Below are 72,089 nucleotides of genomic sequence, written 5' to 3'. Positions count from 1 at the left end.
TATATTATATTATATTGTATTGTATTGTATTGTATTATATTATATTGTATTGTATCGTATCGTATCGTATCGTATCGTATCGTATCATATCACATTACATTACATTACATTATATTATATATTATATTGTATTGTATTGCATTATATTATATTATATTGTATTATATTGTATTACATTGTATTAGATTGTATTTTGTAGTGTCTTGTCATGTCATCATATCATCATGTCATATTGTGTCATATTATATCATATTATATCCTATTATGTTATGTTATATTTATTATATCACATATCATTATATCATATCATATATTATATCATGATATCATATATCATAATGTATTATAATTACCTCATTTTATATATTACATATATAATATATTGTTGTATCATATCATATCATGCCATATCATATCAATTGTAATAGGGACAGGAATAGCTACAAACTCGCCACCACCACCACCACCATTACCATCACACACACACACAGAGCCCTGGGGCTAACCGTCACCCCAATATACACCAAGTTCATGGGGGCCGAATGGGCACCATCTTCAAGAATAAAGGAAAAGAGGCATAAAGGGCGCACACATTATCTGGGCACCTCATGACTCTTAAACTGCAGGGCCTTCACATCCTTTCTTTTTCCAGAGAGCCCTCATGAAGCTTGATGTACGATGGCACGTTTGTGTCAGTACGGATGAACCTTCCACTTCTTAGTTGAGCTCATTCTTCACGGTGCGGGAAGTCTCCGCACCCCGGACTCAGCAGCTAATTCAACCTTTGGGCTAGCTCCTCCCAGGGTGCAGCATCGTAAGGTAATAAGCTGGACTCCCGGGGCTCTTCAATGAGAATCTTCAGTGTCCATCACCTCTTGCCGCGGGCTCTGACTGGTCTCTTTCCAAAGGAGTATTAACTGTGCTTTTTTTTTTTGTTTGTTTTTTCCAGGTGGCTTGCTCTTGCAGAAAGAGCGGAGATTCTCAGCCCAAGATCAAGCGCAGCCTGTCTACTTCAGCTCCCTCAGTGTCTCGATTTGGAGAAGTAGAGCCCCTCCAGGTCAGCAGTTCTCCCTGGTTAAGAGCTGGGTACCCTCAATGAGGGTTACTATCCTAATTTATGCATCCAGACACATTTTCCAGATTCTTGCTGAGGCTTATGCAAAACGGATGGTTGGAGCCGAAAGTCTTGAAGCCATATGTACCTTGGGCAAGTTTATACGGAACTTTCATGTAGAATTGAGTTATTTAAAGCCTCAGAATCCTTTCCAAATGTGGAATGTTTATTTGAAGGGCCCCGCACTCACGTGCGTACTACTACCTCATTCACCAAGTCTAGCCTTAAATATAGAAGACATTTTCTTCTAAACTCCATCTTTTTGTTAAATTCACATTCCTTCTAGGTTCAGCCACCACCTCCTTGGTAAATCCTTCCCTCAGCCTCCCTGACTTCAGATATTCAAGTTTTTTCCTCCAACCTGCCTGGAGCATGTTTTTCCGATCTATGTCTGGTCTGCTAGACCTTGCTACCTTATTTAATACATTTATGTCTATTTGTACCCCATTAGTAGACCATAAACTCCCTGAGGGCAGGGACTGTATCCTTATTACTTTGTAGTCACAACATAGAAGATTAAATACAGATGAGCTGAATCTGAATCAAATGCTTGTCTTGTATATGTCAGGGGAGCAGCTTTTATTCAGTCATTTCAGTCACGTCTTACTCTTCTTGACCCTATTTGGGGTTTTCTCGGCAAATATACTGGAGCAGTTTGTCATTTCCTTCTCCAGCTCATCTTACAGATGAGGAAACTGTGGCATGCAGAGTTAAGTGTCTTGCCCAGGGTCACACAGCTACTAAGTGTCTGAGGATAGATTTGAACTCAGAGAGCTGAGTCTTCCAGACTTCAGGCCCAGCACCTGATTTATGGTGCCATCTAGCTGCCCTCAGGTGTCTTATAAAAGCAGCCTATAATTAAATGGTGGCAATCCTATCATTGGGCAGGGGGCATGAGTAGGGTTCTCTAGGGCTTCTGACAGGCTGATCTTCCCCACATAGGGAGAGAGATTGAAACAATTGCTTATAACAGAGAGTAATAAAGGGTGAAATTAACATCACCTTACCAAGCCCTAACTCAAAACGCCTTCAAATTGGGACCATTCCATATTCTTGTTCCAGTCCCCAGGCTCTCCTAAGCACCATCAAAAGAAGCTAATAACATGATGAGGCAGCTCTGATTACATAGTGGCCATGTTCTTCGGAGAGTCAATTTCCAAGCTTATATGTAGTGAAAGGTTGTATTGACTGCATTTGTGAACAGAATATAATTGTGGATTGGAGAATTAACTGTACTTGTGGGCAGCTGGGTGGGTGGAACATTTCATTCCTGCCTCATCTCTAATAACTAGCATGCTGCTATATTTTTTCTTTCCTGTTTGCGTGACTAAGATGCCCTGAATCCTGTTAAGGATAATTGAGTTAAACTAGTTTCCTTTCCAAATAGTATTAAAGGAACGATGTATGGGACTCACAAAATGAAACTACTTTGCAACCCTGTAGTTTAACCCTGGAAAATATCACTTTGCAATTGATTTCTCCCTGTTCTCACTGTGTGCCTGACAAATGAAGCTATGTTTTTTGCAAAGAAGTGCATTTTTTTTCCCCTTCAGCTTATATCTATCATTTTCTCGTTGGCACAGGGGCCATGGACGCTACTTGTTCCAAAATGTCTGAACTCATACTCTGGCTGGTGTAGCTGCCAGGAGTTGCCACAAAGTCAAGCAGCCACTCTGACAACGGTCCTAGCTAGCAAATGGTTAAGTGGTGTGATGCACATTAAAAGCATTTATGAATAAAATCTTTGTCATAGAGAAAAATTAAATTGGTTGCAGAACTTTGACTTCCAGTTCCCTCAGTAGGGATGGCTACTTATAATCATGTTGTTAGCTTGAACTTCAATGGCCTGTAATATCAATGTTGATTTCCTAATGAGATGCTTTCTTTCCCTCATCTTTAAAATTAGTTGTTTTTGAAGCCGGGTAGCTTTTTCATTTGAATTCTTTTTCCTCTGTTACTTGTCTGAACTTATTTCCAACAGAGGCACAGTGCTAAATGTCAGGCCATAACATTGATTTTTAAATGAAACATATGAACCAATTTTATTTATCTGTCTTTTTTTTTTGCCTCCAACCTGGCCAGCATTATTCTGTTATACTGCCCAACATGAACTCTCTGGTCCAGTCAAGTAAATCTGCCTGCCATTTCTCATACCTAACTTTATTCACTTTTCCACATAACAAATGTTTATTGAGTATCTACTGTGTACAAAGCAAGGCATTGCAGACAGCATGTCTGAGAGATCCCAATAATCTGAGCACAGGAAGTGATAGAGATGACCTTGATCCTCCTTGATATTCTGTGCTTCTGCAAGAGAAGGAAGAGGGCATATGGAGTATATGTAGCAGACACTGGAAGGGTAAGAAAAATTCCATTTCTTAGAATGCTGTGGCTCAAAGATACACAGAAATAAGTACCAAACAAAGGAAGCAAGAGAATCCATAGAAAGAACAAATAAAGAGGTAGGAATATGGATACAAGGAAGAAAACTCCATGATCAAATATAAAATCCTGTTTAGATTTCAAAGCCTTTCACAACCCGATCCCATCTTACTTTTCTAGTCTTTTCATGCAGGATTCCCTTCTACATATTCTGTGATCTAGTGCCAATGGCTTCCTTGCTCTTCCTTGCACAAAACACTCACCTCCTGTTAGCATGTATTTTCACTGTCTCCCACAACTGGAACCCTGTCTCTCCTCTTCTCTGCTTCTTGTATCCTGCTTTCACCAGCTAGAGTCCCACTTTTTACAAGGAAGGAAGCTTTCCCTATCCTTTTTATTGCAAGTGACTTCCCCCTGTTGCTTAACTCCAATTTATTCTGCATTTATTTTGTTTATACGTAGTTGCTTATATGCAATTTCCCCCCATTAGGCTGTTTGAGATGGGAGATCCTTAAGACTAGGGACTCTTTTTGTTTTGCTTTGCCCTTTTTTAATATCCTTGGTACTTTGCATAGTGCCTGGCATGTAGTAGGCACTTAATAAATGCTTATTGATGAACTGACCTACTGAGACCCACCGATAGTGGCAAAGAGGTAGCTGCTGTGAGTAGAGGTCAAGGCTGAGAAAGGAATAGCCAGAAGTTTCTGCAGTAAAAAGGGAAGAACTGAAAATGTGGAGGAATTGATGAATGATGAATGAAAATGTGGAAGGTTCCTGGTTTTCAGAGCAGTAAGCTGCTGGTGTGAAGAGGGGAGCAATGTTCCCTCCTAGCAGGGAAGCAGGCAAGCTGCAGATGGGCAGACAGAGGTTCATAGGTCATATAGCAAACTACAATGTGCTTTGACTATTTCAAGGATTATTACCCTTTTTGTGTCATGTATTTATCTCTTTGGCATTCCAGGAAAGCTTATGGACCCTTTCTCAATGCATAAAATAAATAAAATTATAAAGAAAACTAATTATATTGAAGTTATCTATCTATCCATGTATCTATCTATCTACAAGTTCACAGATCTCAGTTTAAAATACTATAGACTGGGCCCTCCCCTAGCCTTCTATTGTTGATATATGTTTACCGGGAACTGAGACTGAATAACACTATAAAGAACTGAATAATAAATACTGTGGGGATTAAAGATGTCCAACCTACAATAAAAGAGACTGAGACAGAGCTGTGAGTCAATAGCATTTTATTAAAGGGTCCATGGTCTCCTCTAATGAAGTGGACCTCAGATCTTCCTCACAATCTGAGGTGCCCCCTTCTTCCAGGGCCTTATTTCTATAAGGCTTGATACCAGTTCTGATACCTGAACACTCTAAAGTGAATATGCAAAATACAGAATAACATTGGTTGATAGACCTTGTTTTGAGGGCCAAAAATGACATATCAGCAGCAGAGATTGCAGGTTGGGTGAAGCATGGGGTATCTCCACTAAGAGGTCATAAGTTGGTCGCCTGCTCATGTGGGACAAAAGAGAGTGGTCCAGAGGCCCAAAAATAAGTTGGGGGACTTTCCAAAACATCAAGGCATTCCCACCCATGTTGGGTTTGGGCATCGAATTTGAGCAAAACAGGACGGAGATATCTTTGTCAGCATTCTTGTAGTTGCACAAGTGAACTTCATAACTTGGTAAAGAAGTAGCAAACATTACATTAAAGTTTGAGGCCCACTATAAGGACCTATTTATCCCTATATGATTTACATAAAATATGAAACTGACTAATACTGATTGGAATAGAGTAGGGGTGCAAATAAGTTATTTCTCACAATGGCACTCAATTCACTGGTAGGGCAATGATATTTCTTGTTGCACTCATCAATTATATTTGTAGAACTGGAATTCTGTCCCCATTCTCTATTCTTTATTGTCCTGAATAAATATTCTACATTTAGACAGTAATTTTTATCTTATTGCTTATAGGTGTGTTATTAAACTGACCTTTAGGGGGGAACCAAAAGGAATTAGCTTTTGATATTTCCCAGAGACCCCTTGGGTGGTGGCAGAAGCCATAGAAATCGTAGATAATCTTCATAGAATTTAAGAGTTCTTAGGCACCACAGTGACCATCTTGTCCAACCACTGTAATATACCAGACAAATGATCCTCCAGTCTCTTCTTGCAGAGCTTTTCATTAGGGAAACTTACTACTCCTTGGAGTCTACTTACGGGTAACAAGATTTGTTGGGATAGTGGATTTTTTTCCCATGATGTCAAGCCTACATTTGTCTATTTGCAATTTTCACCCACTGTTCCTGGTTCTTCCTTCCAGGGCCAAACAAATTCCACATGAAAGCTCTTCAAATATGTCTTTGTTATTTTTCAGTCATTTTAGTCATGTCTGACTCTTCGTGACCCTAACACGGGTTTTCTTGGCAAAAATAACGGAGTGGTTTGCCATGTCTTTCTCCAGCTCATTTTATGGATGAGGAAACTGAGGCAAATAGGGTTAAATGACTTGCCCAAGGTCACACTATTAATAAACATCAGAGGCTAGGTGTGAACTCAGGAGGATGAGTCTTCCTGACTCCAGGCCTGGAGCTTATCCACTGTACCACCTACCAGCCCAGTCAAATATGTAAAGACAGCTATCTTATCTCCCCAGCACCTTCTCTAATCCTACTAAACATCTCCAATTCCTTCCAATGATCATCATATGATCTGGTGCCAATACTCTAGATATGCTTGGACCAGGGCAACATGCAAGAGGAACTATCTTCTCCTTCTTTCTAGAAGTCAGGTATTGTAATTCAGTGCAAGACCACATTAACTTCTGGCCAGCCCCATCCTACTCCTGGTTCATATTGAACTTATAATCCTCTAAAACCCCCAGATCTTTTTCAGACAACTTCTGCCTAACTACGCTCATAGCCTCTATCTTGCCCTTATTTTGTTGAATTTTTATGAATAAGTGATTCAGTGTAGTACTCTAACTTCAGGGATTTTAGCTTTCTGTGTGTCATGTTCCTATCTGGCAGTTTGGAGAAACATATGGATCCTTTCTCAGAATAATGTTTTTAAATGCATGAAATAAAATATGTAAAATTACAAAAGAAAACATGTTGAAAGTTATTGATTTTTTCCTTTAAAGTTCATGGATCCCAGGTTAAAAAACTCTGCTCTGCCCTGTCTAATTCTTAATATTTAAATTAAAATATGATTCAACATGATTAAAAACAAGGACTGGTAGGGGCAGTGGGAATTTACCTCATATATCAGTGAGGACTGAATTGACTGGGGAAGCTTTTATGGATGGTGTGGGACTGATATTGATTTAAGAACAGATAGAATATGAACAAAGGTACAGAAAGAATGGAGGAAATTCTTTCTGGAAGGGTGTTCAGCGTAACAAAGTGTGGGGGGAAGTGTAAATAGGGTTTTTTAGAGAAAAGAGAAGAATGCATGCAACCAATTTAGTTCATATGCTCTGTATTGCCCACCTAATATCATATGGAGAAATGCTTCAACTCTCTACTTAATTAAAAAAAAATCCTTTATTTTTGTGGGAAATATTTCTAGAGGGTAACTGAGGGAAGAAAGACTTTAATGAGAGGAAAAAAAGGGGTTACATTTCCACCAAGAACTATTTTTCCCTTTTCCTTTTATTTCACTTCTGTTAGACCAATAGCTCACTGACAAACTCTCTCCTTTAACTGTGACACATGGTAACCTATCGGCAAAGTCAGTTATGGCTTCAGTCGTTACTCTGTGGGCTGTCACTTTTAATGCTGGGCCAGAAGCCATAGTGGTGGGCACTAATGCCCTTTTGTCTATTATAGCCATGAAGTTAACTATCCTGAACCTCAAATCTGTTCCTTTCGTGATTCTGTTGCTGGCAGTAACTCTCTGCTCACTTATCAAAGGAGCAGTTGAAAGAAAGGACTCTGCACTTGGGAGAGGCCTACCTTATAGTTGACAAGACACCTTCCCTTGAGATATCTGTTCCTGTAAATAGATAATGATCAATCAATCAGGATTTTTTACAGCATCTACCAAGGGGAAGCAAAGGTAAAAATGAATTCATTTTCACCCTTTACAAGCTTTCATTCTATTGGAAGAGACAACACATGTTGTAAAAAATGTTGCACAAAACACTTTTTGAAAAGGGACAGGGTCAAAGGGGAAAATTGGATAAAAGGGGACAGGATAGGATGGAGGGAAATATAGTTAGTCTTTCCCAACATGATTTTTATGGAAGTGTTTTGCATAATGATACATGTATAACCTATATTGAATTGCTTACCTTCTCAAGGAGGGTGGGTGGGGAGGGAAGGAAGAAGGGAGAGAATTTGGAATCCAAAGTTCTAAAAACAAATGTTAAAAAAATTGCTTTTTACGTGCAACTGGGAAATAAGATATACAGGTAATGGGGTAGAGAAACGTATCTTGCCCTACAAAAGAGTAAAGGGGAGGGAGATAATGGTGGGGAGTGGGGTGATAGAAGAGAAGGCAAACTGGGGAAAGGGGCAATGAGAATACGTGCCATCTTGGAGTGGGGCGGGGGGAGAGTAGAGATGAGGAGAAAATTTGTAACTCAAAATCTTGCGGAAATGAAAGTTGAAAATTAAAAAAAATAAAACAATTTTTAAAATGTTGCACAAATATTAAGTACAGATGTAGAATGTAAAAGTATATGTACAGGGAGTATAGCACTGGTCCTGGAGTCAGGAGGACCTGAGTTCAAATGCGGCCTCAGACACTTCACACGCTTACTAGCTATGTGACCTTGGGGAAGTCGCTTAACCCCAATCGCCCTGCTTTCCCCCTCAAAAAAAAGTATATGTAAAACAAATGTGAGGCAACTTTTCAAAGGAAAATGTACTCACAGTGCAGGGAGGGAGGAGGAGGAGTTCAGAGAAGGCTTCATTTGGAATGTGAAGCTTGAACTGAGTTTTGAAGGAAATTAGGCATTCTAAGAGGTAGACATGGGGAAGAAACGCATCCCAGCCATACAGTAGGGATTTGGGGGCTAGATATTTTTTTAATTTCCTGTTTATTTCATCATTTTTTAAAAAGTCGGGGCAATCAATGCTTGTGCAGTTTTCATTTATTATTTCTTGAAATACAGCTCTGAAAAAAGGGGCTTTGAAAAGCCCATTGTGATTCAAATGGACCTCTATGTGGACTAGACTATACCTTTAAACCCAAATCACTCTGGCTTTCATCCAATGGCCAGTAATAGGTCCCTGTCCAACCCTCTCTTTTCTAATTGCATGGGTTTTGACGTATCAGAGTGAGAGTAAATGGCAATTTTTTTTTCTGTTCTGGCCAGAAACTCGGAGGGTCTTCCTCTCCCACATTGATTCTTTTGTGATGGCAAACTAGGCCATCTTTTATCTCAATTCTTACCTAGCCCTTAATCACTGAATGGGTGTTGCCTTAGACAAACTGAAACCTGAGAAAGACCTTAGCTTAAAAAAGGCCAAGGTCAACCACTGCATCCTGGGCCATCAGCAGTCATCTTGACTTTTGTCTTGCCGCTGGACTCTGCCAATGACTCGGGAGGAGAGAAGTTGATGATTCTGCTCAGCACCGCCTCACTTAAATCTAATTCACTCACAAGTCAAGACATCACTCTCCTGATATCATTGATCCTTGTCAAGAATGAAGGACGAACAACAATAATAGGGACAATGATGAAGCAATAATAGTAGTAGTAGCAATAATAAAATATGGTAGATGGTAGTTTAAGGTTTACAAAGCCTTCTTCTTATATTATCTCATTTGACCCTCACATCAAATCTGTAAGTTAGGAATCATTATTATCATTGCCATAATATATCCTCATCTCTAAAATGTGGATAATAATAGTGCCCACCTCCCAGGTGTGCTGTGAGAATAAAATGAGATAATATTTGTAAAGTGCTGTATACATTCTAGGAAAATAAATATAGTGAAGACAGCGAAATTCAGAGAGGTTGTGACTTTACCAAGGGCGCACAACTAGTAAACAACTGAAGCAAGAATTTAACTCTTTTCCTCCTGACCTCCTCCAGGGCTGGGTCACTGTGTCACCTAGCTGTTTCAGAAGGATTCATAACGATTAGCTCATCAGACTCAAAATATGAAGATGGCCAGTTTGACTGGACTGTACAGTGTGCACTGAAAATAATATTTATTAAGGCTGGGAAAATAGATGGGATTAGGTTGTAAAAATGGTAAACAGGATTTTATATTTGATCCCAGAAGATCAAATTAGAATTTATAACTTAGGGACATAATATGGTTAGATTATATGGTTAATATGGCCCAATTCTGGGCCCCATGGTTTAGGAAGGGCTTTGATAAGGGGGAAATTGTCCAAGAGAGGAAAAAACCAGAATAGTGAAGGGCCTTCGGATCCTGTCAAATGGTGGCCTTGGCATGAAATTGGGCAGGATTAGACTGGAGAAGAAAAGTCCTAAGTGTGACATGGTAGCTGTGTTCCAATATTTGGGGGGCTATCATTTGGAGAAAGGAAGTACCCTGGTATAATGGATTCAAGACCTGGTCTCAAAACTAGGAAGACATGTTCAAATCCCACTTCTGACTTATACTGGCCTCTGAGCAAGAGTCACCTCTCAGAGCTCCAGGTAACTCAGATTATAAATTGCAGAGTAGATGCAGACTAGCTTTGTTAAAGAATTTCTTCACCACAAGGTCTCAATGGTATCATTTCACTCCTAGTCTCTATCTCTATTAATATGGAGAAGAAATTAGACTTGTTCTCTTTGGCCCCAGAGGCAGAAATGGTAGAAGTTGTTAAGAGGCAAATTTAGACTTGATGGCAGGAGAATAATTTTCTGATAATCTTAATAATTCAAACTGTCCATAAGTTGAACAGAAGTCCTCAAGGACTAAAGAGATCCCCCTCACAGGAGCTTTTTAGTTGGAGGCTGGTTAGGTTCTTTAAAGTAGAGATTCCTTTGTGTATGGATTGGCTGAGGTCCCTTCCAACCCTCAAATTCTATGATTCTGCAGAGGTTGAAAGAGCCTTTTGTATATCTATAGGAGCAAAGAAAAACTAAATAGTTATGGAAATACTAAACATGGTGTGGAGGGGTGATAATGGGGAAAATCTACTGGAGATATACATGTTTTGCTTTTGAGAAGGTGAATAATATAGAGGATACGTCCCAAATCTGGAAGACCTAAATTTAAATGAGGAGACAGAGAACCTGCCTAAGCATCAGGAAGACCAGGAAGGATCTAGCCCTGCCTTTGACACTTATTTAGCCTATGTGGCCCTAGGATTATCACTTAATCTCATCTACTTTGGTAGGAGTGGTTTCCTTAAGGAAGTTCCCTATATCTATGGAAACACAACTCTGATTTCTTTTTAAAGGCAGTTACTTTTAAAAGCAATTCCCCCCTCCCCAATAGAATATAAGCTCTTTGAAGCAGAAGGACTCCTTCATTCCTGTCTCTCCATCCCTAACTCCAAGGCCAATTCTTGATACAGAGCAGGCATTCTAAAATACTTGTTGATTGGTTGACTGGTTATCCCTACTTATGATGACCTTTTCAAATATAAGACCAAGTATACAAGACTAATGCAAAATATGACCACTGAGTACAATGGCAGGATATTATTAAGGGATGACCAAGGAACCAGAAAAAATAAAAATAACCTGCCCCCCCCCAAAATTGATAATTCAACTTCTATCATGCTTAAAATATTTTGTTCACTATTATGATATTGTCCTTAAAAAGGGGGGGAGCATAACTAAAACTCCTTTTTATTATCCCCATCTTCTCTATTTCTTGCCGCACATTTAGGATTTTATAAGTATGGCTCTACTTTCAATGTCATTTGTACTGGATGTATAAATAATCTAATTTGTTGATCTAATGACTCTATAAAAGATGAATAAAAATGGTCATGCTGTAATGGTTATGTATAATGTGGAGCCAAAGCTTGCCTTTAATCACGAAAGTGACATCCTACCATCTTCTCTCAATAAAACAATACATACCATGTACCCTGCCAATATCCTACATACACCAACAATTTTCAGCTATAATAGGATTACTACTCAGTATATAGAATGAACAGGTGTCTTGGAAATTTATTCCTGCCCAGCATCTTTTCAAGCTGTTGCTACTTTTTAAGGATGGATTATTCACACCTATTTGAATCTCTCTGGCTTGAATGGGTGTACAGGATTTGTTAATCACTATAGAGAGAGATACTAAAGACTTGATGTCCTTTCTCGTTTGCTTGTTTTTCAGAGATGTGTGGGATTGCTCTAGATTGTGTGAAATAAAGCCCTGGAGAATCAGGGAAGTGCCTAATTCTGATCTTTTGCACAGCAGAGCTCCATTGGTATCAGCATGGGACTGAACAATCTATTATTTAGTAATTGTTGAAGTCAACTTGACTCAAGCTGAAATGTTCAACTTTACACTAAAGGATTTTGGTGATTATCAGCTAAATAGATCTCTTTTTTTTTTAAAAGAAATCTCTCTAGCTCTCTTTTGTTCTAAAATCTTGAACCTTTTCACTTCCATGTCCGTATTGCTTCAAAAAATGTACAAATCTTTCCCATTCTTTAAAAATTAACCTAGATCACTTTTGCTCCCTTTTTTTTCCCTTCTTTTTTGGTTTTGTTTCTCCTTTCTCATGATTCATTCCATTGGTTATAATTCTTCTTTACAATTGGGCTACTATATGAATAAGTTCAATGTGAAAGTATATGTAGAACCTACATTGGATTACATGCTGTCTTGGAGGTGAGGGGGAAGGAGAGGGAGGGAGAGAAAATTTAGAACCCAAAAACTTGTGGAACTGAGTGTTGTAAACTAAAAATAAAAGTAAATTTATTAATAAAGAGAAGAAAAGAAAAAAAATTACCCTCGATCTTACAGTCTTATCAATCTATTATCCTGTATCTTGCCTCCCTTTCTCAGCCAGACATCTCTGTATTATCTATACTTACTTTCTGGCTTCTGATATTATTTCTCTACTGAAAGCATTCTCTCCAAAGTAGTTCCTTATCTCTTAATTGTCGTATCTGATTGTCTTTTCTCAGTGATAATCATTCTCAGCCTGTCTGTTACATTTAATACTTTTGACCACCCACCCCTTCTGAATGAAATCTTCTTCCTGGGTTTTTAGAAAACTACTCCTTTCTATCCTTCCTGTAGGACTAGGATATTTTTGCTGACTCAGTATCCATATCATTTCCCTAAACTATAGATATTCCCCAGCATTTCATCCTCAGGGCTTTTCTCCAACATATTTTCTCTCAATGACTTCATTAGTCCCCATGGTTTTATCTATTGTCTCTTTGAATACACAGTCACACATCTAACCCAAGATTTTATCTCTCTTTTACTATTTTGCACATACACTGTTGCACACATGTCTTTCTAAATCTCTCTGTCTCTCCATCTGTTTATCTGTCTGTCCATCCGTTCATCCACCCACCTGTTTCACCTCAAAACCATGTTGACTGAGCACATTACAAATACATGTTATCCAACCTCAATAAAGTACTCTTTTTATCTTTCCCTGACCCCTTATCCCCCACAAATGCTATTTTAAACATCATATGTATCTATCTATCTATCTATCTATCTATCTATCTATCTATCTATCTATCTATGTAACTATCCATCTGTCTGTGTCTGTCTATCTATCTGTCTACCTATGTGTCTATCTATCTGTCTGTGTGTCTGTCTATCTGTGTGTCTGTCTATCCATCTATCTATCTATCCATCTATCTATCTCCATCTCCAGACTCTCCCTAGATCTTCAGCACTTCATCAATAATCAATTCTTGAACATTTTAAACTGGCTACCCCAGAAACATCTTGAACTTTTTATATAGATACATACACATGCATATACATATACATATACATGTACACACACACACACACACACACATATACATATATAAAATTGAACTCATTTCCTTTTCCCAAAAACTCTACTCTCTTCCCAACTTCCCTATTACTTTTGAGGGTATTAATATCGTCCTACTTTCCAGGCTTCATAACTTCCTTGATGCCTCACTTTCCTTCATCCCACACATCCAAACAGTTGCCAAATCTTCACATAACTCCCTGTACAGTACTTCTCAATCTGACCTCTCCACTAACAGAGTTACCACCATAGTTTAGGCCTTCATTATTTCTCATCTGGATCATTGCAATATCCTCCTAATTGTTTTCCCCATCTCAAGTATCTCACCCCTTTAGGCCATCCAGCACATTGCTTCCCAAGTCATCTTCCTTAAGTGTGGATCTGATCATGCATCTCCTCTACTCAATCAATTACAGTGGCTTCCTATTGCCTTTAAAGTAAAATATAAATTCCTCATTATGTATCATTTTCCTTCTTCTCCTCTGTGATTCAGCCAAACTGACCTTTTCTCTATTCTTCATACATGACCTGCCATCTCCCATTTCTATGACAGTGGCTGTACCCCATGGCTGGAATATATTTTATCTCTACCTCCATCTCCCAGGATGCCTTCCTATCTACCTTTGCTTAACCACTTTACATTTTTTTTGTATATAGTCTCATTATACTTATCCTGTATATGTGTTTTCATATACACATTGTTTTGTCAACTGAAATGTAAGCTCCTTGAGGACAAAGACTGTTTAATTTTTTTTTCTTTGTGGCATATGGTAAGTGCTGAGTAAGTTCTTGTTGAATGATTGATTGAGAAGGAAGAGCTATGCAACTAATAAAGTATCTAGGCTTGCAAAGTGCTTTACAAATATTATCTCATTTTACCTTCACAACATCCCTAGGAGGTGGGTGCTATAGGTATATCCATTTTTTAATTATAAATTTATTTTTTTATTTTTAATTTACAACCCTCAGTTCCACAAGTTTTTGGGTTCCAAATTTTCTCTCCCTCCCTCTCTTCTCCCCTTCAGCCCAAGATGACATGTAATCCAATGTAGGTTCTACATATACCTTCACATTGAACTTATTCACATAATAGTCCAGTGGTAAAGAAGAATTGTAACCAATGGAATGAATCATGAGAAAGAAGAAATGAAATCAAAAAAAGAAGGAAAAAAAACAGAGCAAATGGTTTGCTTCAATCTGAATTCAGACTCCGTAATTCTTTCTCTGAATGTGCACAGCTTTTTCCATCATGAGTCATTTGGAGCTGTCTTTGAACCTTGCATGGAGGAGAGGAGCCAAGTCTATCAAAATTAGTCCTTACAGATACCGTGTGTCTGTAATCATGTATAATGATCTCCTGGTTCTGCTCCCTTTACTTAGCATCAATTCATATAAGTCTTGCCAGGTTATAATGAAGTCTATTAGGTGTATCTATTTTACAGATGAGGAAATTGAGGCTGAGAATAACTTGGTCAAGAATACAGAAGTGGGAAGTGAGAATTTGAACTCATGAGTCTTCCTGATTTCAGATCCAGCACTCTTTCAACTGTACCATCTATTGCCTTGTTGTTTATATGTCTTGCATTTACAAAAAATGAATTGGTAAAAAAAATAGGATGATTTAGATGAAATTAGGAATAATAGAGCCTTGTGTGTTTCACTCCTGTTGAAATTTAACTAAATTGATAGTGACTGGAAGTCAATACCATAGGATAATTGTACATAATCACAGACAGTTAGTTAATGAAGATTGTTTTTAACAAACTTACATGAGCCCTATGGGATCAGGATTTTTGCTATACTTAACCTCATCTGATTTGCAATTATTCACGGTCTGTTGAGATTTCCTGAAGTCCCATCCCTTTGCTGAAACTCAAAGTGAACCCAGTGCTAACCTAATGATTTTATAGTGTTTAACTATATGTCATCCATTAAACAATGATGGAAAGGCAGTATGGAAAAAGAATTAGAAAAAAGCTTCTTTTGATAAATCCATCCACCACCCAACTCTGAGACTCAATTTCCTCAACTAAAAGTGACAATGACAATAATTACTTACATACTTCACAGAGTTGTACAAATATCACTTTTTCAACCTCAAAGAATTGTAGAAATATGAACTGTTCTTATCAACATTGAATACAAAGTTGTCACTTTATTCTTCTTTTATCGCTATTATTTGTAAAATGGAACCAGTTAGACTTATTTCCTTCCTATTTTCCTGAGGTTGTTATAATTAATTTTAAGTAATTACTCTTAAATATTGGAAAACCATTAATCATATGGTCATGTTATCAAGACTAATGCTAAATTCTGGTCCCACTTTTCCTAATATATTTTCTTAGCTACCATTTTTTAACTGAATAATATTTTCTGTCTTTGTTCAAGGAACACTTTACTATTCCTTTTTAAGGATTAGAACCAATTTTCAAAAGCTGTTACACTGTTTGTTCAACTTTTGTATCAGGTAGTAGAGAGCAGCTGCCCTGCTGTGCATATATTGAGAATAGTTGTACTCCATAAGATTTATAGCATTTAACTAATGGATGAGCTGCTTTATCAAATAAGAATAATGGGGATGTCATGCTTGAACAAGTGACACAACTACTTATTATGCAAAGGTATTTATATATAAAAGAATCCATTAACAAACATACATTAAGCACCTACTCTATACCAAGTGCTATGCTAGTCCCTGAGTATACTTAGATTGATTCATTAATTAGTATGACATTGTGTTTCCTACAGACTTATAGAAAATATGATATAGACCTAAAGTAGGCCTATTCGGCTTCTGAAGCATCTCAAGTATTACCTGTGACACCCACCAAGTGTATAGCTTGCTTGCAATCACCACCAAATAACCAAGAAATCTAAAGAAATCTTAGGTTGCATTGCATGGCATAATAACCACTAGTAACCATAGTAACCAGGAAAAAGTAGAGGATATTTTTGTTGTACCTTCACCTGGTCCAACATCTTTGGGTATATTGTATTCAGTTCAAGGTGCCACAGTTTAGGAACAACATTGATGGGTTCCAGAGAACCCTGAGGAGGGCAGCCTACCTGGTGAAGGGCTCCAAGTTTGTGCCACATGAAGATCAAAGATAGGAACCAGGAATACTTATTTTGGAGAAGAAAAGATTCAGAGAGAATATGAGAGCCATCTTCAAATATTTGAAGGGCAATCATACACCAGAGGGGATAGACTTATTTGACTCGTTCCCAGGGGATGTCAGTAGAAGAAATGGATTGTAACTTGGAAGTTGCAAAAATGCAAATTTAAGCTCTGTGTCCAAAAGAGAAGGAAAACAAACAAAACTTCCTAACAATTAGAGCTAGCCCAAGGTAGAACTGGCTGTTGTAGGAAGCAATAGGTTCCTCTTTTCAAGAGGGATCTTCATGGAATGGCCAGGTAACTATTTGAATATGTGGGACAAGGAATTACTTTTTAGGTATGGATGGAACTAAATGTCCCCTGAGGCCTTTTCTAAATGAAATTACCTTTTTTTTCGAGTTCGGCAAAAATAGGGGATGAATCAAGCAAGTACTATGTATTGAAAGCCGATGCCAGAAGTCATTCTGGAACAGGTGATGATTCACTGTGTCGGCAAATAAAGAGAATTTAATGAGGGAGGAAATGAAGCAACATTATTATTATTGCTAATTATTATATCTGATAATTTTGAGTTAGCTGAAGAGCTTAGTCAGACAAGTTTCAGTGGAAGCCATAGTGGAGAAAATCCAAGACAAAGTAGACAGTGGAATATATATCATGAGAGTAGCTGGTGCTGTTGCTTATAGAATAGAATGGAATGACCATGATGCATCACAATAGGACCATTAAAGAATTATGGTTGAACATGTGTAATGTGGACATCATAAAATCTGGCTACATATGCTAGTTTCTAATCAATAAGCCTTGTGTTTAGGAGCCATTTGGGTAATTATTCTGTTTGCTGGTCAGAAAGGAGTCCTTTAACCATCTGTATTTTTAGCACAGGAAAAAGCTAATGAGGAAAAGGTACCTTTAAAAGCTCATGATCATTTTAAAGTAGGTAAAAATATCATGGAAGCCAAAATAAATTAGATGAAAAGAAGCCAGACAATTTTTAGTGCATTTTTCTTCAAGGGAGTAATAAGATACATCAAATTTGGTACATTTCTTTTAGTATCAATTAGTATAATCTTCAGAACAGAGTACCCTGGAGTCTAATGTTCTTGACTGTTTATTTTTTTTTCTATTTTATAGTACAATGCAGTATTCATCCAGGCAGACATCCAAACTATTCTACTTATCGTATGGAAACTGTACATGCTAATTAGGTCTATAATCAAATTTATATGGTTTATATATTTATATCTATCTACACACACACACACACACACACACACAAGAGATTCACAGTCACAGAAAGAGTACTGCCTTTCCCTTGTTCTTTATAAAGACAAAATCTTGCTAGAGGTAGTTTTATTTGAGAAAGAATCATGGAATTTATGTCCAGGATATGAAAATTATATTGAATCACAGATCACTAAATTTAAGGTTTTAGCTCTTGATGAAGACGGTGTTTGTCCTGATAAAAAGTGTTAAGTAATACATTATAGAATTTGCTTACAAAAAACAAAGAGCTAGCTTGGTAAGTGGATCGAGTGCTGGGCCTGGAGTCAATAAGACCTGAGCTCAAATTTAGCCTCAGACACTTACTGGCTGTGTGATCCTGGGCAAGTCACTTAACCCTGTTTGCCTCAGTTTCCTCATCTGTAAAATGAGATGTGGCAGGAAATGGCAAACCACTCCAGTGTCTTTGCCAAGAAAACACCGAATGGAGTCAAAGAGTCAGACATGACTGAAAACAACTGAACAACATTAAGTAAATAGGGTAACATTTACTTAATCATTTCTACATTGTTGCTTATATTTTTGCCACATGTGATTTGTCAAAACTATCCTTTTTTAAATGACAAAATCACAGGAGTTTAGGGTCGGAAGAAGCCTCACAAGCCAGTTCATCCAAAACATGACTGGGAAAAAAAAATTCCTTCTATGCTATGTATGATAAGTATTCAGCCTTTGCTGAAAGATCTAAACTGAAGGGACATCCATTGCTTCCTGATGCAACCCAGTCAACCTCTGAAGAGCTCAAATGTTTAGGAAGGATTTCCTTTTTTTTTTCTGTAATGCCCTACTAAAATTATTAGTTAGTTTTAAGCCTAGAGGTCAATGTAATGTTCCCCTAAGGTGAAAATTAATTCCCCTTCCTTCAGTTTGAAGAGCTCTGAGCAGTCACAATCCCACAGAATTGTGGGCCAAAGCACTCCTGAGCAGCTGAACCAGATTAAAATATAATTGCGAAATATTTAACAAAATAAAAAAAATGCAACAAAACATAGATAAGGTTAATATGCAGTTTTCTAAGTCAATATATGGTGGACAGGGATCCTTATGTATGTTTAAGTGGCCTTCTTTTCGAGCTTTTCAGTATGTGGTATAAGGAATTATTTTGTAGTTATGGATTGAGCGAAAGGTACCCTGAGGCCAAAAACAGGGTGAGTCTTCTTTAAGAAGAACCCACTGCTTCCTACAGCAGCCAGTTCTACATTGGAGTAGTTCCAATTGTTAGGAGGTTTTGTTTGCTTGCTTTTCTTCTCTTTTTGACTCAGAGCTTAGATTTGCATTTTTGCAGTTTCCAAATTACAATCCATTTCTCCTGGTTACATCCCCAACGGAGCAAGCCGAATAAGTCCCCTCTTCCGTATGATCTCACTTCAAATATTTGAAGATGGCTATCATGTTCTTTCTGAATCTTTTCTTCTCTAGGATAAGTACTCCCAGTTCCTATCTTTAATCCTCATGTGGGACAAACTCAAAGCCATTCACTATCCTCGTTGCCTTCCTTAGGGTGTTCTGGAACTTATCAATGTGGTTCCTAGACTGTGGTACCTTGAAATGCTCTATATATAGGCAAAGTTGGGGTGAGGAAGAAAAGGCTGGCATATAGTGGTCGCCGGGTTCTGAATTGGGTGGAAGTTTTTGGTACTGTGAACTTTAAAGGAGGAGAGGTCATAGAGTGACTACAGTAAAGGGATGGTCTAGACATAGTGGTGGGAAGCAGGGGAGTGAGGACAACTGGTCACCTGTTCTTTAATAGTGTAATGGTAATCAGGGTGCGACTTTTTTACTGTTTTCTCTTTTGGAATGCTGAGGTAATCAAGTGTCCTTGATGAGTCTTGCCTTTCAAATGTAATGGCAAGCAAAGTGGACTTTTTGTTGTCTTTTGTTTGAGTGCTTCTCAGCACTAAGGCAATCAATTTGTTTCAGTCAGGAAACTTTGATTGAATCAAGAATCTTTGATGACCTGCTTAAGAAACAAGAAAGCCTAGTTCACGTGGTTTGAATCACATGGTTGTGATGCCCTCAGGGCCCTGAACAGGGTATATAGCTCTGAGGTTGGTGGTTTGTTTTGGGGCTCTCACTCACTAGAAGAGTGTTGTGTGATTTGACCAGATGAGATGCTGGGTAGCCATCATGGAGCTCTCCAGATTTGAAAACCCAGATGTTGGTGCTTCCCTCTCTGGTAACTGTATGTATTGCTATGGATAGATAGAAGCCTGTCTACCAATTTGTGTTTGTTCTGTTTATATAATGTACGCTTGTAATTTCTGTTTGTATTCTCTCTGAAATTCAGGGTGCTAACTTTTTTCCCCTGAACTAAGTGAATGATATAGGTATGTTTAATTAAAGTAAGATTGTTAACCCCTTAAAGTTGCTTTCCTTAGGAAAGCAGATCAAAGAACCTATGCTAGCAGCTCTCCTGTGTGCTGGTGTTATTGGCCTTATACAGCCACAGTAGCACAAGAATCATTGTTGTTACAAATAGTTCTTGCTGTACATAATCAAAAGGACCTTGAATAGACCTGCACTTTAGATGCCAATCTGTATTGTAGAGGAGGAAGAGGGAGAAGAATTCTGTGAAGAATGTGACAAGATGTTCTTAAAAAGTTCACAAATCCTTTGACACCCAGTGACTACAATGAAGAGGAAGAAGTGCAGCAAAAAGTAGATTGTGAAATATCACGGGTTTGAGAAATAGGCCAAAGACCTGTGGAGTACTTGGAAACCTCAGACTTTAATGTCATGCATACTTTCCCCCTGATTTTTTTTTAAATTTTATTTTTAATTTCTGGAAACAAAACAAGTATTTCCATAACAAAGTATAATAAAAAAGATGATAGCCCATGAAACTACAAATCTATTATGTACTATTGCTATTCCTTTTAAATCTATAATAAAGTTATCATGTAAATAATTTATTTTTTTTCCTTTTTTTCTTCCTTCCCCCCATCCTAGATATGGCTACCATTAGACATAAATCTCTCTGTCTCTGTCTCTCTCTCTCTCTCTCTCTGTATCTATCTATATGTATATATATATATATATATATATATATATATATATACACATGTATGTTTATATACACGTATACATAAATGCATGCAAAATCATTCTATACATACTTCTATTTATCAGTTTTTTCCCTATAGATGCAGATAGTGTCTTCATATGTCCTTTGTAGTTGATTTGGGCATTTATAATAGTCAAAATGATTTATTCACTCAAATTCTACATTAAAATGATGCCCTTTAATTGTTGGATTGCCTGTTTGTGTGGCATTCATTTTCCACTATACTTTATCTACAGCAAAATCTCTCTTGGAACAAAGAGAAACAGTTATGCAAAACTGACTAATATGAACCATATCTGATAATATATGCGATGTTCTGGAACTGTATACCCTCCATCTTTGTACTGAGAATATGAATGGGTATTTCATCACTTAAGCGATAGGGTCGTCACCGACACCATTCCTTGCATGAGATGCAAGACCACCAAGCTTTACCAGCTTTCCAGCCTCTAGATGCCCATCCTTTCCCATCCCTCTCCCACTGCCATCTTATCATGTATGCAACATAACAACCCTTGAATTTTGCCATCTATCCTACAGCTGAATCCACAGGCCATCTAGACCCCTCTCTGCTTCCTTCCTTCCTTCTTTCCTTCCTCCTTCCCTCCTTTCCTTCTTCCATTCCTCCTTCCCTTCCTCCCTCCCCCTTCCCTTGCTTCCTTCCATCCATCCTTCCTTCCATCATTCCATCTTTCCTTCCTTCCTTCCATCCTTCCATCCTTACTTCTTTTCTTCCTCCTTTTTCTTCCTTCCTTCCATTGTTCCATCCTTCTTTTCTTCCTCCTTTTTTATTCCTTCCTTCCTTCCTTCCTTCCTTCCTTCCTTCCATCTTTTCATCCTTTCTCCCTCCCTCCCTCCTTCCTTCCCTCCTTCTCTTCCTTCCTTCCTTCCTTCCTGAGTTCTGTTACTGAGATTGATCATGTGCAATTAATCTGAATTCAGCTAGCTGCCTTTTACTCTTTATTTTTTAATTGACATTATAATAGCAATGTATATTTTGTCTTTTGACTTAGTTGGTTGGTATCACTTTGTACATGTTTTCCTATGTTTCTCTGAATTCCTAATACTTGTCCTTTTTTGTTTTCTGTCCAGTCCCGTCATTTCAGTGGAGCAGGTAACTCCTAGTGATGAGACTTTCTATACCAATGAGCTACGCAGTTCTGCAAATCATAGTCTTACAGAGCTGCTTGGGAATACTGAGAGGATAAATAATTTGCCCTGGGTCATACAACCAAGTGTGGATGACAAGTAATACTTGAACCCAAGACTCTGTGACTGAAGCATTTCTTCTCCTTCTCCAATCCTTTGAAAAGGCTATTCCCATTCACCAGGAACACACATTTGCCAAGCAAATGCCTCTGCCTCATAGCTGTGGTCCTGGCTTCCTTTAGTGCTCATTTAAATTGCTACCTCCTCTGGGAAGCTTTTTTTTTAAATCCCCCAATGTATTAATAATGCTCATTCCCTCTTTAAATCACATTATATTTCATTTACTTCTCTTTTTATGTATCCAGTAGATTGTAAGCTTCATGAAAGCAGGATCTATTAGCACAGTGCCTAGTACACAATAGGCACTTCATAAATGCTGGTTCACCTCCTGACTGACCCTAATAGAATGTAAGCTCTTTGGATTTTATATAAGGACTATTTCTGTTTGTTTGTTTGCTTTTTTTGTCATTGCATACTGCCTTGCATGTTGTTGGCACTAAAAACATGTTTACTGAACTGAATCAAATCCAGAATCCATAGTCCTGTGATCTCAACTTCGATTCCTGGAAAGATTATAGAATATATTATTAAAGGGATAGTTTGTAAAAAGAAGTGATGATCATCAAAAGACAGCATGGTTGTATCAAAAGCAGATCATTCCAGACTAACCATATTTTGTTTTATTTGCTTTTGATAAGGCAAGTAGAGTGGCAGATCTGAGGAATGTTGTAGATATACTTGCATTTTAGCTAAGCAGGGGAAAAAATTCCTCAAGTTTTGCCTGTGAGTACAATGGAAAAATATAGGCTAAATGACAATATAATTAAGTGAATTTGGAACTGGTGAAATCACTGGTCTAAATAATAATAACAGGGGTCATTGGTAGCTTGGAAGGATGTTTAATACAGAGAGAGATAAATATAAAGATGTAGATTTAATAATTACTAGCTTTTGTATAGTGTTTCAAGGTTTGTGAAGGGCTATATATATATGTTATAGTCATATAAAAGTAAAGCTATATCTAAATAAAAGTGATTACATATATTTATATGCATGTACATATATGTGCATATGATGATTTCATATAGATATAGCTTTAATTTTATATGTGTATAACTTTTATATATGTATGCATGTGTATATAATACGTATATACCATATATAACTTGGAAAATCTTAAATCACTATATAAATGCTATTTACTACTTACAACCACTACTACCACTACTACTACTACTACTACTACTACTACTACTACTACTACTACTACTACTATTACTTTTTTCTTGTTTAGCCCTTATACTAATGTCTATCATTTTTTCTTGGACAAATAGAAAAGAAGAACAGGCATTTCTAAAAGCCAAACACCCATTACAAAATAATTACCTCAGTACACAAATGTAAATAGATCTGTGATCTAACCAATGTGGACATTCTCTATCAGAGCCACTTATAGTTCATCCATGTCTTCTTATCCCTTTTCAGTCTTGCCCATGTTCTCCCATTAGTCTCCACAGAAAATCTACCCACCAGGCCTTCCACTTGGAATCTTTTAATATTCATTGGGTATCAGTGGAGCACTCAGATTGTTCAGCTACTAATAAGTCCTTGCTCTGGCTACATGATCAGCTCACATTTTCTTATTATACATTTTCTCCAAAGTACTTTATACTTGGGTCCAAATTAAACAGGAGAAAGGGAGTAGGCTCCCTATCTCTCTAGCCTTTGGGATAGCATGCAGTCTTTTTAGTGACTCAGCATTTCTGTGGGGAGGGGTGGGAAAAAGCCCCATCTTTTTAACATCACTTTTCATTTGGTGATGCTATTGGTGGTATGGAATTATTAAATTTATGGTTTTCTCAAAGGGAAATAGAGAAGTGTGTGTACACTGCAGCACATGCCAGTGAATTATTGCAACTGATGTGGTAAAAAGGATGCCACCAAAGAGATGTATGACTAGAGGCAGAAGTAGTAATATGGAAAGATAGATAGATAGATAGATAGATAGACAGATAGATAGATGGATGGATAGGTAGATGGATAGAGAGATAGATAGATGGATAGGTAGATGGAGGGAGAGAGAGAGAGAGAGAGACAGAGAGAGAGAGAGAGAGATGATAGTTGATGGATGGATAGATGGATGGATGGAAAAATGGATGGATAGAAAGATAAATAGATAATAGATCTAAACTTATGTAGATAGCACGCGCTCTCTCTCTCTCTATGTATATATATATATATATATATATATATATATATATATATATATATATATATATTTTGTCTCTGTCTCTTATCTCATCCAATCTGAAGTAGGCTGCTTATCCCCTAATAGAGAGGTAATACACATAGGGTACAAATTGAGACATTGAGATTGAGGTGATTTTTGCACATGGCCAGTATGGGAATTTGTTTTGTTTGACTATATATGTTTGTCACAATGGTTTTGTTTTTCTTTTATTTTCCTAGTGAAATAAATTACTATTGAAATAAATTAAGTTAAAATATATCAATATATATAAACTGGTTATTGTTGAAGGGAAAGTCGTTTCTGATCTTTGGTTAGAACAGAGATTAATATATTTCATAAATAACTTTTTTAAAATGGCAAGAGTAACATTTTCTCCATCTTTTAGACATCTCTTTAGGAAGTAATGTTCATTCTAAGACTATTAGGCTTACACATTTTTTTCTTTACTCCTGGTTCACAATGACTGCTGATTAACTATTATATCAGCATGTAGGCCAGGCTGCAGGGAGTTATAAGCTTCTGTTCCGTAGAGTCTCTCTTACAAATGCGTCTTTTGAATTTAAGTTATACAGTGACACAAGGCTTGTTTCTCCAGACAATGCATTACCCACCACTTCAATACATGAGTGAATCTTAATACAGAAAAATCACAGATGACCTCTCTTTGTTACATGCTAACAAGTCTCCTTTGTGTTCAGCATTTTCTGTTGTTTTGCTTTCTTTAGAGAATATCAGGAGGAGAAAGTGTTGTAGATTGTTGGTTTTTTTTTATTCTTCCCCTTTCATCTTTTGTTTGTGTCTCAATGAATCAAACAGTTCAGGAGAAAGCACCATGCATGCACTCGATTTTATAATTCTTCAGCTGAAGTATGGCCTTGTCATTCAAGAGTACATCTCTTCTCACCAGTTGTTTTGTATGGATTGAAAAGATGAGTAAGTTACGTCAGTTAAAGAAGACTTCAAAGGAATATGTATTATTTATCACTTATAAAAGAACTCAAAAGCACACAAACTTTCTTTATAAAACACAAATCTTCCTATTAATAATAAAGAAATGTAAAAATAAAGGGCATTTATGGAATGATATAAGACATTAAACTTCATGTCCTTAAGTTGAATTAAGATAAGATCTCTTTGAAGGCCCTGGATCCCAAAGCCCCTAAGAAAGAAGAACCACATGCAGCATGGTTCTAAGTGTTTTGTTAGAGAGGTGGACTATTTAGGGCTAACAGACTGTTGAATTTCTATAACAGCATCAAGAAAAAATAGGACAACAACAAATTGTTAGGATATGTAAATCGTAAACTCTTTAACAGCCCTTTGTAACAGCTGTCATCCGGCTACATCACATCTTCCCCCACCCCCTCCATATCCTACATGAATATCCAAAAAGAAGGGTTTAGCAGGATTATAGAGAACAGCTCTTGATGATCCTGACTCCTGACTCCCAGCTCTGGGCCCCACTCATTTATAATTGGCAGGAAGGCTGCCCTCTAGGTCGCCGAACACGTAGTTGGCTCATGCTCTATTGGTTCAGAGCTAACAATTTTGTCTCCTGTAGCAATGTATCAGGTGGCAGAAAAGGAAAGACTCTGGGAAACCACAAGTCTAGCATTAGGCAGGGTGCAGCCAGTGAGGAAAAGGGAGAAAGTAGAATGAGGCAGGCCTTCGAGGAAGATGAAACAGGGGAAGAAGTGGCCATTTGGAAGGTTCCTTTTTAATGAATTGTCTTGTCAATTAGGTGTTAAGCTCAGGGCAAGTTCTATGGGTGACTTCTAAATTTTGGTCCCCTAGAGAAAAGCCCCAATTACCCCACCCTAGTTATTGCTTAAAATCTAGAATTCCTCTTGCTAAATATTCAGCTCACGTTTTATTATATATTTGCTCCAAAGTTCTTTATACTTAGATCCAAATTAAACAGGAGAAAGTGAATAGGCTCCCTATCTCTCTATTCTTTGGGATAGCATGCAGTCTTTTTGTGACTTAGCATTTCTATGGGGGGAAAACAGCCCCATCTTTTTAATATTGTTTTTTCATCTGGTGATGCTGTTGGTGGTATGGAGTAATTAAATTTATGGTTTATCCATAAGGGAAATAGAGAAGTGTGACTACACTGCAGCACATACCAATGAATTATTATGAGTGACATGGTAAAAAGGATGCCACCAAAGAGACGTATGACTAGAAAATGCAGTAGTAACATAGAAAGATAGATAGGATAGGTGGATAGATAGATAGACCTAAACTTATATAGAAAGCTCTCTGTGTGTGTGTGTGTGTGTGTGTGTGTGTGTGTGTGTGTGTGTAATATCTTTATCTCTATCTTTTATGTCATCCAACCTCTGAAGTATTTTCCGTATCTCCTAATAGAGAGGTGAAAAATTTAGGGTACAGATTGAGGTATTGAGATCGAGGGCATTTTTGTACGTGGCCAATGTGGGAATTTGTTTTGTTTGACCATGTATGTTTTTCCTTTTATTAAGAGGATTTGTTCTATGAAGTTTGGATTCAGTCAAAGGGCTACACTTGAGGACCTAGAGGGCCACATGTGACCTAGAGGCCACAGGTTCCCCACCCCCGAAAGAGTACAGGTACTTTGTTTTCTCATTCCAATAGACAAGTTGGATCAGGCCTTTTTAACCTGTCTGTCCATGGATAGTTTTTGGAGATTCCATAAATTTGGATGGGGAAAAAAGATTGTTTTTACTAACCTCAAATCAAAATCTAGCTATTCCTTCAATTATTTATTGAGGGAATAGAATATTCCATGAGGGGGTCCACAGATTTTACTGCATAGCCAAAAGAGTACATAACACTAAAAAAAAAATTAGTAATCCATCCCGTAGCCGAATGTTTTCTGTGCCCTACATTGTTGGGTATGATACGATAAATATGATGGGTTAATTTGCTATATTTTGTTAAGCTTTGTAAATGGAACAGAAAAAATACGTATATGGCAAGTTATCGAGATGCAAATACAAAAACAAAGATAGTCCCTGCCTTGGAGGACCTTATAAGAACTGAGAGAACAATACATATAGTCTCTATATGTTTCCCCAGGTCGTGTGATTTTTATTCTACATAAAAATGTGTACATACATACACTATATACGTGTCTGTGTTATACACACATACATGTATATGTACGGACATTTTTGTGTGTATATACATATATGTGCACACATACATACCTGTATATATGTATACACATGTATGTGAACATGTGTATGTATATATGCATGTGGATGTACACATGCGTGCACTTACATGTATATGTATGTATGCATGCATGTGTGTATATGTATGTGCATGTGTGTATGCATATTCTAGAATGGAACAAATAACCAATACATTTAATATACTTCTTAGAATCAAGATACACAGCACTCCAAATAAGTGAAGAAAACCACCATAAATGCTGTTGCACAGATGGACTATCCTGTAAGTGGTATTTAAAATCAAATCAGGTAGTGTGAAATCAGGATTGGTGAAACTCTTGAATTCCAATCCAGTGTTGCATTACTAGGATATCACATCCCAAGCAAGAAACAAGAGATCTGGGAAGCTATTTAATACTCAGCAGTGTTATCACAGTGCATCACCACAAAGGAACGGTCCAGGTGTTTCAATAATGGTGATACATTGGTTAAATTCACAGCTCAGTGGCCCTCCAAGTCCTATTTCCATATGTGAGGTGATTTAGGATTATTAGGGTGTGCAGTAAAATAATAGATGAACTTTGGCTACATCAAGCAAAGAGAGTTAAGCCTATAGGCTTTGAATGGCTTTTAGGTAGCTTTTAATTTAACACTGGAAACATTTTTGAAAATAAGAAAATGTTGTTGTTTAAGCTTTGAGTCATTGCTTTCTGCAATATAGTCAAATGAAATGAAGCATGCAGGCAAGGGAGGAATACCAAAGAGGTTGGAGAAATGCTTGAACTGTTGTCCAAAAAAGATTAATGAGTGTGCGATTGTGTGTGCAAGGGCAAGTGAGATGGGGGCAGGGGAGGGAACATCTTTGCTGAACAACATAGCACAGTTTTCAAGTAATTTTTGTTGTTTTTTTTTCTATTTTTTTTCTTCCTTAGATTCTTAGAACCCATTGAAAATTTGGAAAAGAAAAAAAAAAGCCCAAATAACAGAAAGTTATGCAAATAATCTTTTTTGGGGGGGAGGGGCAGGGAGCAAAACTGATACTGAATATTTGGGGAGTTATTTTCTGAATAGGAAATAAAACATTGATTTCAGGTAAAATTAATAAAAATAAAATAAATGTAAATATAAATAAAAATAAAATTTTAAAAAATTTCATTGATTTTAAAGACTTGAACATAAATGTAGGCAAAGGTTGGGAGGTAAAGGGGAAAAGAGGTTTCTGACTTATTACATGCAATCCCAGGCCCTCTTTCATCATCGATATGTGAAACACCTCTTTTTTCATTAGGATCTTGGACTTAGTTTTTAAAGTGACTTTAACTAAAGATTATCTAGTCTACCCTCTCTTTTAGGGGCAGGCCTGATACCATCATCCTGCTAGGTTAGGGTCCACATTGCCCCAAAATGAGTCATTTGCAAGAGATTGAACACTAAGCAGAATTAGACTTACTTTGCATTGCACAGAAACAAAATATAGTGGTACTCAGCTTCTACAGACCACTCCCCTCATATCCATATGGAAATGTGAGTGGTTTGCAGGGGAAGTTAGAGTGACTTTTCATGTCTTCAGACATATACCAAGTTGAAGTGTCTTTGACCCCATGTAGGTAGGACTTTTTATGCCCTTATGCAAACCAGGAAACTGAGTCAAGGGAAGTGGGGTGACCAATAAGGCCTGGGGAAAACTTTGTAGCTTTTTGTGAAAAAAAAAAAGTCCCTGTTGTAGGGAGATAGCTCTGGTCTTGGCATGCTTTTCATTTCTACAGATTGGAAAACTGAAGTCTAAGTACTTATATTTTAGCAGTGTTGGATGAATTATCGTATACTACTTTTGTGGAAAAGATGAATTAATGTCCCCTAGAGCATAGTACAATTAGATGGATTTGGAACAGAATGGCAGGATTTAAAGACTCACAGTCACTAATGGCCCAGTACCAAGTCAAAAGGAGATTTTCAGTGGAGCTTCCCAAGGACTTGTATTGTTAACATTTTAAACAATAATTTGGGTAAGGACAGAGATTCATACTTGTGAAATTATCACTGGTCAAATTCACAGATAATTCTATGTTGAAATGATAGCCAATACATAGAATTATGAGATGCAAAAATATCTTAATATGTCATAGGGTGAGGAATCTGCAGTCTCAAGGCCACATGTGGCCTTCTAGGTCCTTGGGTGAGGCCTTTTGACTGAGCCCAAGTTTTACAGAAAAAAAATCTTTTATTAAAGGAATTTGTTCTGTGAAGTTTGGATTCAGTTCAAGGGCCACACTGGAAGACCTCGAGGGCCATATGTGGCCTTCAGACCACAGGTTCCCCATTCCTAGAGAACACTGATCTGAATCTATTAAAATGAAATGGATTCTTTTTTTCCCCCAGACTCAGTCTTTAATGTAGGGAGGAGGAAACTCTTTTTGTCAAGGTAGACCAGTTATTCAATTATTCTTCACAAAGTGTTTAGCAATAGTAGGAATGGCCATGGCCTTGGCATGGCCATGGTGGTGGTGGTAGTAATAGTAGTATTAATGATAATGATAGCAGCTAGCATTTGCATAGCATTTTAAGGTTTGCAAGGCAATTTGCATATGTTATCTCATTTCAGCTTCACAACACTGTGAGATTTGCTTAGGCAGTTAGAGGTTGAATTATTTACCCAGGATCACAAAGACTGCTAAGTGTCATAGGTGGAACTTGAAACTTGAACCTTGAAAACACTAACCTGTAGGGCCTCTAATAGATAAAAGTTAATAGAAGTAAATGTAAGTGTGTTCAAAAAATCTGATTTAACAAACAACAAATGGAAAGGGAATGATATTGGGGTTTTAATGCACTGCAATTCAATATTAGTTATAAGTTTTGTATGGCTACCAAAAAAAGGCTAATGAAATCTTTGGTTGTGTTGACAGGAAGAGTTTCTAGGAATAGCGTGACTTGATCACCTTATGTTCTGCCATATTCAGATTGCCTTTTGACTATTACACTTCTAGGTATCACAGTATAGAAAAGACATTGGTAAGCTGGGAACCATTCACAGGTGGTCATCTAAGATGGTGAAGTGCCTTGAAGTCCATGCCATATGAAAACTCGTTGAAACAACACAGGTTAGCCTGGAGAAGACTCAGGGGGAAGAAGATAGTTCTTGCGATGTTTGAAGAGAGGTTATATGATTAGATTTCTTTTGTTTGCCCCCCCCCCCCCCGCCCACCGAAGAAAGAACTAGAAGCAATGGTTGGAAGCTGCAAAGGGATAGATTTAGGCTTGACGTCAGAAAAAAAAATTCATTTCAATTTTTGCTGGCCAGAAATGGAATGGACTGACTCAAGAAATGATGAATTCCTTCTGATTGGAAAATTTCAAGCAGAGGCTATTTATCATAGAAAGAATTCTTTTTTTTATAGGTTAGAATTAGATGGCAACTGAAGTCCCTTTTTTCTCTGAGTTCTGTGATTCTTTGACTCTGAGATTCTCACAGTCCTTTTTATTATTTTTAAAAGTATTTGTTACATATTTGCAATTCTTCCACAGCCAACCACCAAACAGAAAAACACAAAAATTCCAGTACAAATATATTTCCACTCACTCTAATATAATTAACTCAAATATGGGCACTTTCCCTTCTTCCTCTCTTTTGTTCTTCCCCAATGGCTTGTTAAGGCAGTGCCTCTACTTTCCCCACCCTTTGTCCTCCAGAACCACACCATAGGAATTAAGATTCTGTGAGAAACCCTAAATCCTAATGGTATGACATTTAAAATATGAAGTTATATTCCTGAGCTGGCTCCACCAGATAGAAGTGATTGGCAGATGCGTCCTTCGAACTCATTGCCACTCCTGGCTGCCACTAGCATCAGTTACTGATTGAGGCCCAGAATAAGAACCCTGAGGGCAGGGACTATCTTTCTTTTTGCTTATGTTTGTTTTCTTAGGGTTTTGCTTAGCATTTTCTTTATTGAGATTAAAACAAGCATTTATTTATTTATTAAGAACCTACTGTGTGTCAGGCACTGTGATAAATGCTGGGGATGCAAAGAAAGACCAAAACCCCCTCCAAAAAAAACCCAGTGCCTGTTCTCAAGTACCTCACAGTCAAGTCTTTCCCTTAGCCAAGTTTAGTTAAGGCTGTTTTGCAAAGAGTGTTTTTGGAAAATTTTGTGTGGGTGTTTTGTTTTGAAAAAGGTTGAGTCATTAATCTAAAAAACAGAATTATTGAGCCGAACGCTAAGGACAATGCCTGGGCAATAGGAAGTACTTAATAACTGCTTTATCTATCTACGTATGGTCAGCAAGTTCTCACTTCCTTTTTTTTCCCCTAATCCTGTGATTCAAAAAAGTTTTCTAAGTAGGTAAAATACTTTTTTTTCTTCCCTACTCTCTTCCCAAACATTCCAGTCTTGCCTCTCCAAGGTACTTAATGCCCATTCACAGACTGGGCCCTCTAGAACTTCTGCTATATTATTCACAAACTTCTTTGCATCCTACCCTCCTATTTCACTAACAATTCCTTCCATCTTCTGCCATTATATGGAACCCACCTTTTCTCTGAAAGAGAACCCCCTGCTCGGTATGAACTCTATTCCATGCTGGACAGTCCTTCTTTATGCCACTGCCTCACATTGCTCATCCTTGTCTCTTCCAGATGATCCTGCTCATCCCACTACTCAATAAGTAGTTTCTTCTTTAGACTTCTTACTGTCAGACTATTTACTTCAATTATGGTCTTTTTTGCTCTTACCTGTCAACCTCCAGTTTGCTACCACCCCATGACTTCTCAATTGGTACTTGGATTACAGCCTCCCTCTCTACCCTCATCCTTTTTTTGGTTTCGTTTTTTTTTGGGGGGGGCAGGGCAATTGGGGTTAAGTGACTTGCCCAAGGTCACACAGCTAGTACATGTGTCAAGTGTCTGAGGCCGGATTTGAACTCAGGTCCTCCTGATTCCATGGCCGGTGCTCTACTCACTGCACCATCTAGCTGCCTCTACTGCTGTCATCCTTGATGAATTATCCACATTGACATTCCTCTAAACTCCTTGACCTTTTCAACTCTGGGTCCATTCTACCTGGGCCACAAAGAGTAGTGATCATATCATCATTCAAAACTTTTCCATACCAAAATTGCGAGAGTTGAAAAACTCCCTCTCATATTATCATGCCCTGAATTTTTTTTCTTCCACACCCTCACCCCTGAATCACCAATTTTTCCTTGCCTTGCCTTCTTGCTATTTTTTTCTTACTGTGCCTGATCCCATCATGATTCTTTATACAGTCTACTGGAATGTAATAGAATGGAAAACCATTAATTAAGTAGGTTTGATTTTCCCATCCCTCACCTTTGTTCTGTGTCTTGAAGAAAGTGAAGGGTAATCTGTGAAACAAAGATGAGGAGAAAGTGCATTCTAGCCTTGTAGGATGTCAGTGAAAAGATATAGAGACAGAAGATGGAGCACAATACATAAGAAACAGAGAGGAGGTGGTTTGGTTGGGCAGCGGAATACAGGGAAAAGAATAATGTATGAGACTAGAAATATAAGTTGAATCCAAGTTGAGAAGCCAAACATAGGAGTTCCTATTTAATCTTAAGGGCAAGTTATTGAGAATGTGAATGGCATGGTCAGATCTTCACTAAAGAAAAACCACATTAGCATCTCAGGATACATGGAAATACGGAGAGACTTAAGGGAGGGAGACCAATTATGAACTATTGCAATAGCCAAGGCCAGAGGTAATCAGGTCCCTGAACTAAAGTGATGGCTATATAAAAGAAAAGGAAAAGGATCATATGTGAATATTGAAGGAAAAGATGTAGCAAATGATTGTATTTAGAGGGAAGAGACAATGAAGAAGCAGGGATGATATTTAGATTTTCAAAATGGAAGGCAGTAGTAATGATAGCTCCAATTATGGAAACAGGAGATTTTTGAGAGAAAGTCTGGAAAGGAAAAGAAAAGAAGTTATTTTTTGGACATGTTGAATTTGCAATGTTACCATGTAGTGGGCTAGGCCTGATTCAGGCTGGTGTGGCACATCAAGTTTGAAATCAGAATGAAATTAAACACTTGTAGACCATTTTACAGTTAGCAAAACATCATTTCACTTAATCTGTAACATTGAAAAGATAGGCAGCAATATTTAAAAAGTTATCTCACCCTCTCATCTCTCTACAGAACTGGATGAGATCAGCATGGCAAAGTGGATCAGAAATGGATCATCCACAGGACACTTTTCAAATCTGAAGAGCCCTGACCAGGATAGGACTCTTTTATCCCCTAAGGAGACAAGCAGCCGCATCTGTGGGCCTTTGTCCTATGAGCCAGCTAAGTGTAATATACATTTTTTTCTTTGTTTTTCAAGACTAAGTTTCTCTAACTTGCCCAGACTAGAAGAACAGCAGCCATTCATAGGTCCAATCTCAATCCTGATGAGCAACTCTATTTTTTTCCAACTTGGAAAGTTAACTGCTCCTCAGGCCTTGTGTTGGGCCTCCACCCCGAGGACTCACCACATTGGTGCCAGACTTTAACCCACTTGTAGCTCAAAACTCCTGAAGTAAATGATGTGCCAGCCTTAGCCTTCTCCAGTAGCAGGGATAACAGATATGCACCACCATGCCTGGCTATTATAAAGAGTTGATACCTCTAAAGGAAAAGATCTAGCCCAGCCCACATGTCAGGAGATGCTTAAAGATGTTTTTCCTACCACATTTTGGACCATCTAGTTTGAAACATCATTTGGAGATGGGGAAGTAGAATTCAAGAAAGAGACTAAGGCTGGATTTTAGGTCTGAGAATAATCTCACAGTGATGAATGAACACATGGTATATGACGAAGTCACCCAGCAAGAATACATAGAGAGAAAAAAATGTGGGCCTAGGAAAAAACCTCGAAGAAAAATTATGGTTAAGGGATATAAAAGATGAGCCAGCAAAAAAGATTAAGGAATAGTTTTATAAGGAGGAGAGAGAGAGAACGAGAGAGAGAGAACGAGAGAGAAAGAGAGAGAGAGAGAGAGAGAGAGAGAGAGAGAGAGAGAAGTATTATGAAAACTCAGAAAGGAAAGAGTATCTAGGAAAAGAGAATGGTCAAGTATTGATGCAGCAGCAGAGAGGGCAAGGAGAATGAGAAATGAAAAAAAAATCATCCCACTCTTCAGATTAGCTGTTCTGAAGTGCTTTCTTTTCCAGTCACCAACTACATTCCTGCCCATCTTTCTCAGTACATTACCTTGTTTCTTATTTCACCAAGATTGAGGCTACCATCATGAGCTCCATCAATAGGCATCTAGTCCAAGGTATCTCCATTATAACATTTATGGAAGTTTAATTATCCAACTTCTGACTGAGATGTTTAACGAGCAGGATCACATCACAGCTTATGACTGTTCATTCCACTTTTGGATATATGGAGTAGCCACTCATCCTGCCTCTGTCCTACTGAGAACATGTCTAATCCCTTTTTATATAAAGAGGCTTTCATATATTCATGAACACAGTCCCCTTCCCCTCCCCCAACAAAGAAAAACCTGGGAGTTTTGCTTCTGCAGTTCAAGATTACATACACCATGTTATTTGTTTTCTGTGGGTTTTTTCTGTTAACAGTAATATCATGTAATTGACAAATATTGAGGTTTTGGTGGATTAAAACCCCCAGATCTTTTTCAGACAAACTATAGTCAAATGGTGCCTTACTACCCTTGTACTTCTATATTCATTTTTTTCTTAAGCTGACATATAAAACTTTATAATTAATCTATTGAATTTTATCTTTCTAAATTCAGGCCAGTATTCTAGTCTATACAGATCTGTTTGGATATTGACTGTGTTATTCAGTGTATTTTTTATCCCTTTTAGCTTTCTGTTACCTGAAAATTTTCACTGTGAAAATGTTAAACACCACAAGGCCAAGCAAATATCTCTAGGATGTTCTAGAAGTCTCCTGCCATGTTGACATTGAACAATTAGTGACTGCCCTTTGACTCCTAATCTAATGAAATTTACGATCATTCTTCCACATTCATACATCTTTTCTAAAGGATTGGTGACAAACTTTTGCAAAATGCCTCGCTCAAATCTAGGTAAAATTTATCTGTGACATCTTCCTGTATATACTGGTTTGGTAAGCCTTTCAAAAAAGGAAACGAGGTTATTCTGTTATGATGTTTTCTTAATGAAACCATATTGACTTTTCCTAATGATTGCTTCCTTTTTTACATGTTCACTACTCATCTCTTTAACAATTAACTCTAGAATTTTCCTAGGCATGGAAATTCAGGTCACTGGCTTACAGTCTACAGACTGTTCTCTCTTTTGAAACTCAAAACAGTTGAACCTTTCCAGATTTCAGTACCTCTCCTGTTTTCCTCAATCTTTCAAATATCCCAGTGTTTTTCCATACTTTGTCTCTGAACTTAGTTCAGAATTCAGCTGACCTATAATGGGTTAATTTTATAAATCCACCTCTCTGATCTATTCTTGTCTTGAGGAATTTAACTGACCTTGACAAATGTGTGGGAAAACAAAGGGAGTTAGGCCTAATATCTTTGTGCCACCAAGCTGTCCTTTGAGGATTTCTTCTCTTCTCTCTAAAAGTCTAGGCTGCTGTTCAGCACCAGGACTCAAACAATCAGCACTTTTTAGTCTCATTAGAGAAGAAAGTGGGGGAGGGGAGTGTTAGCCCCTATTACCTAACTTCCAACCAATCATGCATCTATTCTTACCTGTCCTTTGTTCTGTATTCCCCAAAACTTATAAAAGGGAACTGTCCTTTTCCTCTGGGTCTTTGGCATAAATGGAAGCAGGCCACTGACCCATTTATTGACAGGCAGCATGTACCAGCTAATAAATGTTATCTTGCTCAAAGATGTGCCTCAGCTTACCTTTTTGTTAAATTTAAATCACCACAAAGGTATTAGAAAGGACATATCCAAATATATTAATGTACCTTAGATTGTAAGAATCAGAGAAACTTGACCAAGGATAAGTTTTTTTTTCCTTTTTTCGATTGGAGGGGAAGAGTTAGGAGACAGGGGTGCCAATTAGAAAAAAAGACATAACATAATCCTACAGATATTTAAGAACAATGTTTTCTTTTGTTTTAATCAATAACTTACTGAATGCTGACACTGCCCAAACTAGTACACAGATTAAAAGAATATAGTACCAGAGGGTTCATTTGGTGTACTTATTCATCATAAAACATTGCGTGCTCTAATCTTTTTTTTTATTATTTATCTTTGGAAACAGTCTCTCGTAAGCATTTTTGTTATACCCTTGTCAGGGCAGAAGTCACTGTCCTTGGTAGAGAAAATAATAAGTAAATAATGTTCGAACCACTCTGCCTTCTTGATCATAATTTCTTCTCCCTCATGTCCAAGAAACAGGACCCTGTCTTCTTTTATACTGCTCATCTCTCAAGCAAAAAAAACAAAAACAAAAACAAACAAAAAAAAGGAAAAGCATTTTGTTGTCTTTAGCTTCCTTCACCAGTCTCAGCTCAGTACTTAGGACACTGGGATAGCGTCATGTCTTATCCTTATTACATCTAGCCTCTGTTACCTTTCCCCAGGCTTCCATCTTCCAAACAAACATCCATATGTACTTTTTCAGGATCTAAGTTGGATGAGAATTTCAATACTGTCTCTTATGATCTGGGACTGTCACCCTTAACCTTTCTGGAGTTTAGTTTGCTCATTTTTAAAAACGATGGATCTAGATTATACAATGCCTAAGATCTCCTCTAGCCCAAGATCCTATGATCCTAGGATCCTATGCCTCATAGTTCCCTGGGGCATCGACTTATCTCTTTTCAAACAAATCCATATTTTTTCTTCTTCACTGAAATTCTTTCCCTTTATTTCTTCATAATTTCATTCTTCGGAGGTCTCTGGCCTTCTTTGGGTGATTTCCATTGAAGAATTTTAACCCATGGGATCCTATCTATCTTTCCAGTGAGTCCTTTGAAATCTGCTCTCTCAAAATCTAGGGTGCATTGTCTAGACTATACCCAGTTTTTCCTTTCTTTTCTATGACAAACTCCAAAAGGGGATGGTCACTTCCCCACAATGTCCCTATCACTTCTACACCCAGCAGACAGTATCTTCCCTGTTACTGAGAATCAGGTGCAGCAAAGAACTGTCCCTTGTACATTTCTCAATTTTTTGAAAGATACAATTGTCATTAAGGGAAGCCAAGATGCCATTATTCCTGCTTCTGGAGAGAACACCAACCCATGCTTGGATAATTGAAGATTCCCACCCATACTATATCATGTCTCTGTTTCAGGCTTGATCTTTTTCCTCAATCCCACACCTACCTTGTCCTTCTAACTGGTCTGTAAAATATGATGATGAAAAAAAGCTTCTATTTTTTTCTATTCCATTGGTCTTCATCCAAATGCTTGCTACTATACTTCTATCATATGGTATCCAGAGAACATATAAGAAAATGACAGATTCATTTTTTTAACCTCTGTGGACTTCAGGCCACTTGTTTTGAAGTAGGTCTACTGTGTTTTATTGTCAGAGCAGTCAATATTTTCCCTTAGCTGTTTTTTTTTCCTCATTCATCTTTGGTCATCAATGATCCCCATCCTTACCTCATTTCCACCCATGATCACAAATTCAAATTGTCTTTATCCCCTCTCCCTTTCTGTCCAGATGTAACCAATTACTTCTCCTTCTAAAGTCTGGGATCTAGCCAAACTGACTTTCTTCCTGTTTTTCACATATAATACCCTATTCTCTCTCTGCCCCTTTGCACTCAGATCCGATGCCTTGGAATACATGCCTACCTCAGCTCTCATTCCTTTAAGACATGTCAAGTGTCACCTTCTGCCTGTAGCCCCCAAATTATAGCACTTTCCCCTTGAAACCACCATGCATTTAGTTTCATGTATATTTGTACTTATTCCTTTTATATTTATTCTATATATATATATATATATATATATATATATATTTGTGATGAATTTGCTGTCTTTCCTATTAGAATGTAAGCACCTTGTGATTATAGATTGTTTCATTCTTTGTCTTTATATTTCCAGGGCCTAGCAGAAAGCACCTGGCACAAAGTTAAGTGCTTAATAAATGCTGATTGGTTGATTTATTGATTATCCTCATTTTACATATGAGACACACTAAGGCTTCAAGTGGAAAAAAGAATTTGCTGGTAACCACATAGCTAGATGTTTGAGGCAAAACTTAGAGATCCCATTTGTTCTTAAGCTTAGCTCATTTTCTACTTTGCCTCTCTGTTTTATTAAATGTGCTGGGTGCCATGTAGTTATAAAGACAAGAAATCATGACCATGTCCCTGATCTCAAGGAGTTAAGATTGAAGTTAGGGAAAGTTAGGAACAAGAATTACATTCTATAGGACAACGTCTAAGAAATAATATTCTTTTCAGATGTATCTTTCGCCCATATCTATAGCATATTTTGATTGACCCCTGTGACAACAGCACTCTATCATCCCCTTGCTAGTTGTTTATTTATTCTTCTGTAGTGATTACATTTATCTCAGCAATTTACACACATAACTTTCTCATTTTTGTCCCCAGTGCCTAGCAGAGTGCCTGGCAAGAGATAGGTATTTAATACATTTGTATTTGTAGATAAATAACACATTTATATAAATATAAATATGATAATAAATAGAAACTACATTATAATTATTACATATATAATCTATACTATAAAATGTGAACAAAATAGTGTATAAAATGTTACAAATATAAAATATAAATAACACAATCATAAATCTACTGTATTTGTATTGTATATGAGTTTATTAGTAAGATCCTAGCTACAATTTCTAAACAAATATGCTCTTGTTTTTAATACCAAGAACTTTAGTTAATGCAGAATCCTAAGGAAACCCAGTTTTTCTTAAATCTTCCCTTTAGTTGCTGTTATTTCTATAATAATAAGCAGACAGAGTCTTTTTCATACTTAAAAAGTGGAATCTGGGATTACACATAAAAGCCTCCAAAAGGTTAAGAATATTTATGTTTATAGCTTGCAGACCCCAAGAAGGAATAAGCCAAGAATGCCCCATTTTGAGCATTGACAGTTTTCACAACTGTGGCTAAAGATGTTCATGTCTCTCTTCTGAAGTAAAATCTCAAAGCAGCTGAGTTCAAAAAGAAAGGAAACAAAAATCAGCATATGCGCATTTTCTTCAGAGCTAGCACTTGTATGACAACCATTTAGTTACCTTTTCCATCTTGAAAAAAAATCAATCAAAAAGCTGAACACTGTTTTACTATTGCCATTAATATTCCCAGTCACAATAGAGACAACTCAGGATGCAGCATTACTATTGCCACCAAGAGCCAGCTTATACTAAAAATAAGTTCTTTACACCCAGCAAATGGTTGCCCACAACCAATGGCAAGTGTATGCATAGGAACTAAAATGTCTATGTTTGGTATGTAATAAGGCCTGCTCTCATCTCTTCTTCTTAATCTGCTCCTCTTGCTGCTTGGCAAACTGTGGAACTCTGTGGCTGAGGATTTTGAAGACTGGAAGAGGCTGTTTCCGGAGTCTCTTTCTGCTTCAGTAATATCCAGTCATATATGTAGTCATATTGGTAGTTCAGAGACTTGAAAAGAGTCCGAAATAGCTGTCTTAGATAAAAATAATCTGGGGCTTCCTCAAAGTGAAGTCCCCTACAATAGGTTAGATATGTTGCAAATTCAGGAGGAAATCCGCTACATAAAGTATCCACAGGAGTGGACATCTTTTTTTCTATGATCTTTTCATACTTCTGCTTCCTTGTTGCAGCTTTTAGTCCTTGCCAGGGCAGGCTGGTCCTGTTAAAGTACATTAATACATAGCCTAGAGATTCCATATCATCCCCTCGACTCTGCTCAATGCCAAGGTGGGCATTGATGCTGGCATAACGGGCAGTGCCAGTGAGATTTTTGTCTTTTCGGTATGGTATATGTTCCTTTGTTTTACTGTCCCGGTACTTTTTGGCTAAACCAAAGTCAATAATGAATAACTTGTTACAGTGACGACCAGTGCCAATAAGGAAGTTATCTGGTTTAATATCTCTATGTATAAAATTCTTTGTATGCACGTATTGGATTCTAGTGATCATCTGGTCAGCTAACATAAGTACTGTTTTCATTGTGAACTTTCTGGAGCATATATTAAACAATTCTTCAAGACTGGGTCCCAGTAGGTCCATGACTAGTACATTGTGACCCTTTTCCCTACCATACCATCTTATGTGGGCAATGCCCGACCCCCCTTGAAGAATCTTATAAAGTTTGGCTTCGAAGAACAGTTGAGGATGCTTGGATGTCTGTGATTCAAGCTTCACAGCCACTTCCTCGCCATTGTTGATGTTGACGGCCAGGAAGATGTCTCCGAAGGAGCCATTCCCGATCTTCCGCACCAGTTTATATTTTCCTCCAAAAATTAATGGAGACTCGGTGTTTTTGTTGACATTCATCCTGAAAATGGGAGAAGAGACAGGTTTCTCGGGGCTGTGGGGAGATGGGGACTGGTGTGCACCAGGGCTCACTCACAAGGCATGTGGGGTATTGGGAAGGGATTCTTGGGGCGGAGAAATTGATTTTTTTTTAAATGGAACTCTTCCACTGAGTTACTGGGAGAAAGAGTCCCCAGAGGTTCTACTTTTTAAGTCCACACGACAGGAAGGGTTTTCCCAGTGCCCCAGCTAGGAGCCACAGCTGCCCCTGCGGCTTCCAAGGGTGACATCCTGGGTTAAAAAAGAACCCGGTGATGGAAAAGGGGGGCGGGGGAGGGGGAATGTGGCGCTCCTCTGCCACTGCTGAAGCCCACCATCTGCCCACCTGTCAACACCAAGGTCAGTGTGTCAGTATCTCACCACCCCCTTACCAGGTTTACTCACGCCTTCTTTCCGCGGTCCAGACCCCAGTGGGGTCTTCCACTTTAACTGGAATGATTGGTGCATCACAATAAAACTCAAACCAAATCACAATGATGACCTGCGGTTCTGAACAGTCTGGTCCTGGGGAATCCTTACCACTGAGTTTCTCTAGCAGAGTTACTCCTGACACTTTTCTAAGGTATAAATCCAAGCTCCTTTCTCCCAGGGAACTGAATTATTGCTTTGGAGCCCGAGGAGAACTAATGAGGAGGGAGAAAGTGACCTAATCGCTGAAGGAGGGCGACAAGGTACAGTGAAAAGCTCATTGGATTTGGAATTGATTTCTGAGGTTCAAACCCGACTTCGGGAAAAATGGCAGATTTTGGTGCTAGTCACTTAACCTTAGGAGGCTTCCGTTTCTTCATCTGTAAAATGAAGGAGTCGGAGTAGATCACCCTCAATGGCCTTTTCAGTTCTAATTCTATGAGCTATTCCCACCCTTATGAAACTGACCTTCACAAAGATTTTACCTTTGTTGGAATCCTACTACTAAACTCTCCCCCGGTATTAGAGGACAGATACATTTTCATCTTTCTTCTTTCAGTTGTTCTTTCTTCTTGGAGCTATAGAGAAGGCAAAACAGATCAATGAACCAGTATTGTCACTTATTTCCTTTGTCTTCTTCATAGCTTCAGCTCCATCCTAGTTCTTGAACTTCTCCCCGCCCTCTACCTTCAAACTCCCTTTTACAGTTTGCCCTCACAATGGGGTGGGGGAGGACTTAGCATATTTCCTGGGCAGTTCTCCTGCAGCTCTTGCCACACAGAATAATTCAGTGAAAGAAGGGCTGTTTTTGGAGCAGGAGCACCTGTGGATGATTACTGCCTCTGACCCTTCCTAGCTGTATGACCACAGATGAGTCACTTAAGCACTCTTGATCTCATTTTCCTCATAATTACAAATGAGGAAGCTGGGCTCAGTCACCCATAAGGTCAATTTTAGCTCTAAATCTGGGATCCTTTCTTTATATGGTTCTCAATAGCTTGTGCCTATATGATGTTCTCATGTCTGCCACCTCTTATACAATCTTTCCTTTCTCAACTGTTTAGTTTCTCAGTATCATTTGCAGCTGCTCTTCAACCTCTTAAGTCTTGAAGCATTCTTTCTCATCATGTATTACACATATGGGTTGGGCTCATTTCACTTTCACATTTGTAGAAATTGAGATTAGCGTTAAAAGTAATTGGGAAAAATGAAATATTATTCTAAGAAAAAAATTTAAGAAAAAATAAATTGAGATTAGATCAGGCAGTGTGGCACAGAAAGATAGCTCACCTCTAAGTCAGAAAGACCCAGACTCAAATTCTACCTCTAGCAGGCAGGCTATGTGACATGAGGGCTATGTGATCTTGGAAAGTGCCTTTGATATCTCATTCGATGAGAGCATTCTTTAAAACTATAAATTACACATCTGTGAGGTACTACCTCACACCATCAGATTGGCTAAAATGACAAGAAAAATGACATGCTGGAGGGAAAACACGTACACTAACGGATTGTTGGTGGAGTAGTGAACTAGTACAACCATTCTGAAAAGCAATTTGGAACTATGCCTAGAAGACTTTTAAATGGTGAGTACCTTTTGACCTGCTACCAGGTCTATACACCAAAAAGATCAAAGGAAGAAGAAAAGAACCCATATGAACAAGTATACACATACATATGCAATATACACCCATACACATTCTATGTATTTATATATACATATGCTTGCATGTGTGTTTGTATACTTATACATATTCATGCAGTGGCAAATAATTGAAAACTTAGGAGAAATTTATCAACTGGGAAATAGTTGACCAAGTTGTGGACTATGACTGTGATGAATTACTATTGTGCTATAAGAAACAAGGAGCATTGTTTCATAAAATCCTGGGAAGACCTTTATGAACTGATGCAAAGGGAAGTGAGCAAATCCAGCAAAACAATCTACATAGTAACAGCAATACTGTAAACTAATCAATTTAAAAAGGCTTAGTAATTGATCAACCCAGTGATCTACCACAATCCCAAAGGATGCATGAAAAAACATGCTATCTACTTCCAGAGATGAACTCAGAGTACAGATTGAAGCATATTTTCTTTCAGTCATTTCTCTTTCTTTCTCTGTCTTTACCTTCTTTGTTCCTTCCTTTACCTTTCTTCTTTCCTTCCTTTCTTCCTTCTTCCTCTTTCTTTCTTTCTTTCTTTCTTTCTTTCTTTCTTTCTTTCTTTCCCTCCCTTCCTTCCTTCCTTCCTTCCTTTCTTATTTTCTTTCTTTCTTTCTCTCTCTCTCCCTCCCTCCTTCCCTCCCTCCCTCCTTCTTTCCCTTCTTTCCTTTCTTTCTTCCTTTCTTTCTTTCTCTTTCTTTCTTTCTCTTTCTTCTTTCCTTCCTTCTTTCCTTCCTTCCTTCCTTCCTTCCTTCCTTCCTTCCTTCCTCCCTTCCTTCCTTCTTCCCTTCCCCGCTCTTTATCTCTCTTTCTTAAGCATGGCTAATGCATAAATGTATTTTGCATGACTATACATATTTGTTATAAGTTTTTATTTTTCTTGTCTTCTCAGTGGGTGAGGGAAGGGATAGGAGAAAGAGAATTTATAAATAAAAAAGAATTAAAAATTTCTCTGCTTTAAAAAATAAATAAATTTTAAGAAACCAATAAAAAAGACTTTAAGCTATAGAACAAGGGCTGATTTGCAATGGCAGAGGGAGTTTCACACACTAAATAATAGGTGAAGAAAGAAAGAGTAAGGAAGAAAGAAAGAATAAGGAAGGATGAGAGGGAGAGAAAAAGAGGAAGAGAGAAGAAAGAAAGAGAGAGAGGGAGGGAGGAAGGAAGGAAGGAAGGAAGGAAGGAAGGAAGGAAAGAAAGAACTATTTAAATATAGGGAGTCTCTGGTGAAGTGAAAATATGAATACTAGTCTTTTGATTTTAATTGTAGTATTCTTTCTACTATGCAATGCCTCTCATTATTCTTTTATTTTATAAAAAGGATAAAAATAAGTGCATAGTACAGCTGTACTAATATGACTGTAGTATGCAATCATATTCTAATATCCAAATACTCCAATGGATCTTTGATCTCAACAGTTTGGGCACCCTACCCCTTCCAGTGACACAGATCATAACCTATCTGTATTCATGTACAATTCATGTTTATATCGTCCCATAAATTTACCATAAGTGATCTAATGCAATATTTGACGGGACTTTTCTTTTTTAACATTGAATTGATGCAAAGGGAGCATGCAGACTTTCTCTCTGTTATTCTCTCCATATATGACTAGCCCATCTTTTTATTCCATCACACATTCTTTTGATGACATCTTTTATAATCCTTTTTCTACATAATAAAGAGGAACTACCCATTTATGACCTCCAGATGCTCATCTTTACAGATGACTTTGTACTGATTGCTTCAAGCCCCAAAACATTGAATTGAGATCTGTAGTGACTCAAAGAGCCCAATTTAACTATCTAAGCAGGAAAACAAAAGAAATTTAAAAAGCAAAGGTCTTTTAATGAAATTATGACATACAGATGGATGCATCATGAGAGGGTGAGCTGAAGCAATGAGGCTTCCCCCTTCTGGGCATTCTCCAACATGACAACATGAGGACAGGTTAAGTGAACAAGCTAGCCCAGACAGCAAAAAGAAGGAAGAGTTGGGGCCAGGTGCCATGTCTACCGTGCCTCACATAGAATCATAATGTAGTATAATAACATTTTTTTTATTTTTTATTTTATTCATATCTTCTTTTTACATTGCCATCATTTCCTAATAGTGAATAAAAAAAGAGGGGGAAAATTCGAGCAAAATTAACTTACACATAAATTAAGTGGAACATTATATGCATCATTTCACATGTGTAGTCACCTACCTCTGCAAGAAAAGGGATGGAATTACATTTTCAGATCTCTTCTAAGAAGCCAAGCTTGGACATTATAATTTCAGAGCATTCAGTTTCAGTTTGATGTTGATGCTGGCTTAGTGTCCTTTCCGTTAATATATTTGCATTGATGTTGTAGTCATATACAGTATATTTTTTCTTTTCTCCTAACTTTCATACGTGTGTGTATATGTATACAAATATATAACTCAATACTTCTCTGTATTTACAATATTAATCTTTTTTTTACGATGCACTATTATTTCATTACATTCATGAACCACAATTTAGCCATTTCCCAATAGACAGGCATGAAGATATTTTGTTATATATGGGCATATTCTTCTTCTTTTATATTTTTTTGGAGAGGGCAGTTGCAATTAAGTGACTTGCCCATGGTCATACAACTAGTAAGTGTGTCAACTGTCTGAGGCTGGATTTGAACTGAGGTCCTCCTGACTCCAGGGCTGGTGATCTACTCACTGCACCACCCAGCTGCCCCCTTCTTTTTTCTAATCAAAGAGTATGGACATTTTAGTCCCTTTCTTAACTTAATTTCAAATTACTTTCCAGAATGATTGGAATCTAATAGTACCTATCTTTCTCCAACTTCTCCAAAACTATTTCAAACTTTTTCATCTTTGATAATTTGCTGGATATAAGGTGAGACTTCAGAGTTATTTTAATTAGACTTTTACTAGTGGTGATTTGGAATAATCTTTTATATGGTAACTAATAGTTTACAACTCTTCTTTTAAGTACTACTATTGGTTCATAGTCTTTGATTAGTTATCAATATTTCAATAATACGTATTTCTGCTGTTAGTTCCCTATATGTCTTAGATATCAACAGGAATACTTGATGCCCACATTTTTCTCCCTACTCGAAATGCTTCCCCCTTCAAATAATTGCATTGATTTTATTCCTGCAAATGATTTTTAATTCTTTGTAATTGAAATAGACTCTTCTATGATTTGTGAACAATCTTCCTCCTTGTTTTGCTAAGAATTCTTTCCCTAGCCATGGCTATGAATGGTACCTGATCTGGTGTGTTCTCATTTGTTCTCTCTCTCTCTCTCTCTCTCTCTCTCTCTCTCTGAGATTTTTAACATTCGTTTTACATTTCTATTTAGAGCTTATTATGATATATGATGTAATTGTCTCAAATTGTTCTAAACCAGTGTATCAGTCAAACTGATGAAGTTTTGAAGTTTAGAGTTTTCCAATAATTCTTTTTACATAGGGAGCTATTCCCCAAGTAATTTATGTTCTTAAATTCATTCAGTTCCATTGTTTCTGTTTCTTCTTTATCTAGCCTTTTCTGTTGAGCTACATTTTTATTTTTCGCTTGTACCAAATATTTTCGATGATCACTGCTTTCTAGTATTATTATAGTATTCCTGCTTAAATCTTGATTCTTTTCATAGTTACCCTTGAATTCTGGAACTTTTGTTTCTCCAAAGGTTATATTTTTGTATAGCTTTCTTTGACAGTTTGACTGGTATAGCACTATAACTGTGAGTTAATTTGGATAGCCTTGTCAGTCTTATAATTATGGGTATGGCCTAGACAGGAGCATTGAAAAGACCTCCAGTTATGCAAGCTGTTATTTTCTAAACAGTTTTTTATTTAACAGAACACAAATACAAAATAGAGAAAAGAAAAAAAACATATCATAAACTTAAATATAAAGCAAGAAAGAAAAAAAAAAGCATATCATGTGCATAGAAGAACATAGGAGAGGATTCAAAATATGTAACAATAAATTTTCCTTTCAAGAAAGCCTGTATGATTAATAATACACCTTGTGTTGAGAATTGTCCATCTTTACTTCCTTGTGTTTTCTTTTGTTCTCTGCTGTGCACTTTCTAACTTTGTTCTTTTCTCCCCCTCCCCCCACCCCCCAGAAGGCTACAATATAATTTAGATATTTCTTGATATATACATTGACATACAGATATATACATACACTTATACATGTATACATGTATATACAGACATATACTGTCCCAAACATAATCTACTCCTGATCTTTCTTTTTTATGTTTGTGCATATATTTTGTTTTCCATCCTTCCTGCCTCCTCTACTTTACTTCTACCAGCTGCATCGCCTTCCTATTACTTGCCTACCCCACTCTTCCACCAACCACCCTGCCATCCTATTACTTGCCTTCCCCACTCTAAGGATCCCTACCCATCTCCCCATTCCTATTAATCTAAACTCCCTTTACCTATTCCCTCATTCTCTCCTCTAAAAATCCCTCCCTTGCCCTAATCCCTTCCTTTTTTTAAAGGAACATTTTCTACATATATGTATCTGTACAGGTTGTTAGATTAAATGCCAGATACTTTATTTATTTTGTAGTTATTTCTAATGTACTTCCATTTCTATAATTTCCTCTCAGATTATACTATAATAATTTTGGCTTATGGTTTTTGGGCTGCTCCCCTGATTCCCATTCCCCCTATTGGATTGGCTTTCCAGAATTCAACTGCTTTTATGAGCCAAGAGCTGCAGAAGTGTGAATCAGCATCCCACTCCCCCACCACCCCATCCCCCTCAACACTAGCCAGGATTTTTGGAAGCAAGGAAGTTGCAGTGCAGACCAGAAGCAGCTGTGGATTGAGTTATGACCTAGATATGGGTCCTTTGTGCCCAAAGAATATGAAAGTAGTTTTTGAAACTTTGCTGGATAACTCCTGAGACTGTAGAGAATTTCTTTGATGGCTAAAAAAAAGGTTCTTGACTGTTTTTATAGTTTATTATCTTTTAGACTGATTTTAAACTGCCTTGAAAATTAAATTTACCTGAGAGTACTGGAGTATGATTTTAGTAAAAGAACTGCACTTAAACTTTCTAATTCCTCTGGCTCTGAGTGGTCCATTGTATTAGATGCAGGATAACAACCAAACAGGTGCTCTGACCCCTTTGGGTTCCAGGACTAACCAAGAGCAGACATTGGGAGACGGGGCTAAATTTCTAACATAATAACTCACCAGCTCTGCCTAGAGATGCTTACTGCCATGATTATTGGGTAACAGTTAGTTAACTTTAATTTAATTAGTATAACAGATTTCATTAACATAACTCCTATCCCAAAGCCTGTTGGTAAGGGACTCTCTCCTTTTTGGTGAAAATTGAGGCTTTGCCCTACATGTGAGATGGAATGGAGTGGGGAGAGACAGAGCCTCAGTTCTCAAAGTCCCTCCCCCTACCCCACTTACAGACTAGTCAAGCTTTAAGTTTTCTCACAGTGTTGAGTCAGCTTTCAGCTTCAAGAGAGAAGGAAGAGACCAACTCCACTTCAGGTTAGTGAAGGAAAAGATTCTGGCAAGATATGAGAGGAGCAGGCAGTCTCTATGACCTTATATCCAGCTTGCTATTCTAGAGACTTTGGGGAGTTTCCCTTGGGTGAGATCTAAGACACCATCTTGGTTGAGTTATCTTATTCCCAATGGGAGAGCACCTTCACTCTATATTGTCTGGTTAGTACATATTCTCCTATATATACCTTCTTTGATTCCTTTTTTTCTAAGATTTGAATGAATGTGTTCCTTTACTATTCCCTGTGTATATTAATTGTGGAACTGGTATTTGGTGATAAAGTGGTCAAATCTTAGATTTAGAGCTTGGGTTCCCTCTTCTCCCCAGAAATGACAGAGCAATCAAAAGTTACCTTGAACCCAAGCATTTCTCCCAAACTAACAATATTTAAAGGAGAAGATAGATATTCTTCTAGCCTAGCACCTACCCCCTTTCTCTGAGGAATGTGGTAACCTCAGACACCAAATTTCTGCTTCTTCAGACTTGAATGAAAGTCTTCCTGGGAGAAGGGAGGAAGGAAAAGAGATGAAAGACGTCTACTTGACCTCCCTTCTAACTCATACAATAGCCTCCATGCCATAGGCGGGCCTCACTACACACATGGGGCCCACACTTCCTACCTCAGCTTTTTAGAAAGTGGTATTGAATTAGGTGTTATAGTAATAACAGTTGGTATAAAATATCCCTCTAAAAGTTTGCAACATACTCTTCTCCTAGTACATACAGAGTTCAAGAAAATGGGCTCAAATTTAGGCTACAGATTGATGAAATCCTTTTGCTTCAGTACTCAATTGCTCCCATTAGATATAGTATAGCTTCCATCTCCTCACCTCCAATATCTTTGTAGACCCTTACTTTCTTCATCTCATTCAGTCTGCTTTTGGGTCAAGACACTGCCATCAACTGTTCCAAGGAGGTTCCTAGGACAATGAAAAGAAGATGGAAAAATCTCAAAACCACTCCAGGTTCTTTGCCAAAAAATGCCTACATGGGGTACAGAAGGGTTGAATGAAAGGAGTGAACAATCACCACCTCTAGTCAAGATGGATTGGGGAAGGCCGAAGTAGAGACAAAAGTCCCTTCTTCTGTGTTCTCTCCCAATCAGTTCATTCTCAGAGATTTGGTTGGAATGCTCTCTACTACCTTACCACTGTAGTTTCAACTAACACTGTGGTTTTATATGTGTTTCTGAGGGCATGACCAAATCTCTCAGTCTATCCAAATAGAATTTCTTTCATACTTGGGATGTGTTCCCACCTAATGGACAAACTAAATATGTTCTCAGGTCTTCCTGAGTTGTATCTTATATGCCACCTAGCTCCTTCTATGAGCAAAATCTCACAAGACGAATATATTAGGGTTTTATCATTTATTTATTTGGGCTGTGGTAATTGATCAGCTCTTACCATTACGTTCTAATGAAATGCAAAATACTGATTTATGGTTTTATTTTGTTTCTTGCTATATTATTGAAACTATTAACTCAATTAGTTTCATTACTGATTCCCTAGGATTTTCTAAGTTAATCATATCTTTACCAAAGAGGGATAGTTTTATTTCATCTTTTTGTATCTTTATACCTTCATTTTCTTTTTTGTCTTATTGCTATTGCTAGCACCTTTAGAACCATGTCAAATACCACTAAGAGAAGGAAATACCACTGCTTTACTTATATTTATTTGGAAAAATTCTAGTGTTTCCCCAATTCACCAAATTATGTCTTTCGGTTTTACATAGATTTTTTAAAAATCCTATTTCATAAATGTATTTCTTTATATATCCTTTGTGATGATTTTAATATGAATAAGTTTTGTACTTCCACTAAGGTCTTTTTCTATATCATCTGATAGAACCAAATTGTTTTGAATGTTTTTGTTGTTAATTAACATAGTAATAGTAATTGAATTCCTAATGTTGAATACTTCTTTTATCACATATGTATATACCTATATCTTTATCTATTTATATCTATCTATATAGCTAATTCAATTTCATTTTCTTAGATTGGATGATTTAAGATCTCTGTTGTGATAATAATTATTATTGATTTTTTTCTTGAAATATTTGAAGTTTCATACTTTTTCATTGTATTTCACCATCATTCACACTCTGATTCTCATTTGATGGAACATACACCTTTAACGCTGGGCTATAAATCTGCTTCAGCCATCCCCATGATAGGGGATTCGTGGTTCACCAGCCTCAGTCCCTGCTCTGAGGAGCATCTAGGAGTAGAGCTTTCTCTAGCTGAGTTTCGAATCCCTTTCTTTCAGGCCCAGCAAAACTTCCCTGCCTTCACCTCTAGAAATGTTCTGCTGAATGGAGGTGGAGAAAATCATTCAGCCACTCTAACTGGGTCCACCACAAATGTTATGCAACTTTGACTAGGCCCTCACTGTGGCTAGGATATCCTTCTACAGCTGTCTTCCCAACTCACTATCCCACTCTTCAAATTGGGTCTTCCAAACGTTTACATCCTTTCTCAAGCTTCTGATGATTCTCTTTTCCCCCACTCTCTCAGTTGAGAATTTTGCCTCATATTTTACAGAAAAAAGAGACCATTTGCTGTGAGTTCCCTCTTTTCCCCTCTTTTTCATCTCATATCACTAAGCTGCTTTTCTACAACTACTTCCTCCTTTACCCCATCTCATGCAAAGAGGTTGTCCTTCTCTTTACTAAGGTAAACCCCTCTATATCAATAAGTGATCCCATTCCACTCTTTCTCCTCTAACAGATGACCAAGTCTAATATTCTTAATCTCTCATTTATCTTCATTCTCTCCCTGTCTACTGGCTCTTTTGCCACAGTCTACAAACATGCCTAGGTATCCCCCATCCTCAAAGGAAAAAGAAATCCTCCTTTGCTCCTTCTGTCCTTACTAATTTTGGGCCTATATCTTTTCTGCCTTTTGAGGCTAAATTCCTTGAAAAGGCCATCTTACACTTTCTCCTCACTCTCTTCTTAACCCCTTACAATGTGGTTTCTGACTTCATCATTCCACCAAAGCTGCTCTCTCCAAAGTTACCAATGATTTCTTAATCGCCAAATCCTGTGGCCGTTTCTCAGTCCCATTCTCCTAAAGCCTTTGACACTGTTGATTGCCCTCTCCTCCTTGATACTCTCTTCTTTCTAGGTCTTAAGGACACCACTGTTCTACCTATTTAACTCTTCCTTCTCAGTCTCCTTTGTTGGATTCTCATCCAGGTCACCTCTTCTGACCAGGTGTCTCACAGGGCTCTGTCCTGAGGCCTCTTCTTTTCTCCTTCTATATTAACTTCACTTGGTGATCTCATCTGCTCCCATGGATTTCATTATCCTCCCTATGATGATTCTCAAATATAATTATCTTGACCTAAACTCTTTGCTGCTCTAGTCTCACATTTCCAGCTTCCTTTCAAACAAACTGAATGTTCAGTAGACAGCTTAAACTCAAGATGTCTAAAATGGAACTCATCATCCTTCCTTCTAAACCCTCCCTACCTCCTATTTTCCCTATTACAATGTGGTGGGGAGGTATTATTATCCTCTCAGGTGCAACCAAGTAGTCATCCTTGACTCTTCCCTATCTCTCACCTTCCTCCCCCCCTCCACCAATATCTGTTTCCTAGCCCTGTCAATTTCACCTTGGCAAAATCTCTCAAATATGTCTCCTTCTCTCTTTTTAAAATACCACCACACTAGTCAGGCCCTCATCCCCTCACAGCAGCACTATTGCAATACCTGCTGGTGGGATTGACTACCTCAAGTCTCTCCCCACTCCAGTCCAGCCTCCAAACACATTAGTGTTCAAAGCCCTTCATAGCATGGCTGCTCTCTGCCCACCCCCCCGCCCCGCCCCCGCCACACACACACATACATACACATACATTTCCAGTTTTCTTACACCTAATCTACTGGTTCCACTTAGTCCCATCCCATATACACAAATGCATTCTTTGACCTGGTGAACTTCAATGACTGTTTCACAAATAAGACATTCCATTATTGGGCTCCGGGCATTTCTCTGGCTGACGTCCATGCCTAGAATACTCTCCTTCCTCATCTCTGCTTGTTGGCTTCCTTGGCTTCCTTTAAATCCCAACTAAAGTCCTGTCTTCTATAGGAAGGCTTTCCTAATCCTTAATTCTAGTGCCTTCTCTCTGTTATTTTTTTATTTATGTTTTACTTTTATTTATAAATTTTTTAATGTAGCTAGGGGCAGCTAGATGGTACAGTGGATAAAGCACCAAGCCTGGAGGTAGGAAGATCTGAGTTTAAATCTGACCTCAGATACCTGCTATCTGTGTGACCCTAGGCAAGTCATCTAACCCCTATTTACCTCAGTTGCTCTTCTATAAAATGGGACCACACTAGAGAAAGAAATTGTACACCACTCCAATATCTCTGGTCAAGAATGCACCATGGACAAAGTCCATGCAGTCAAGTAGAATCTAACATGACTGAACAGCAAGATTTTCTGTACAATTTTGTTTGGTTTTTGTCTCCTCTCATCAAAGTGTTAGCTCCTTGAACTCTAGGACTTTTTCTAGACTCTTTTTGCATTCCTAGCTCTCAGCACAGTGCCTGGAACAGAGTAGGCATTTAATAAATGTTTATTGACTATAATTGACTTACTGACTGATTGCTTTCTTCTTTTCCCTCTCTCGCAGGGATGAATCTCTTTGGCTTCATCCCTGATATGGTCTACAAGGGCAGCCTCTGAGTTACAGGATAGAAATTCACCATGTTGGATCCCTGCTTCGAGTAACCTCTGGAGGGCCTCAGTTTGGTTTCAGTCCCCAATTTTTTGGACTTAACACAGATGCCCATGTTTCTACCTTACCCAGATAATCCCTCTACTCTCCTTTCATTTGCTAATATTGATATATTCTATTTATTTCAGGGTAGAGGGGATTGGGTAGAGTTCAGAGAAATCTAATACAGCAGTGGAAGTCCCTATTTTAGGGTCAGATCTCCAATCAGTAATTTTTAGTTCACCTAATTTCCTTGCTTTTCTTTCTTCCTTCCTTCCTTCCTTCTTTTCTTTCTTTCTTTCTTTCTTTCTTTCTTTCTTTCTTTCTTTCTTTCTTCCTTCCTTCCTTCCTTCCTTCCTTCCTTCCTTCCTTCCTTCCTTCCTTTCTTCCTTCCTTCCTTTCTTTCTTTCTATCTTCCTTCCTTCCTTCCTTCCTTCCTTCCTTCCTTCCTTCCTTCCTTCCTTCCTTCCTTTAACTTGTCAGAGGTTCTTCCAGCTATTATGGAAAAATAGGAGCTTAAACTTGATCTGAGCCCTAATATTTACTATCCATGTGTCCTTGGGCAGTCCCTTAGCTTCCTCATACTTTAATTTCCAGGGTATGTGGGATGTTTCAGGGAAAACTGGGACCTTTGGTGTGAGGGCTTGCTTACTGAGTCATTTTCAAGGCTGCTCACCCACCAATGGAGTCCACCTGTCACCTAACTCTCACCTCCAAGAAACTATAGCTTGCATAGCAGCCACACCCCGGTAGAAACCCTCTTGGCATATGGGCTAAACCAGGTTGAGGGCAACCAGGAGGCCTTGAACCCATTGGAGAAGTAGGGGAATGTCTACCCCAAGCATGTGAAAACTTCCCAAAGAAATGGGTGAATGACAACAGTTTGTTCTAATGACCATGAAGACAGTTGAAGCAGGCACTATGGACTGCTTAGAGCTTAGTCAGACATCAAAGATGCCAAGGTTGTACACTACATCCCTAGTCATTGCCAGTCATCTTGACTTTTGTCCTGCCACTCAACTTGGATGACTGGAAGAGAAAGTGAGGCTGGGGACTTTGGGCAGCTTGACCTCACTTAAATCCCAATCACCCATCATCTACTGTCCAAAATGTGCCCAATGGGCCACATGCAGCCCGCAGTGCAATTTATGTGACCCACCTACAAGCATAGAAATTTACATAAATGCTTTAACAAATGAAGCTGAGCTACTGCAGAGCTCTCACTAAAATGGCAAATCAAAATATATTGGCTATTGTTTCAATAAAAGACTAAGGTTGGACAGCCCTGAGCTACTATTTTACCCTCAACATCATGATGTCATTGATACTCTTTGAAAATGAAGGATGAACATCAATAACAACCTTTCTTTCCTCATCTCTAAAATTAGGGGTTTGGACTAGAAGACCTCTGAGGTCCCTTCAAGTTGATCCAAAGCAATAATCCTACTGCAGCAATCTCTAACATATCATTTTAGAAATTATCATAGTACTTTAAACAAAAAGATAACATAAACTTTATTCCAAAAAGCAAAGCAGGCACAAGAACTCAAAAGAACTTTTAAGTAGTTTTAAAATAATATTATATATTAATTAACATTAATTTTTGACCCTATAAAGAGCTAAAAACAAAACACTCCTACTAAGAGGAATATTTTTCATGATGGTCTGGTTATATCATGAACATAGCTTGGTGCTTGACTTTTTAACAAAAATTGTTTAATAACATTTCTTATGCAAACAAGGAAACAATGATCCTTAGAACTTATAGTCAGATTTTGAGAGTTGTGGATCCTAGAGGTAGAATTCATGTGTAATGATGAGATTGAAGGTATGACAACTTCTGTGTGTGCCTCTGGTAGAGTGAAGATTCATATATCATGAGATTGACGTGGGAAATCACGGTATCTGAAGAAATAACAAATTATATAGTGAAATCCGCAAGTATGAGAGCAGGGGTTGGAATAAGAAAAAAAGAAAAAATAAAGGTGTGCTGAAAACCTTAATAGATGTGGAAGAATGACAATGGGTTTGGAAAATAAAAGCAAGCAGGAGCTTCTTTGGTTAACATAGATGGATGGAGTGAATCTTAAAGCAGGAGAATCTTCGTTGTCACTAACTTTGGTAATATTCAAAATAATGCAAGTGGGAGGGTTCCCCTTCACTAGATGTCTTCAAAAAGAAGCTGAGAAACTATCTGAGTGTTTTTGTAGGGATGCCCTTTTTGGATATAGGTTGAACTGGTTGTCTGCTGAGGTTCCTTCTAAATCTGAAATCCTGTCATTCTATGATCTTGAGAAATCCATAGCCGGTGTTTAATAAGATATGAAGGCTAAGAGAATAAGTTGATAAAGTATTCAGGAACAGAGGATAGCATGAAGTTGAATTGGTTTCCAAAAAAGTCAAGGTTTCAAAGGGAGAAAAATGAGATGAGGGCAGAGTGAAAAAGCAGGGGGAAATGGATTGACTAGAGAATACCAATGAGAATCAAGTCAGTTTCAAGAGAAGTGAAATAGAGAGGTAGATGGAATGCCGAGAAGTTATGGTCAGAAAGGAGAATTTCAGAGGTATGAATCATAGAGTAAGAAGGGTTCTTGGTAACTATGAGAACAAGACTTTTATCATCCCCCTAGATGTGGCAGAAGTGGAGTAAAACATGGATCTTGGGATTTAAGGATGGTGATAAACCTGGAGACTAGGGTGTTTAATGGGGTGCATCAATACATATATTGAAGTCCTCCAATATGAGGGCACAGGTGGGGTGAAGATGGTGAGTCAGATGCTAAACCCCTTGAATCAGTAAGGATAATGGCCTGGGTATAACCAGGATCTGAATAGTCAAATCGCTACTCTAAATAAGGCTTTCAGAGCACTTGGATAAATCAAGTTTTTGATCGAATATTCTTCTAGACCCTATAAAGCTCAAATGCAGAAAGAGGAGAGAAGCAGAAATGAGGCCAGAATCTACCACAAAGAATTCCAGAATCATCTCTGGCCCACATTCCTCCCATTGGAGGAGGAATATGGGCATAATGTATGTTTTGTTATTGTTACTGTTTAGTTGTTTTCATTTGTGTCCAGCTCCTCGTGATCCCTTTTTGGGGGTTTTCTTGGCAAAGATACTGGAGTGGTTTACCATTTCCTCCTCCAGCTCCTTTTCCAGATGAGGAACTGAGGCAAATAGGGTTAAGTGAATTGCCCAGTTTCATACAACTAGTAAGTATCTGAGGCGGGATTTAGGTCTTCCTACCCACAGTCCCAGCACTCTATCCACTGAGTCACTTAGGCATCTTATAATGGATGAAGTTTCTTTCAATTCAATTACGATGACAAGAAAACTCTTTTAGGTACTTTTCTGAGACATTTTAAAATAAAAGGCACAAGCAAAACTATGAACTAATAGTCTTATAGGAAATCACGTTGACTCATTTGCCAAGTTTTATCCACAACATCTCTAGGAACTCTTCCTTCACCTCTACAGCCTAATTCAGGCCCTTCCTCAATACCTCTTCCCTGGCCTATTACAATAGATTTCTTACTGGTCTCCTTCCTTTCAGGCTTTCCAGTCTCTTATGGACCCTCCCCACATCTGCCAAAATGTTTCTGAGTTTCAGATCTGGCCATGATGCCCCCTTGCTGAAGAAGCTCTACCATGGAAAGGGTTTTTTAGGACAATTTGGAGTCAGGAAGATTTGCTCCCAAATCCTGTCTCAGATTCTTATGAGCTCAGGTGGTCACTTAACCTGTCTGGGCTGACCAGTCCTTAAGAGGGTTGCATTCAGTTTCTGGCTCTAAACCTTTAATGCTTTTTAATCTCCTACCATCGGGGTTGGGGGGGGGCCGTGGAATAAGAACTAACCTCATCTATTAACAAACAGTGCTTTTAATTCTTCCCTTTTTTCCCTAGCCTCCTTGAGGTAGTTATTTGTTTCTATATTATAAAAAGTGAAATGGAGCATTTAACAGGGGTTAAGTGAATTGTATATGGCCTTACCAAAAGTCAATAGAAGAAGGGGAATTAGGAGTTAAGCATGAGTGAGCCTCCTATTGGAGATGGTATGATTAGGCAGGTGTCTCTTGTTCGTGGGCACAACCTCTTCAGTCCCTGACATTTAGATTGTTATATTTTCCACTAAAAGGAGGAAAAAGTAGGGAATCTCTCAGCACAGCACAGAAGGAAAAAAAAAAGTACATAAATCCTGAAGCAAATGTAAGATGGTGTGATGGCTAGAAACTTGTCATTAGAATCTGGAAGAAGTGAGTTGCAGTTCTACTTCTGGCACTCACTGGTTGTGACCATGGGTCAGTCGTGTCACCTCTCAGAATCCCACACACATCCAGGAAAAAGCACCAGTTTATATTGGGAGAAGGAATTCACTCCAATTTGTATTGCCATCCAATACGAAACAATATCCAATGTGAACAATATGGATCTTGGGATTGTTGAGTGAGGAAAGAAGATCATAGAATGAATGAAAACACGCCAGTCATGAAAGGCATTGCTAAACATTTATAAGGAAGCAGAGAGACCCACTTGTATCGCTGCCTTTGGGAAATGGTTCTGCTAAGCAGAGTAAATTAAAATGTCCCTGGAATAGGAGAAACAAGAAAGAATCAAATGAGAAAGTCAGAGGGAAGTAAAAAAAAATATGTTTTTGAGAGGATGCAAAAGGGTATAAATTGTTGTCACCCTAGGTCATAAATCCCCTCCTTTCTCTCTGTTTCAAGCATCTCTCCACTCTAGTCCATTCCTGACTCAGCTGTAAAAACGAGCTTCCTAAAATGAAGATGGGACCACATTTCTGCCCTTTCCCCAATTCAATAAACTCCCATGTCTCCGTATTATCCCCAGGATCCAATATCAGGTCTCTGTGGCTTTTAAAGCTCTTCCTATGTTTCCAGTCTTCTTGTATCTCACTCCCCTCCACATACTCTGAAATCTAATGACACCCACCTCTTTACTGTTTCTGGGACTAAGGTGTTTTCACTAAGTGCCCCCTATTCCTGTAAAACCCTTCTCATTTCTACTTCCTGGTTTCCATCAAGGTTCATTAAAAACTCCCACCTTCTGCTAGAAGCCTTTCCCAGTGCTCTTTAATCTCAGTTGACCGTCTCTAATTTATCCTGTTTGTCCATAGTTGTGTGCATGTTATCTCTCCTTCCCCCCTCACCCCCATTAGATCATAAGCTTCTTGGGTGCAGGGATTTTTTCTTTAACCTTTTTTATCCCCAGAATTTGGCATGGTGCCTAGCACACCAATGCCCGCTAACTGACTGACCTGTCATTGTCAAGCCTTCTCTCTTGAGAAATACATTTTGAGCAGAAGACTAGGGGAGGGATGAAGGGAAGCAGAGTCCTCAGAGGCACATGCAGAGTGGAACAAAGTTCACCTGGAACACTGTAACCATATGGCAGTTGGACCCTAGCTTGAAGTTACTACTTTGCTTCAGCCTTAGCCAGGTGAGAGCGAGCAAAGACCTCTTTAGCTGAGGGTGCCTTCCCTGTGTTAGCAATAAACAGTAGGGGACATGAGTCCAAAGTGGGATTGGAAAAAACAAAACCAAAAACCCCAAACACAAACACACACACACACACACACACACACACACACACAACATGGCTGAGAGAAGTTGAGGGAAACAGTGTTTGAAATTGCATAAACAGTTTAGCATCAGAAACTCTGAACTAGTATTATCTGACCCTACTTAGAGTCAAGGTCAGCTCTAACACTTTGACCTTTCAATCAGAAGAAATAAGGAAATGGATTGAACCAGCTAACCATACCAGGGCCATCAGGCTGGAAGATGGGTCAGAGAGAATGCTGCAATCCCAGCCTTAAAAGGCAGCAGATGCCTCAGCATTTTGAATGATTGTAATGAAGCCCTGGCGGTCTGACACTCCTCGGGAATGCTGCCTTTGATCTTGGCTACCTCCTGGCTAATCTGTGTTGGTTTTGATGGTGACCTTGAACTCGTCCCTGCCCTCCGGATGCAGCAGCCAGCTCAGCTTAAGTGAGTGCTGTCTCCACACTCAGGTCCATCTTTTCTGTATGGATGTTCTGAAACATATTTTTTTTTCTACTTGCTAAGCTAGTACTGGACACTGCTACGGTAACTTTAGGATGAATCTGAGATTTTCACTTGGCCTTCTGACCTTAACCATTATTCCCAGGTAATGATATAATTCAACTTGAATTCACCTTGAAGGGATACCTACCAGCAGCCACCTCATAGACTTCTCTGTTACTTTCACAGACACAAGGCAATTTGGAAAACAAACAGCTGACAGCTAGCTGCCTTTGACCTTCCCATAGTTCAACAAAAGGGATGGGCCAGACAGTACAGGACAACTTCCTAAATTACACTTAAGATCAAATATGTGGAACTCAGGATCTTCCCAGTTTTCAAGTTTAAGCATGAAGTTGAGCTATAACAATTTGGAAAACAACAAATTAATAAAGGGAGAACCAAAATGACATTTCAGTTCAACGACTCCATATGTCCATAATCGAATATACGTAAGAGACTAAGGAAGGCACTGGAAAGAAAAGCGCAAAAAAGAAAAAAAAATAGTTCCTGCCCTCTAGAAACTTACCAAAATATATTGAGTGCAAGATATTTTGAGGTAGGATAGAATAAAAAATAGGTAATAAGAAGAGACTTCCTAAGTCTTAGATAGCACCTGAGTGAAGTCCCAAAGGAATCTAAAAATTTGAAAAGCTGGAAGTTCATTACATACATAGGGGTCAGATACCCTGCGCAAACAGAGGCAGACAACGGATTGCTGAGTCTGAGGTACAGCAAGGAAGTCAGTTTGGAATGTAGAGTAATGTGAAATAAGTCCATAAGGCTGGAATCAGATTGGGAAAGGGTTTTAAAATGTTAAATTTCAGTGTTTCGCATTTAATCTTTCAGGCAATGAGGAATTATTGATGGTTCTTGAGCAGAGGAGTAAAATAGTCAAGATTTATACTTCAGGAAAATAATTTTAGTAGCTCTGAGAAGGATAGATCAGAGAGGAGAGGAACTGGAAGAAGAGCTAACCAAATAGTATATAGCTCCAACAGTCCAGGTGAAAGATGATGACCTTTCATGAATTAAGAGTACTTATTTGTGTTAATGTTTAGAAGAGGAAAAATAAGCCAGATTTAGTAGAGAAAGGATCAATTAGGCTTGTCCAATAACTGGATGGGGCAGGGCTAGGGTGAGGATAAGTAAAAAATAGATCACTCAGAGGTCGTTAACCTGCCTGGCTGAAAGAATGTCAATATTTGCCATGTAAAGATGAGGGTCAAGTTGAGGGGGGAAGGTGATGAGTTTTGCTTTAGATACGTCCATCAGGCAGGTATTAACACAAGTCTAGAGTTTGGGAAATTTAGAAATGGGAGAATAAAGAATGGAACCCCTGGGAGCTGGAGAGATTACCAAGAAACAGGGTGAAGATAAAGGAGAGAGGGCCTAGGACAAAATCTTAAGGAACAACTGTGATTAGGGGGCAGAGAAAGTGGAGATATCAGTGTCATAAATGCCAGAGGAGAAAAGGGTGAGGTCAACAGAGTTAAAAGCTGCAAATAGGTCAAAAAAGATGGACCTCAAACTGGGATCTCAATAACAATAAAGAGATCCTTGGTAATCCTAGAAAAAATTCAGTAAAGTAATGGGATCTGATTATAAAGGTGAGTAAATAAAGGAAATTTGTGCACACCATTTTTTTTCTAAGACTTTAAGTGGTGAAAATATGGAAAGATAAAGAATAATAGCTTGAGGATATGGGAAGGTCAGCTAAAGGGATTTTAAAGATGGAAGCCTGAAAACATTTTAGAATAAAAGAAGAAAGAGAAGAATAGAGATTTGGGAGGATTGAGAGGTTAATGGGAATTGTTGTGTTTGTCCTTTGGTCTCTAAAAGGACCATCACATCAGGGAGATGATGACTTGACTCGAAGTTGGGTGAGTGAGGGCTGAAATGGGAATAACAGTAGGAGAAAGGAGTTTTCACCTTGAAAACCAGAGCTGCTGAATCACAGGAATTAGAAGTAGAGGTAAGAGGAAGCTAGCTATAGAGAGGACAGAGAAGAACCTTTTTAATGGGACTTTCACCCTCCAGGGTCCTATCATGCTGCTAAGCCACATCAATTTATAGTCTATTAAACAATAGGGAAGAAAAGAAATGAGTTTGTGTTCTTGTCAGTAAATGTAGATTAGAGGTAGAGGTTCCCAGGGCCTGAACTGGAGATACCTCACACATGGAGCAGCCCCTTCTGGGAAGCTCTTATAAACTGCAAAGAAGGTATTGACCTGCAGTGGTAGGGTGAATTCCCTCATCCTGACATTTCTTATATAGATGAAATCACAGGTTCACCCCACCATGGCTACATGTTCTTTTATTGCACACTTTATGGGTATAGAAGCTTATATAAACCCAAGGATGTTGCATAATTGGAATGCTTTTGACTATCAATTTATCCAGAGCACACTATGGGGACTGTATCATATTTGTTTTTCTTTTGAACAGAAATAGACTGCTCACCTTATTGTGATATGAGTCTAGACCAGGGCTTCTTAAACTTTTGCCACTCAAGACCCCTTCAGTGCTTCTTAAACTTAGGGTCGTAACCCCATAACATTACTGAGAGTTTTATTGACTTCAGGCACATAGGAAAAAAGTTGACCTGATGACCTAGAAACCCTGAATAATCCACATGAAATACTAAATTTATTTTAAGAGTTCCATCTAATTGTTCAGGTGTGGGAAAGGTTCTTAGTAATCGCAGAATGATAACCTAAAAAACAAAACCAACTTTCTTATCAACCAAAACAATTTGCATATGGAATTATCCACTTCAAAATTCTTAATATTTGATTTACCAGTGTGCCATGATTCATTTTTCAGAACCACATTATTTTAATTTTATTTTTAATTCATGGAATAAAACAAGCATTTCCACAACATGGTAAAATAAAAAAGATGATTGCATATAAACTACAAATCTATTATGTACAACTTGCTATTTCTTTAAATATATAATAAAGTTATGTAAATTTTTTACCCTTTGTTTCTTTCCCCCCTCCCCACCCTAGAGATGGCTACCATTATACACAAATAGGTGTGTGTGCCTATGTGTGTATATAAAATTATCCTATATATACTTCTACTTATCAGTTTTTTCTCTGGATGCAGAAAGCATCTTTCTTCATATGTCCTTTATTTTTAATTTGTGCATTCATAATAATCAAAATGACATTTGCTCAAAGTTATTTTTAAAACAATATTGCTGTTACTGGATACAGTGTTCTCTTGGCTCTGCTTTTGCTTTTCATTATTTTGGGCATTTTTCCCCATGTTTTTTCTAAAATTATCTAGCTCATCTTTCTTATAGCACAGTAATATTCCATCATAATTATATACTGATGAGGTCAGGAAATCATATGTTGAGGTTAGGGATTTAGGGGACCCCAAAACACTTTGGGTTCCTGCTCAAATGAATGCAACTCAAGCCTTCTCTGCCAAAGAAAACAGTTGATTAAAGATTTGTCATATTGGTTAGAGGCTTAAGAAATCTCACCACTTGTGATGCTCATGTTGACAAGCCTGCCAGATTCAATCTACTGAGCTAGATTGAATATGAGCGCCTTCATGGAGGCAAGATGGATTTTATATGCAGAAAGACTATGGGTGATGGGAGGAGGGGTTTAGGGAGGGTCTTGAGGAGGAGTCTAAGGATGGGATTGGGTGACTGGGCTGAGGTCAGACTCCAGGAATGGGATTAAGGGTGGGAAGTTGTGGGCTTGGCTAGTTTAAGGGTAACAGATTTAGTCACAGATATTTTGATAGGATCAGGGGTGGGTTGTAGCTGGACTATAGAAGGGCTAGGCTAGGTAGAGATTTGGGCCTAGAAATAATGAAAGGCTTATGGCCTCAGGCAAAGGTCTCATCAAGTGGGAAGATTCAAGGGAACTCCCACAGTCTAAACTCATCAATACCAAAAACTCCTTCAGCTATTCTCCAATTGATGGACATCCTTGCAATTTCCAGTTCTTTGCCACCAGAAAGAGAGCTGTTTGAGAACATATAGATTCTTTTCCTTTTTCCCTAATCATCTTTGGAAACAGACCTAGTAGTGGTATTGATGGGTCAAGGGGTATAGGCAGTTTAATAACTCTTTGGGCATAATTCCAGATTGCTCTCCAAAATGGTTGGATCAGTTCACAGTTCCATCAGCAGTGAATTAGTGTCCCAATTTCTCCCCATTCCCTCCAGCATTTGTTACTTTCCCCTTCAATCATTTTAGCCAATTTGATAGGTATAAAATGATATCTCAAAGTCATTTTAATTTACATTTATCTAATCAATTGTGATTTAGAGCAATTTTTTTTATATGACGATAAATTGTTTTGATTTCTTCATTGCAAAACTGCCTCTTCATATCCTTTGACCTATCAGTTGGGGATGTCATGATTCTTTAACATACAAACCAGGGAGTTGGTGCTTCTTATCTACCCCTTAGACTACCCATAAGGCTTTCAACTGGCGAGCAGTCTCTTCTCAAAGTCCATGGCTTCAGGCCAACTAGAAAAACTCTCTCCACTCAGAAGTCTTTCTAATTGGCCATCCACTTATTTGCTGTACTGTTTCAATGTTTCATATCATTTTTGATCATTCAGTAATTTTTCCCCTATTTTGAATCTATAAGGTAATCTATACTTCTTCATTTTCTCCTTCTTGGGACCCATTCACTCCTCTTAATAAAAATGGTAGACTTCCAAAAAAAACAGATTATCTGGAATTTGTATGTAGTGTCTCCTCTGGGTATTCCAGCTCTCACTCACACCTGTGTATTAGATTTTCAGTGCATCCTTGCTACCTTAGCTTGTAAAGGTACCTTGTGTTTTCAGGTCCTTCCTACTGTACCTCTTAAGCAACACTGGTATGCTTCCCACTAACAGTCAACAGACATTTGTTGTAGTTGTTTTAGTTGCATCTGACTCTTTGTGACCTCATTTGGGGTTTCCTTAGTAAAGACACTGAAGTAGGTTGCCATTTCCTTCTTCAGCTCATTTTATACATGAGGAAACTGAGGCAAACAGGGTTAAGCAACTTGCCCAGGGTCATACAGCTAGTAATCTGAGGCCAAATTCGAACTCAGGTCTTCCTGACTCTGGGCCCAGCATTCTATCCACTGCACTGCCTAGCTGCCCTCAGCAAAAATATTGAGTTCTTTAAAAGGCAGAATAGTATTAAATAGCTTTAATAGCTACTATTTTGTAGCTTATAGTAACAAATGGTGTGGCTACAACATATTGTCCCTCATAAATCTTGGGTATACTTTCCCAGAAATACCAACAAAACAGTGAACACAAATTTAAGAGTTCTTAGGAACTAAAGCATATAAGTATTCCTATTAAAATATTAGAAATCATAGGAATAAATGGAACCTTTATTAAAATAAAACGTATCCATCTAAAATCAAGAGCAGGTATTATCTGTAATGAGGATAAGCTAAAAGCCTTCCCAATAAGATCAAAGGTGTAGCAAGGTTGTCTATTATCTACCCTATGACTTAATATTGTATTAGAAATGCTAGCTATAGCAATAAGATAAGAGAAAGAAATTGAAGCAATAAAATAGGCAATGAGGAAACAAAACTGTCTTTGCAGATTACCTAATAGTACACATAGAGAACCCTATAGAATCAACTAAAAAACTACTTGGAAGAATTAACAACTTTGGCAAAGTTCTAGGGTATAAAATAAACCTACACAAATTATCACAATTTCCATACATTACTGACAAAGCCCAGCAGGAAGAGATAGAAAAAGAAATTCCATTTAAAATATAAAATACGTGAGTGTCTGCCTGCAAAGACAAACCCAAGGATTCTATGAACACAATTACAAAACACTTCTCACAGAAGACAGATCTAAATAACTGGAGAAATAATTGCTCATGAGTAGGCTGAGCCAGTATGATAAAAATGACAATTCTACCTAAATTAATTTGCTTATTCAGTGCCATACCTATCAAATCACCAAATAATTATTTTATAGAGCTAGAGGTTCCTAGAAAGAGATACATGCTTACAGCTTTCTTCTGGTGCCTCTAATGTTGTGAATTCCTTTGCTATTCCCTGCAATTTCTCACAAGTGTTTTTGGATAAGTCCTCACTATTGTACACTGTACGGTATTGTAGTAGCATTATTCCTGCTCTTGGTTTCTATTGCAAAAAGCAGGTGTTATGATTTGATGATCTGTAATGCTGATGATCTGATGATGTTGCTCCCAGTAAGGAATGTCTCTTTTATTCAGCTGTAGTTTTTTCTTGACCATCTTCCCCAAACATACATACACACACACACTCCTTTCATTATTATTGGGATATTCTCCACCAAAAGGAGAAGAACCTGAACATGTTACTGGTGAGACTTCTGGCTAAAATTTTGACACAAAAGTTTCCAGATGAACCCAGTTTCCTCCACAAGTACCAAAAGAACATCAAACAGGATCATACAAAACAAACAAAAAAATTGATGAACAAAAAGTGTTTCTATGAAGGCAATACTTATATATGGTAGGAAAAAAAAGACAAAACAACTAAGAACCATATCACTGACCCAAAGTACACAGGTAGCTCCATTCTAAGCCAGTGGCAAGAAGTTGAGAAGGAGGCCTCTATCTCCTGGTTTTATTCCTATCCTTGCTCTAAGCCAGGAGTGAGAGGAAAGTGTTTCAGCCATGAATGTCTAGATGAGCACACAATCCATATAGGACCTCATAGATGAAGGACCCAGGAGCTACATCAGTAGGGTTTGCCACCTACTCAGCTCCAGCCAGAAGATTGAGAACCGTGAATAGCTGCTACCAATGCTCCATTTATGCCTCAGAACCTGAGCTAAAGGATTGGGATGACATTAACTCAAAAAATTGCAGAGACAGAGTGTCTAGAAGAAACAACAAGGTGTCTATCTATTCATGGAAAGGGTAAAATTTAGCAGCCATCACTAATGGAGAAACTGGAAAAAATTTCCAAATGCAAGAAATTCCTTAATTAAATGAATTCTATGTGTTAAGAGAATTGTAGTATAAAATACCAGAAAAGGAAAACGATCCAGTAATAATTGCAAACATAACACCAGAAAGAACAATAGATTACCTACATGGACAAAATAATAACAAATGTCATCTGGAAGAATGAAAGAGCTAGAATCTCAAGGGGAGTAATGAAGAAAAAAGTAAGAATGAGTAGTAAAGTGCACACTCTTCATTTGTTTGAGAGCCCCAGAACCTCTCCACCTCTCTCAGATACATTTAGCTTCTTGTCTTAAAACTTGCTAAAAATTACAAAATTTAGGGGAGTTTTTCTATTTATGCTTGCCACAGAGAAAGTAGGAAAGAAGCATTGTTAGCAGAAAATTAATTAGTAGATCAAGGCATGCATTTTAATTTTCTATTTTTTGCTTTTTGGTAGATTTTTTTGGTAGCTTTTCCCTATTGAGTCTTTAATTCTCTAAAATTCTGAAAATATAAAAATATAAAATATAAAGCCACATCTATGCTCCCTAATTTCTCTCCTTCTTTTTCACAACTTTTAAGTTGTATCATAACTGCTCAATAGGAGAATTAGTAGATTAATACATGGAACCCAGGGACACTCCAATTTGTAATATAAAACTGTTGTTCATTCTGTGGGTGTTCATCCCCTCAAATACATAAGTCACAATCACTACTTATGTGATCTTCTTTACAAGTTGGCCAGAGGACACAATTAGTTTCACATGAAAAGTTATTCAGTGAAATTGCATAGTAAGAAAAACAGAATTACAGGATCAAAAAAAAAATCATTGATTTGAGTTAGAAGGGATCTATGTATCCTCTTGCTACTCCAACCCAGATAAGGAGGAATCCCCACTATAACAGACTTAAGAAGTTGTCCAGGTTCTGCCTGAGAACCTCTCAGAAAAGAGAAGCCATCATTTATCTCTTTAGGCAGTTCATTCAATTTTTTGACATCTCTATTTTCTAAAGTTTCCTCTTAGAAATTTCTACCCATTGCTCCTGGTTCTACCCTCTGCGACAAAACAGAGAAAGTATAATCCTTCTTTTAAATGAGAGTGCTATCATATTCTTCTTGAATATTCTTTTCTCTGGGTTAAACATACCCAGTTCCTTCAATGATCTTCATGAAGCATGGACTCTTCACAATTCTGGCCTCATAGAACACAGCATCTTCTTTGGTATAGGAACGCTATGCTGGGTGTTTTGGTTTTTTTTTTTGGCTAGTATCTCCCAGGTCTCACAATTGAAACCAAAGTTCTTCTGAGAGAATTTGAGAATATTCTTGTTTTGCTTCTTCTCACTCTTGTGTGAGTTCTCTGTAAAATAGTCTTCTTAGGCAAATGTATGTTTGGCATTCAAACAATGTGGCCAGCCCATCAGAGTTGCACTCTTTGCAGTAGAGCCTGAATGTTCAAGAAAGGATTTCAGTATCTGGTACCTTATCTTGCCAGGTAACCTTCAGATTCTTCCAAAAATAATCCATATGGAAGTGACTCAGTTTCCTGGCATGGTGCTGGTAGTTTGTCCAGGTTTCACAGGTAAACAATAGTGAGGTAAGCACAACTCTCCCTCCATTTTAATCTTGACTTGTAAACTTTTTGAGTTAAATAATTTACAATCAGTGTGGTAGCTGACCTTGATGTCATTTTTGTCCTCCATGAAGGCATCTGACATGGCTGAAAATACCATGGGAGCACGGGAGCAAGTGTAATGGCAAGCAAAGTGGGACTTTTTTTTGCTTTTGATTGAGTCTTTGATGGAATCTAGAGTCTTTGATGACCTGCTTAAGTCACAAGAAAGCCTAAGTCACAGTGAGTTTGAGTCACATGGTTGTGATGCCCTCTTTCGCTGAAGAAGCATGTATATGCTAACGCATTTTGCTTTGGGGCTCACTCATTGGAAGAACGTTCCTGTGATTTGGCCAGACGAGACTCCATGTAGCCATTAAGGAACCCCCTGCCTTTGAAAACCCAGATGTTGGTGCTTCTCTCTCTAATAACTGTGTATGTATTACTATGGACAGACAGAAACCTTGTCTTCTGATTTATGTTATTTGCTCTGTTCATATAATTTCTGGTTATAATTTCTGTTTGTGTTTTCTCTGAAGTTCAGGGTGCTACTTTTTCCCCTGAACAAGTGAATGATATATGTATGTTTAATTTAAGTGAGATTGTAAACCCCTTAAAGTTGCTTTCCTTAGAAAAGCAGATCAAAGAATCTGTGTTAGCAGCCCTCCTGTGTGCTGGTGTTGTTGGTCTTACACCTCCATAGCAGCTGCTAGTAGCATTGTTGTTACAGCAAGCACACAGCCTTGCTTTACTCCACGGGTGACTGGGAAAGTACAAGAGCATCATCCGTTGTCCAGAACCCATGCAAGCATGCTGTCTCGGAACTGCTTTCCCTTGCAGAATGGGTGTATGAGAACAATTTTTTCCAATGACTATGAAGGCAGTTGAAGCAGACAATGTGGAATGCTTAAGATCTTGGTCAGACATCAAAGATGCCAAGGTCATGCACTGCATCCTGGGCCAGTGCCAGTTTTCCTGACTTTTGTCTTGCCACTGGACTTTGACGACTCAGGAAAAGGGAGTGATGCTGACAGTTTTTGCAATGCTACCTCTTTTAAATCCAATTCCCACATAAGTCATGATGTCATTGGTCCTCTTAGAAAAATCGAAGGACAAACAACATTGTTTTTAGGTAAATGGAAGACGATGTTAGTGATGAGAAGGTCATGAGATGCACAAGTTTTCAGTAGTAAGTGACAGTTACTATTTCTGATTCCATTCCTTCCAAGGACTCCCTGACACATCTGACAGTTGTGCTTATTCTGGCATTACCACTTAGAATTACAAGTTTGTCCTTTTTCGGGCACATTGATCATGAAAGTCTTCAGGGCTTCATAAAATTTTTCTTTGACCTCGTCAAGATTTGTCATTTTCGGAAGCATGCCCACTAATGAGGGTGGCATGGAGCTTTCCTGCAAAATTCCAATCACATTGTCATGAGACTGTCATTCACTCCTTTTTGGGAGGCATACAAGCTTGTTGACTAAATTAGTTCTGATTGCAAAACCTATGCCAGCTTCGTGGTGCTCAACATCATTGCACCCACACCAAAAATAAACAAAAAAAAACCCACATACCCAGGCCCAACTTTAGTAAGTTGGCTTTCATTTGCCAAACTTCTTTCACTCAGGGCATCTATTTGGATGTGATACCTGCTGTTCGTCTTTCAGGTCTACTGGATTTCATGTTGTTTATACATGTGTGTACATTCCATGTACCAGTGGTGAATGGAATCATCTTTGCAAAAGTTTTGTGCATTTTTTTTATTTCTTGGTTTCAACTTCAGGGTAGGACCCCTGCCTGCTGCAGTAAGCAGGCAGGTTTGGGTTAGGTCAAGCAGATTTATAATATCCTTTTTTTTAAAAATTCAAATGTCCATAAAGCTTGTGGCCCACACATATTTTTAGCTGAGACTATGTCCACAGTCATTGTGGAATTATTCTCTTCCTCTAAGCTTCAATCCTAGATTTTCCTGGATCCTTAAATTTTCTTTACAGCCATTGTCTTCTCATGTTTATTCATATTTCCACCTTTATTTCATCAATTGGAACATTTTATTAGGTTCAAGCTTTAGCTGCATATTTGGAAAGAAAAAATGGTATTTGTCCAAAGAAATTGATAAGAATTCCCACAGAACTCAACAATCAACATAGACTTAAAAAAATAAATGAAGAGAAGATGGAAATAAACGCCAGGAACCCAAGATCAGGCCTGCATGGAGTTTGGAAGAGTGCAAAGAAGACGTTGTGAGGAATGCTCTGGCAAGTATGTACAGAAAAACTTTCCCAAATCATGTAACTTCCTTTCTGACTGCTCTGGATGACAATAACAGAAGACTAAGTAGTCACATGGGTAATTGAGATCAACACTTAGCCCTCTCATTGGAGGTTGGGTAGATGCCACCATTTTTTTTCTGTTCCCTAGAAGAGAAGGAGTACTTACTTGCTGGCAGAAGCAATGCTACAGATAAGATGGGGATGGGTGGGGTGGTGAAGGGGAGACAGTGATTGCTGAACCCTGGAGCCTGAGCTGTGGGAAAGGACAGATCTAAGATAAAGGAGCATTTGGACACGCTGAATGATATGATCCTCCCATTTGCATCTGAGATTGAGTTGACTTGCTTCTTCAGTATGTGGGATTATGGGCACACTTGACTGTCAGGGGGCGAAGCTCTGCTCCTGATGACCATGCGGGCTAGAAGCAAGGGAGTTTTAGACTTCTGCTATTTTTGGACACAGCAGCAGCAGCAGCAGCAGCAGCAGGCAGCTCCCATTTAGGTTTGGTTAGGGAGACAAAGCAGCCGACTGGGAATCAGAAGGCAGAAAGCTGAGTCTAGATTGGACTGAAAACTTACGTAGATTCTAAAATACACAGTGGTTAGCGAGAAGGCGGGAGACCATTCCAAATTCCTAGAAATTTTCCCTATGTTGTTTCTACTTTCACTGTTTAGAGTTCCAGTCCTGAAAGGAGTCCCTGACAACTCGAACCCTTAATACCTTCCATGACCTACAGAAGACCATTCCACAGGCACCCTAGAGACAACAGAGGGTAAGCAGGAAGCGTTTTGGAGGCAGTTAGGCAAAGCACTCTTTAATAGTGTAACAATTTCTTTGTAATTTTACTTTTCTATATTTAATAAATATAGTCATTATAACCATAGAAAGGTATGTGCCTTTGAATTGTGAATATAGAGAGTCTCCAGAGAGGAGAAAATGTCTCTGACATGAAGTGTGTGTGTGTGTATAAGACAGAGAGAGAGAGAGAGAGAGCGAGAGAGAGAGAGAGAGAGAGAGAGAGAGAGAGAGAGAGAGGGAGAGGAGAGAGATACCAGTGTTATATTTCATTTCATTTCTAAACAACACTGTACCATTTGGGGGGTCCACCTGATTTCTACTTGTTACCTAACCTACTGTACTTTCAGACATGTCAGTTTATTTCACTTGGACGTTATTTCCATTGATATTAAGCTTTAAATTTTGTGAGGGCAGGGATCGTGTCATCATTAAACTTTGCACTTCTCAAAATTCCTAACACTGCTATATAGACACTTATATATGTTTGTTGAATTGGATTGAAATTGAATTTTTAAACACATGCTCCTTGTGCCTTTTTTTTTTTGAAACACAAGGCCTATGCTTTCCTGGGCCTCCAATATAGTGTGATGAAAAAATGTAAAATGCCTTGGTTCGTGTAGGAGAGGGGTGTTATGAGTTATGTGCTAAAAAAAATTTATTACTAGAAAAATGAAAAAGCCTTGTTGTAGTTTTATTTTTATGAAGTAAGGAAATTTAGTAACATTTCATAAGGTTTTCCCTGAAGCAAAATCATGTCCTAGCATTTACATACTAATCCAGGCTTCACTTTTATGATGCCATAAAACTATATATATATATGTGTGTGTGTGTGTGTGTGTGTGTGTGTGTGTGTGTATGTATATGTATATATGTATATGCATGTATGTATACACATATACATATACACATGCATATATATACACATACACATGCGTGTATGTGTATACATTTGTGATACACATATACACATATATACCATATACAGTATGTATGTGTCTATACATGTACGTGTATATGCATGTGCATATGTATATACACATATAAATAAATATATGTATATATACATA

General features: G+C 38.1%; 1 protein-coding gene across 5 annotated transcripts; it reads right to left on the bottom strand.

Moving 5' to 3' along the window:
* Positions 1-39,241: 39,241 nt before the first annotated feature.
* Positions 39,242-66,028, bottom strand: LOC118854003 (casein kinase I-like). 5 transcript variants are annotated; one of them, XM_036764297.1, is made up of 6 exons: positions 65,939-66,028; positions 53,575-53,825; positions 49,428-49,517; positions 49,025-49,096; positions 41,874-41,966; positions 39,255-40,942 (listed from the first exon to the last, which is right to left on the bottom strand). In XM_036764297.1, exon 6 carries the CDS (start codon positions 40,939-40,941, stop codon positions 39,943-39,945), a length of 999 nt encoding a protein of 332 aa, XP_036620192.1. In that variant the 5' UTR covers position 40,942; positions 41,874-41,966; positions 49,025-49,096; positions 49,428-49,517; positions 53,575-53,825; positions 65,939-66,028; the 3' UTR covers positions 39,255-39,942. The 5 variants fall into 5 exon arrangements, with proteins under 5 accessions (XP_036620194.1, XP_036620196.1, XP_036620195.1 ...); XM_036764299.1 differs by lacking the exon at positions 53,575-53,825 and having other exon boundaries at positions 39,242-40,942; XM_036764300.1 differs by lacking the exons at positions 49,025-49,096; positions 53,575-53,825 and having other exon boundaries at positions 39,253-40,942.
* Positions 66,029-72,089: the final 6,061 nt, after the last annotated feature.

This window comes from Trichosurus vulpecula, chromosome 6 (assembly GCF_011100635.1).
Source record: "Trichosurus vulpecula isolate mTriVul1 chromosome 6, mTriVul1.pri, whole genome shotgun sequence".
Classification (NCBI taxonomy): Eukaryota; Metazoa; Chordata; class Mammalia; order Diprotodontia; family Phalangeridae; genus Trichosurus; species Trichosurus vulpecula.
The sequence above is the reverse complement of the archived record's forward strand: the minus strand, read 5'-3'. Positions and strand labels throughout refer to the sequence as shown.

What these genes read in the sequence shown, in the direction of transcription:
- LOC118854003 (XM_036764299.1), bottom strand. Translation starts at nt 40,941, where the DNA reads ATGAATGTCAACAAAAACACCGAGTCTCCATTAATTTTTGGAGGAAAA.